At 32.9% G+C, this 72,089-nt stretch overlaps 1 protein-coding gene across 1 annotated transcript; it reads right to left on the bottom strand.

Moving 5' to 3' along the window:
• Positions 1–38,618: 38,618 nt before the first annotated feature.
• LOC140433826 (uncharacterized) lies at positions 38,619–39,323 on the bottom strand. The gene has a single exon (XM_072521801.1). It carries the CDS (start codon positions 39,321–39,323, stop codon positions 38,619–38,621), a length of 705 nt encoding a protein of 234 aa, XP_072377902.1.
• Positions 39,324–72,089: the final 32,766 nt, after the last annotated feature.

Below are 72,089 nucleotides of genomic sequence, written 5' to 3'. Positions count from 1 at the left end.
GCGGTTCCTGAAATGTAGCAAGCAGTAGTGTTGAATGTTAGTGAGTTTTTGTGGAGTTAGTGTATCTGACAGAAGCTGAAGCAGCAAAATATTGTAAGTCATATTTCTCTACTTATATTCCAAGAGTCACTGTTCAGGCCAACGAGAGATTCAGTTTATCGTAAAGAGAAGATATTCCAAGAGTCATTTTTCACTCGGGCCAACGAGAGATTCAGTTTATCGAGAGGAGAAAGGCTATCATAATTTGAATGATTTGTGCTTTTGAAGGAGATCATTAAGGACGATATACTTGCAACAATCTGTGTAAGATTGCTGATTACATAGGGAGCGGTTGAGAGGAGATAATATAGTCTACAAGGAACAAGGATTTGGACCACTCATCATCAGAGAGAGATATTTTGTTTCTGCAGTTTTTTTCTTTTATTGATAACACAATTTTTACACGTAATTTAGAAAGGATATAAATATTTTGATTAGGAGAGTTAGAATAGTTTGGGATTTTGAGATTTCAATTAATATTGTTTGTACCATTAATTTTGATTGTTCACGTACGGAGAACAAAATTTTGAGAATCCTTATATGAGATTTGTTTATTGAAAACTTTTGAGTGTGAATTATTTCATTATTTTATTTCAATATATAGTGTTAGATCATATGTGTTTTTTATTATTCCGGTATTCTCTGGACCTTACCTTTCACATGTAATAGCATAGATATTGAAGCACGAATTTAACCCTGAGATAAAAGAAAAAAAATTGTGATAGAGTAATAATCATATCATTTAAATAATTTTAATTAATCAAAAAAATTAATTAGCTAATTATTGCTTGGCGCACCAAGACTTTAAATATCACAATAACTGGCTTCCAAAACGTGGGGCTTGAAAATATCGCAGCTTTACATTTGAAGAAAGGGAAAGAGATCTGGAATAAGTACAGGTGATCCAGAGATAGAAACATATAACATTGAGGGAATTTGAATTTGAAAGTATTTTGACAATTTTTCCAGGGAATATAAATTTGATTTATTGATTGATCGTAGTTAGTGGATATTTACTGCTATTGAATTATTTGATTTTATTTTCTTTACCAATCGTACATTTGATATTTATTTTGAATTATTTGAATTTTACTGATTGCATATTTGATATTTGTCGTGAAAATTTAATACATTTGGGGAGAAATATTGTCGTGTTCTGAAACATATAGAGTGTTGTAAAATTTCACATTTGGCGGGGACAAAAACAGTAACGAAAAGAAACAACATGTCGACCACAAGGAGTCAAAGCAAAATGCAAGAAAGGAAGGAGGATAACAGAGAAGAGGAAACAATTGTTGAAGAAGGATCGGATAATGAAGGAAATGTTACAATAGTTGAAGAGAAAAAAGAATTATCAGGAATAGAGAAAATATTACAACTAATGCAATTACAGACACAACAAATACAAGAGAATCAAAGGGAAACAAAACAAACAATGAATGAAACATCACTAAAAATGGATAGAAATCAACAAGAAACAAAACAAACAATGGCAGAAACAAAACAAACAATGGAAGAAAACCAACGGGAAACAAGGCAAGCAATAGAACTAAATAACAGAAATATAGAGCAGCGTCTGGAAAACTATGAACAGGAAATTAAAGGATGTGTTGAGGGGATAAAGAAAGAACTGATACAACAGATAGAAGAAATAACCCTAAAGAATGCAAAACAAGAGACAGAGATTAAAGATATCCAAAATACAATGAAGGAGATACAAAATTGCCAGAGAAAGGAACTAGAGATGCAGAGAGAAGAAATAGAAACTAAAATGAAGGATATTAAGACTGTCCAGAAAAAGGAATTAGAAAAATTAGAAACAAAATTTGAAAACGTTTTACAAGAAGACATGCGAGAAATAGAAAGCAAAATGGAGGAAATCAAAAAGGAACAAAATTCAGGGGAAAGAAGGGAAATGGTCATCCATGGAACAAGCGAGGCGAAAATACAATTTGGCGGGGATATTCGGAAAAGACACCTAGTACCGTTTGTTAAAAATTTGAAAACCAAATTACAACATATTAGATATTTTGACGATTGCAAAGAAACAATTAGAAACCATTTGAAAGAAGGAGCAGCGTTATGGTATGAAAGCAAGGGAGATGAGTTTGAAAATTGGACAGATTTTGAAAATAAATTTCTCAACTATTTCTGGGGGAAAAATAAACAGAGAGAAATCAACCAAGAGCTACAGAATGGAAAATATCACGAAAAAATGGGAATATCTGAAGAAAGATATGCTTTGCAGATATATAACAATTCAAAATATCTAGAATACAAATATTCTACCGAACAGCTGGTAGAAATGATCAGCAGATATTTTGAGGAAACGTTGGAAGATCACGTGATTTTGAGAAACTATCAAGATATTGATAGTTTGTGCCAATTCCTTCAATTAAAAGAAGCGAAAAGAAAAGAAATGAGAAATAGAAGACAACATGACCAATATAATGGAGCGGAAAGAAGGTATTCATCAAATTATGACCAGAGAAACCGACATCCCAGATCAACAAACGAATATAGGCCGAGAAATTACAATAATTACAATAGACAACAAAATTACGATAACAGGAATGACACACAACAGAGAACATATGAAAATCACAACAGGAATAGAGATGCACAAAATCCTCCGAATAGGAATACTAACGAACAAAGGGACGATAGAAAGAACCAGAGCTTCCAACAACAAAATAGAAGGGAGATCAATCATGTAGCAATAGGAAACGACAGACAAATTTCTAATTCTAATCTAATATTTTTAGATGCATTTATAAAACATAAAGCGATTAAAATTGTGATTGATTCTGGATCGGAGATATCACTAATCAATAAAAAACTAGTAAAAGAATTAAATTTGGACAGATTTGTGTATAAGATTCCTAGGGTTGATTTAGTGGGTGCAAACAATAAAAATTTGACGACAGTAAACGAAGGCTTGGGAGTACAGATAAGAGTGGAAAACAAATTCCATATTATGAAATGTGTGGTGATTGAAGATTTAAATCATGATATGATAGCGGGAATTGATGAATTGAGAAAAAAAGATATCACCATAAATTTTTCGGAAAATAAACTGGAAATCAGAGCAGAACCAGACAACACAGGAGAAGAAAAGCAAACAGATAGGAAAACAAATTCTGGAAGGATCAATGCACAGGAAAAACGCAAAGAAATTGATATGACTCTAGAGGATAAACCGAAAGTACAAGAACAAGATCTAACAGAAAAGAAAAAGAGAAGGAAGAAAAAGAAGAAGAGTTCAAAAAGAAAGCAGGAAAATAAGATGGAGACCAGAGAAAAACAGGAAATAGAAGGTACAGAAGAATTGTTGGCAACCGACGATAAAACAGAATGGAAGCAGGAAGAAAAAGAAGGTATCATCAGAGAAATGAAAGGAATAGAAACATGGTGCTCGGAATACCAAAGGGAATTAGAGGATAAAAAGAAAACAGAAGAAAAAATGGCACTGATGGACGAGAATCCAGAATTTTGTGAAGAAGTATTATGGACAGTGAACACATGTGAACAAAAGGTGGATGAAAGAAAAATAAATTGTGGAAAAAACATGGAGAAGGAAATAGAGAAGATTTTAGGAAACCATGGAGATTTTGTTAATAAAGTAAATCAAGTGGTTAAAAATTATGAACTTTCTTTTAAGGGAAAATACTTGGAAAAATTTAAAACGAAAATATATCCAATCCCGTATAAAGACAGGCAATATACGGGGTATTTTAACATTCACGACATTTGTCAGTATCATAAGTAGATTTTAATAACAGTGAAATAATTTGATCCTAGAAAACTTTTGTCATTTTTAAAATTTAACAAAGAGTTTTCGGCAGATCAAATGGCGGGGATTTGTTATAATATGTAAAATCGAGAAAAATATTGGTTTGTTTAAAATATTTCAAAGTTCAAAAAACATTAAAATAATTCAGATAAGTAGGATAATATCCAACAAACATTTCGGAGAAGGAAAGTTATTAAATTCTTGAATTACCTGTACTAAACAAAATGTAAGCTTTGCATAAATTATTTCTTTGTTATACTTGAGTGACCCGCATAATTTTAAGTGAAATCCCAAAGACAATTGAAATACATTAATGCAGTGATTAAAGATAATAGAAGGGATTATAGAAAGAGGTTTTTGTTAGTTTTTAAGAATTATAGAAAAATATTATTTGTAAATAAGTTTTAGGAAATTTATAATTATAGGTAAGAATTTGTTTGTTATCGAAATGAAAAAATGGGGGAATTGTGACGAGTTTTGATTGGCGGAGATTGAAAAAGGTGGGATAAGTATGTAGGAAAAAGTTTAGCGAGATGGAGCAGAGAGAAGAGAGGAGCAGTTGGTTTTCGAAATCTGTAAGAGGAACAGTGATTGTTCTCTGGCGGTTCCTGAAATGTAGCAAGCAGTAGTGTTGAATGTTAGTGAGTTTTTGTGGAGTTAGTGTATCTGACAGAAGCTGAAGCAGCAAAATATTGTAAGTCATATTTCTCTACTTATATTCCAAGAGTCACTGTTCAGGCCAACGAGAGATTCAGTTTATCGTAAAGAGAAGATATTCCAAGAGTCATTTTTCACTCGGGCCAACGAGAGATTCAGTTTATCGAGAGGAGAAAGGCTATCATAATTTGAATGATTTGTGCTTTTGAAGGAGATCATTAAGGACGATATACTTGCAACAATCTGTGTAAGATTGCTGATTACATAGGGAGCGGTTGAGAGGAGATAATATAGTCTACAAGGAACAAGGATTTGGACCACTCATCATCAGAGAGAGATATTTTGTTTCTGCAGTTTTTTTCTTTTATTGATAACACAATTTTTACACGTAATTTAGAAAGGATATAAATATTTTGATTAGGAGAGTTAGAATAGTTTGGGATTTTGAGATTTCAATTAATATTGTTTGTACCATTAATTTTGATTGTTCACGTACGGAGAACAAAATTTTGAGAATCCTTATATGAGATTTGTTTATTGAAAACTTTTGAGTGTGAATTATTTCATTATTTTATTTCAATATATAGTGTTAGATCATATGTGTTTTTTATTATTCCGGTATTCTCTGGACCTTACCTTTCACATGTAATAGCATAGATATTGAAGCACGAATTTAACCCTGAGATAAAAGAATTAAAATTGTGATAGAGTAATAATCATATCATTTAAATAATTTTAATTAATCAAAAAAATTAATTAGCTAATTATTGCTTGGCGCACCAAGACTTTAAATATCACAATAACATATATATATATATATATATATATATATATATATATATATATATATATATATATATATATATATATATATATATATATATATATATATATATATACTAGCTGACCCGGCAAACGCTGTTTTGCCTTATAAATTATTTCTAGTTTCTAGATAAATTCTAGTGTAGACAAAAAGTTCCTTACTTATTATAAGTGTGTAAGTATGTGGTATATGCGTGAAATGGACTAGGAGCGCTATGAACAATAAGGGAATATAAAAATAACAAACGCCAAACAATATTATTTTCAAGTTATTATAGTTTATTACTTAAAATTACATATCACATTATTAATTACGATAGTAACCCTAACAAACAAAATCAATCTCTTAATGCTATAGCGTGAACAATATTTTTTGTTAGCCCATCTTTAGCGAGCACAAACAAACTGGATGGTTTACCCACTCGAGAGCATGCTACGTACAATTGCCCTTGTGAAAAACATGGTGTACTCAAAGCTTAGCCACAAATAGACATAGTTTGGCCTTAGGATTTGTTGATTGTCATTGCAAATGCCAATCTAATCGGAAACTGAATTCGTTTGAATTGAATTGGCACATCTGTAGGTATGATAGGAATCCGTGGTATTAATATATTTTCACCTTTGAACTTGCCATTTAAAATGCTGGCTTCGATAACGTTTTTCATCAATTTTCGAATGACTAATCGCGTACCGTTGCACAGCCGTGTCGGGTTTAAATTACGAAGCAAGATAATTCCAGCTTTCAATTGAGAATTATGCGGTGGCATGCCTGGCAAATCCAGTGAGTTCAAAAATTCTGTGGGAAAATTGACAGCTTCGCTGGCATCGCAAACTGTATCAATAGATTTGTATGATACCAAGTTCCCTGGCAACAACTGTTGTGTATCTTCAAATTTAAATTGTTGACGTCTGCATTTTTTGCTGTTAAAATAGCTCTTTCTGCAAGCCACTCATGATTTATGTACTGTGTGTGTACATTAGGAAATATTTGTTCAATGAGAGTATCTTGCGAATCAGCGATTGTGCAGAAATCGGTCGGTAATTTTATGTATCCAGTTTCATCTGTAGCAACTTTTCCATCACCGTTATTTAAGAGTTGTTTTGAGAATGTTTCAGCGGATGGATCTTGAAGCATTTAAACGCGCATATTTACTTTCAGCTGTACTTTTTTAACATTACGCCACAATGGAGATGATTTTAAGCAAGCGTTGATCTCACAGCGTATGTTGAACGTGGACTGACGGGAAGTGTTTGTCTGAAATCACCTGAAAGCACCAACAGAGTGCCGTCAAATAGTTTGTGGTTGTTTTTAATATCTTTCAATGTCCTGTTTAACGCCTTAATTGAATGTTTGTGTGCCATAGTACATTCATCCCAGATGATAATTTTACACTGTTTTAGCACGGTAGCCATGGACGATTATTTTTTAATGTTACACACTGCGTCAGGGTTATTTTGAATATTTAGTGGCAGCTTAAATAATGAATGAGCTGTTCTGCCTATATCCAATAAAGTTGCCGCATTGCCCGATAATGCAACGGCCAATGCGATGTCATTATTTGATCGTATTTCAGCAAGAATTAGTGAAATAAGGAATGTTTTGCCAGTTCCACCCGATGCATCCAAAAAGAAGAACCCACCTTGTCCTGCTGAAACTGCGAGCAAAATGCGGTCATAAATGGTTCTTTGTTCGTCATTCATTCATTAGTGGGATATTGCGAGTAACAATCGCTGCCATTTCTACAGTGTTGTACTGCAGTTCACGATTCATTTCAGTGTTAATTAAATTAGATGCAGTTCGATTTGGCGAATTCATACCGAAATGACTGAGTGATAAGTTGGTAATGACAATGCAAAGATCCTCAATAGCAATCAATGCTTCATTGTACATAGCGTCGCTGAATGTTATCGTTATATCGTTGCACCGTGTACGATGTTGATGCAGTATAACATCAGTCATTGAATCTTTGTGATTATCCCACAATATCTGTGATCGAGCTGGGAAATATGTAGTCAACACTATAGCGAATAGTAGACGAATTTGTATTGCTGTACAGTTCAATGCAGCTTCAGCAAACATACACTCCCACTGGTTGTCGTCTTCCAGCAAGCCGAGTGCAAGGCACGCGTCTTTATATGTTGGATACTGTTGCCCATTTACTTTACGTATATCTTGAAATAATAATGAGCCAGTAACATTAACCAACAACAGTCGAAGATAAAAGCACTCAGTGTGTCTTGGATTAACTGTAAATAATCGCCCCAAAGCGTTCGATTTAAATAAATTGAGACATGCATCAACTGGTGAGCCTTGCTTGCGGGGCATCCATTTTTTTGTTTGAGCCCATGTGAAATATTGTGGTACTTGTGAATAGAGTAATGTTCTTGCAAAGGCACCAAAATCATCCATACTATTACACAATTCAAAAAAATGCTGTGAGTGTAGTTTTGGGTGGATTTGTATCACGATCAATCACTGTCTCGTTCGTGAAAAATACACGCTGACCGTTTTCAAGATGGACGGCTAAATGAATAACTACTGGATCAAGTTCATGAATTGGAAAACCGAAGATACGCCAAGAAGCTTCATTGGAGCTGAGGTACCGTCCAATTTGGTAGAGCGTAATTTCATCGTTTTTATTCATTGAAGGAGCATTTACATTAGTATTTTCTACTCTAAACACAGCCATATCACTGCCTTTATGGACATACTTGCAAACATATTTGAGGCTCTTCACAGAACTGCAAAACTCAACATTAATATGAGCATTGTATGTCTTGCTTAGCAGAGGTGAATACGGCACCACCCAACGATTGTCAATGTCAATGTCTGTGTTGGTGATATTTTTAATAAATGAGTATCCGCCATTATCGGGACTTCTTCGACGATATATTGGATATCCGTCGGTATTTGTTATCGTATCATTAGTGAAATCTTTAGGGAAAATTTCAGTACATTTTCCATCTGCCATGCAAGGCGATGAACGATGAAAAGTACCACATGGACCATGGATCATGTTTGCTGTAACAATATCAAACAGCACTTGGTCAGTAGACGGATCTGGAATTTCCGCAGAAATGATACTATCGATTTCTTCAGGACGGATTTTGTCGATTAACCAAACCAAAATGTGCGCATGAAGTAATCCCCTCTTTTTCCATTCAACTCAAAGATGTAATCTCTGGCCATTTTGGATTACATGTGAACGTGATAAATAAACATAGTCGTCCATATTCGCGCACGTAAGCCATAGCATCCTGTATTATATTCTTGCATATGACGTGGACTGCCTATATACGATGATGGTAAAAGACAGAGTTACCAATTTCGGCGACGTCGGCGTTGTTGTTAATAGCGTCTCGTAAGTTAATGTACTCTTCCACACGCAGCTTGAGTTGATTATATCGTAAGTATCGTAGTCATTCACCCTCTATCTTCGCGTACATGTCGACAATGAATTGTTGACAAAGCTCACGACATCGTAGAATGACGTTGTCCAGGCCGCGCCGAATCATTAATCGGTACGCATAATAATCTTTCGAACTAACGTTCTTGTATGTTTCAGCTCCTGTAATAATATATTTATGATTATTAATTTAAATTGATTCCGTTCAATAATTTAATTGTTTTGTTAAATGGTTAATGATAAATGAAGTACCTGATACGGGATCTCGTTGTTTTATGTTTATGCAAAATCCGTCTTGCCCCTTCCAGAATATTAGCGGATATTGGACAGCATCATATGAACGATGTGTATCAGCAATGAACTGAACATTATTATTTCTTCTACGAACCACAATTTCTCGTGTACCTGTACGATCGCCAACCATGATTCCAGCAACGTCTTCAACAACCGGTGCATTGAATCTACGAATATGTTCTCCAGCTGGTGTTTTATCAAGGTTAATGACAATAGCGTGATTATCGCTTTGTAATTTGTGCATGTGTGATTTGAATATTTTCAACAATTCATCGTGCTCGTTCAATAGAGCATCCAAGTCGCTGACGATGCGCCTGGCAAAAAATGAATTAAGGTTATTATAGTCACAACGTGCATTCACGCGATTAGCAAGTGCGCTTCCGGAATCCTCGCCGCCCATAAAGTAGATTTGTAAAAATTTATGTGGTTCATTTGGCATTGGCAGCAATGAGCCCATTTTATGATAAACTTGGCCTCTGATTTTGAATGTAGAATTGTATTGTTGGCCATTAGCATTAGTATATCGAACTGTTTCTGTTGCTCTAAACGATGTCATTTGAAAGCAGGAATTGAATGTTCAAATTTACTTCAGGAATACGGTAGAATCTGGATCCGTGTCGATAAGTAAACCATTCAATGGTTCAGGTGGTGTTTCAATTTCAGGTAGTTGCACTTTTCCTGACGCGCAACACATCCCAGGTGGCTCATTTTTTAATTTGAGAGCATGACAGTGCGGACATTCCTTATCCATAGCACCAATTACCACTTTTGAATAAGCATAATGTTCAATATCAGGCTCGTACTGGAATGCTAGACGCAAAAGTGGCGTGATTGGCCCATGGATGGCCGAAAACTGTGTAGGGAGTAAGTCTTGTGTGAGTGAAACATGAGACCGGCTTCAGTTTATGGTATAGTGTGGCATTTCACTCACCAGTAAAGGTGAGGAAAATTTGAAGAATCTCAGATTGGTAACACTAAGCATATATCAGGATTAAACTTTAATAATAAAAATAAAGGTTTATTTTCTTAAAAAACATTTTAGATTTTTAATCGAAGTGCAGTTAAAAGCACTATAATTGATCAGTTATCGAGCGAGATGAAAAATGATTAAATTACTAAAATAGCCATAAAAATAGGGGTTGATGATAAAAAAGTAAAAGTTTAGGGTTGTATGTATTTTTTAATGCAACATTATAAAAAAACAAAAATAAAAAATTTCGTCGAAAAATAAAAAAAAAAATTAAGGGTGAACAACCCTTATCACTTAGGGGTATGAAAAATGGATAGTAGCCAATTCTGAGACCTATTGAATGCGCATATAAAATTTGGTAAAGATCGGTAAAGCCGTTTCGGAGGAGTACGGTAACTAACATTGTGGCAGGGAAATTTTACATATTAGATATATATATATATATATATATATATATATATATATATATATATATATATATATATATATATATATATATTGATATGATTGGTGTTTATAAAAAATAATTTATAAGTTACACTACTAGAGAATTTTATAAAAATATATTTATGTGAGGGCATTTTTAAGAAATTAGCATTATAATAATTGTAAAAAGTTGTATTTTAATAATTATAATATTGTAGATATATTTAAGTGAGCCATGTGCATAGGCAACCAACTATACAATGAAGTGACGTTTAAGTAATGGTTGCGAATATAAAGTGTGGTTATAATAATATGTTGTTTAAAATGTGTAGTTTATTAAATTAGAGTGTTAGTTACTAATTTAAGTGTGTATTCTGATCTGAAAAGCCTAAATGTCAACAAAATTCTCGATAGAAAAGTAAGGAATTCTCTAGATCACCGGAGATGACTTTGTTTGCGAAATGGACTGTTCCAGAAAATTCAGACATGTAGGAGATGGAACAAATCGAACATGATTTCTTACCAAATGGTTCTGGAAGATTGAAAAGGTATAAATACGCGGTGATTTGGATTCAAGATGTCCAGTTTTAGTAAGAAAGTTAGTTAGAGTCAGTCAATCAGTTACATTTCAGTAAGTTCAAGATAGTCAGAAGGTCCAATTGTTCAATATAGCGAGTTAAATGAAGATTAAGAAACAGTATAAAGAAAATATTATTGAAGATTAAAAATTATGTTATGTATAAATGGTGATTGGATAATGCAAGAAGTATTAATTGAAAATTAAATTTATATAATATATTTGGTGATTGGATATTGGTATATTGAAAAGAAGAATAAATATAAATGCTGCTTGCTGGTTTGCTTGGTGGTTTATAAATGCTGGTGAAGAAAAATATCTTAAATTGGTGGAAGCTGATAATTGGAAAAAGTAATTTCACAAAAACAAGGATAACCGAAGCTGAGAAGAAGACATTGAGTGGTGATTATAATCTATATAGTAGAAAACAGTTCATTTAGGCATTCAGTGACAGAAAGGTACAAAATTTTGTTAATATAAGTTATTTAGTGTCATAACAATTTCAATTTAAAGATAGTTTATTTTAAATTTACATTGGCTAGGTTAGATATATATGTGTGTTTCATAATAGATATAATAAAGATAATTTAAAAAAGTACTTACAAACTAATTCTTTGAGAACCGCGATAAAAACCCTATATATATATATATATATATATATATATATATATATATATATATATATATATATATATATATATATATATATATATATATATATATATATATATATAAATAAAGAAAAGAAGTACGACCGTCGACTTCAATTCCAAATTTTATTTAAAAAATCCTTTATAAGACGTATAATAATACAAAACCCTATGGGGCTACATCAGAGATCGTTTTCGAAATGAATATTCCATCATCAGTGCTTTTTCTAAAATAAGTATTACCACTTTATTTAAAGCAAACGTGAAAGGTGAATTTTGACTAGGGTAATCACAAAAATGTGGTTTATTATTTACTAGGTTTACATGTTTGAAGCCACTAAATATCTGAGTTGAAATACTGTATATATAGATAAATTAATTTTAAATTACAATTTGGCTAAATAACCAGTTTATATGTTAGTACATTTTGTATCATTACCAAGAAAAAAGTGATTTTGTACACATCTTCATAGGAAAAAATAAACATTCTGATAAACTCTCGTCTTATTTTAAATGATTGAAGTTATAATTTTTGCTATCTCTACGTCGAACTGAGTCATAACATGGTCTCTGAGTCGGATTTAAAAAACTGAACTTACTTAAAAATCGTTAAAAAATTGAATGGTTTATTTCGTCGTCGGCAGAACGTTAATTAAGAAACAATATTACATTAACTGCTGTAGCAGCAAATCATTTTGCAACAACTTCCCCGACAGTAGCACTTCCAAATATTACTTTGCCTATCTTTAATGTCAGTATCGACACGTGATTTGGTTTTTATGATTTATTTAAGGTTGATCTTCACCCTCGATTAATTTGTTTCTGATCCTAGAGATGGCTCTACTGCGACATACTACTGTGGTAATTTTTTTAACTTAATCGTAGATTTCTACATGATGACTCTGTAATATTTCCAAACCCGAACATAAATTGCAGTTTTCTATCATTATATCAATTGGCTGAGTTGCCAAGTTGTGTAAACATTAATTTTATCAAATACCTACGCGATAACTTATAATACTAGTAGACCAAGTAAGCAAAGATATCTTTAACACAATCTTTATGTATAATACTTTACTGCTCTGCTGGGTCACTCGGAATATAATAATTATCTAAACAATTTTAGCGACAAAGAATTTATTGCTGCTATATCTGTGAATATCATATTACCATTAAATTGGTACATCATATTATATTACATTTTTGTTGATAGTTAAAAATTAAATGAACTGGTATATGTAATATTTATACTATCTCAGTCTTTACGGATTAATACATTTTACTATGTCTTCGTCTTCATAAAATTAGTTCATTTGTTTATTGTTTGTTTGTTCTTCATCAAATTAGGTCATTATTTTTAATGGGACTGATTGAATTTTTATTTTAATTTTGTTTAGGCTTCTTAATACCATAGTGAAAAGTAATCACATTTTTATCTCGAAAAAGAAAATATAACGATCACATCACAGCTACAGAGGGAAATTAATTACATTTACTTTTAAGTAAAGTGCATACCTACTTAATTTTTAATTGTAATTAATTTGTTCCCAGCTGTGATATCTAATAAAAAGTCTATTAATTTATATTTAAAAAGTCTATATTGTACCAATATATCGTTATATTATACGCGTTGACAGTACACGCAAAAATTTTAACAACGCATACATTTGCCTTTAGGTACTTAACGTAAGAGAGTATGCAAAATATTCTTCATGAATACCCTAGATATTTCCGAGAAAACCATCAGATCTGTTGTGAAAAAGAACAATAACTGTACTGTCAAAGGCATTCAGGATGAAGATCTTAGAGGAAGACACAATAATCATCACCGGATTAATCCATCTCTACGACGACGCCAGGGATCATATTAACTCCATTCCGAGAATCGAGAGCCATTATTGTAGATCTCGTTCTAAACGCGAATATATAGAAGGCGGTCTTACCATTGCTGCTTTACACCGAAATTATGTTACTAAATGTGTTTCTGAGGATAAACAATATATTCCACATCAAATGCATGATCACATTTTTATGATAGACTTTAATATCTCCTGTCAGCCCAAGAAAGACCAGTGTGAAGAATGTACATTATCTAATAATGCTGACGATAAACCAAGTTTACAAGCGAAACAAAAACCAGATGAAAGAGAAAATTCTTTCAAGATCAGAAAAAGAAAAAGACAAACAAAAAGTTACTGAGATATTTATAGTTGCAGTATATGACTTGCAGGCTGTAATGCCTTGTCCACAGGGCGAGGTCTCTAGTGTTTATTATATTTCGAAAGTAAATGTACTTAATTTTACAACTACCAGTTTGTGGCTCTTTTGTATTGAAGTAGCGATATATAGCGAGTATATTTTAATATACAATACATACAACACAATACAAAATATACAAAATAGGGGGGTTTTGGGGGTTATACCCCCCTTACCCAGAGTATATAAAGTAAAAAATATATAAAGAATAGTAGGAAAATGTAACTTGTCTTTCACATACAATACAAAAAATTCAAAACGCTAATTGAATAATTAAATTACCACGTTAAATACGTAGAACATAATAATTATTGTATAAATACACAATAATTAATAATATTTTTCGTTATATTTAGATATAGATACCTAATATTAGGCTTATGACGAAAGTAGACAGGTCGTAGACATTGTGGATTATCGCGGGTTGCATTTCTCTGCATGTGCTAGGAGTAGAAAAGACACATCTCTATGAGAAAAGAGAGCATTTGACAACAGCTATAAAAAAAGAAGAAAGGGAAAGATCAATGGAAAGATGGCAAGAAGAGGAGAACAACAAGGCAGATGTTGCCCAGTGGACCAAGATGCTGATTCCGAGCCTAAGGAGACTGGTTAGATGGTCTGTTTTAGGGCGTATCTTCACAGGTTCAGAAAGACAGATACAGATAAATGCCTATACTGCGAATATTCCGACATTGTTACTCACACAACGCTGGAGTATAATAGATGTACAGTGCAGAAAAACAGAATGTATAACGAAATAGGTATAAACCCTGCGACTGTAAGAGAGATAATCGTGAAGATGGCGGGAAGTACGGAGGGATGGAATAGTGTTCACAATTACATCCGAGCAGTCATTAAAAAGAAAGAAGAAGAAAGGAAACACCAACCGGGCCAACGACTAGATTACTATTTTAATGGGAATAAGCCGGAATTGAAGGTTCAAATAAGTTTATTGGCGTTTGAATCTTTGATCTTTGATCTTGCACTGATAACTTGTTTATACTCCAACAATTAATGGAAAAAAGAATAGTAGTTGGTACCAAAGTACATCTAGCCTTCATCGACCTAGAAAAGGCATATGATACAGTTCCAAGACTTAAATTGTGACAAGCTTTACAACAACTCGACATTAGTCCATACCTTTTAGGAATAATCACAGAAGTATACAGGGATAACACTACTTACCTAAAAATCGGAAATAGACTATCAGAGCCAATAAAAGTAACTAAAGGACTAAAACAAGGGTGCAGTATGTCACCCTTAGTGTTTAATTTATATATTGAGGCAGTCCTCCAAAATTGGAAAAACCAATGCCAGGGAATGGGAATCCACATAGGAAATGACGTAGTGTTCTCCCTGAACTTTGCGGATGACCAAGTCGTTCTAGCTCAAGATTCTTATGATCTAGAATTTATGATGAAGCGTCTATACAGAGCATATGTAAAATGGGAGTTACAAGTCAGCATGAAGAAAACAGACAAGACAACAGAAAAAGACAAACCGAAATTAAACACCGAATTTATCAAGGACGTAAAATTGTAGGATGTCTGTCTGAACTCCTTATGGTGGGATCTCAAGATTTCCAAAAGGAACAAAAAAAGAATAGGGCAAACCATGGTTGAATCAGTTCTTTGTTATTACTCTGAAGTATGGACAATTAATGCAGACCTGAAGAGAAGATTGTTAGCAGTTCAAATGGATTATTTGAGAAGAAGTGCTAGAACATCAAGGCAGGAAAGGAAGACCAACGAATATATAAGAAATAAGATGAATGCTACAGAAACGGTCATTGACAGAATAGAAAGAAGAGGTTCAAAGTAGTTTGGACACCTATTGAGAATGCCTGACGAACTTTGGCCCCAAAAACTTCACAAATTGAAGCCCCCTGGAAGAAGAAAAAGAGATAGAACTTGACGCTCATGGAATGAAGGAATTAGAAGAGCGATGGAATCAAAAGGTCTGGAGGAGGAGCATGCCTTAAACCAGCAGGATTGGCGGAGAAGAACGGGAATACGGCGATAGCCGTCTCCAAAATGTATTGTATTTACAAGTTGGATTAATGTCAAACATTAATAAACTTATTTTAACCTTCAATTGTGGCTTATTCCCATTAAAATAGTAATTACTTTAAAATGCCACAAGAAAATCGCTTCAGAACAATAGATAAGATTTAGATAAGAGAAGGGAGTGTCCCAAAAAGTGAGTGTCGTCAGTCTTACAGTGACCTCCCCACCTCTTTCGGAGTACGGTACGTACCTCCACACTCCTTTCGGAGTACGGTACGTGCGACAGTCAAATGCACACAAGTAAGAGAGGGTGGTTTTAGTTGGTAGGCAGGATAATAAATACCTGAATCTTTGGCACTGCTATCTTTAGTACTTTAAATTAAACTAAAACCCAAATTTTAGGGACTCACAATGGAGGTAGCATAAAAAAGTTTCAAAACCCAACCCTCAGAAAAATTGTGAGTACGCCACTGGTTATGCAAGGAGCACTATTGTTTATAAATACTAAAATAATTAACTAAAAACGCCTAAATAGTTTTGTAAAACTAAATAGGTTTTTTATAGATAATATATTACTTATAGAGTGTAAATTTTATAATATCGTACTTTCAAAATAAAAGTTGCAGTATCTACTATTGTGTAACTCTGTAAGTTTCAGCATGACCGGTTCAAAATTCAAACCGATAACATTTATATTAAATTTTGTTATAATCTGCCAAAGTGTTGTACAAAGTAATTGATATGGCAACCCTGTTAGTATGACGTTTAGTTTGAAGCGTTTCGAAGCCGAATGTAATGCTATCTATTGATGATAAATACTACCATTGTTTCAGATGGAGCCATCTCCCTACATTACAATTTGAAGGCGGTAGTTCAAGACATAATTCTTGTTTAACGCGATTTTTCATATATTTAGGAAAAAATATTTAACGTTTTATTGCAAATATTTTCCACTTTTACAGTTTTATATATGTTGTTATTAAAAAAATTTTCGATTTCTTACCGGTAACTTTATTATAAGCCGAAACATTTTATTTTTTCCTATTGGGACAAAACTGTAAATTCAAAAATTTTCAAAAAATTCATAAGTATTTCTTATAATTATATCTTGATGCTGTAAAAAAATTAACAAAATCCTATGTTTGGTTTTCCCGCTTTATACTTGGAAAAAAGTAGTTTTTGTGAGTTTTTTCAAAAACGAAAACATGAAGTTTGTTTAAAAGTTGTCAAAATACTTCTAGTTATCACATATACCTTCTCAATTTTTTTCAAATTTTTTGAATTTACAGTTTGTCTTTTGGGGGGTGCAGATCAACCTTAATTCATAAGTTCATAAAGATAAAAACATTTTTCCGTGAGAAAACCATTTTATTGGAAGAGCTGTTTAGCAGGAAAAGCTGCTGACATAATATTTTCCATCGAATTGCATGCCAAAAATTATGATGTCGCGTGGAATTTGTTACAAAAACGCAATGACTATCCAAAATTCATTTGTGTTAATCATGTATGTTAATTAATTTGATATAACTATGATCAATTATCATAGTTTATCAAATTTGCTAATAGACACGCCGTGCATACCAAAAGAATTTTTAACTCGCGCATTTAAAAACATTTAAGAGCGTTTAAATCTCTTTGTGAACCCATCGACTCAGAAGATTCTTTTTTCGTTATTTTATTCAAAGATTTTTTACTAATAGTCTCCCCGAATTATAGGAGGATAGTACTAATGAGTCACGCAATCCAACAATTAAACAAATGATGTCGTTTTTAAATAGAAAAGTTTAACTCGAAAACACAAGATTTTAGCAACCTACTACTAAGAACCATCAAAAAAAAAATAAATCAAAATAGTCGAGTCCGGCTTAGCAGTGGCGAAATCAACAAGCTTATTTATAAGCTACAACTACTTCACAAAACACGTTTTTTTTGTGAAGGTGAGCATTGTGTTAAATCTGCTAAAGGTAATATCTATTAAAGCTGCTAAAAAGATGGATCTTGCAATGTATATCTTCCAACTGACGCATTTTTCGTCAAAAACGCAACACCTTGTTGCATTTTGATAAACCAAATACAGATTTGAATAACAATAAAAACATAAACGCAGATCCACCTACTGCCAGCTTAAATTTGAATACTTATGTGTCCGCGGAAGCACTATTAGCTACCGCAGTGGAAGATATCATAAACGGTCACCGACAAGTAAAAACTTGTCGAGTGTTACTGTACACTTATTCTCGAGCACATTTTATTACCTAAGTTGTGGCTCAATATTTTTGAATTTAGAGTTAAAAATAGAATAAACTCAAGGAAGCAGCTTTAAATCACTCGGCATGATCAAAAGAACAAAAAGTGTACCTACTCCATTGTGGTGTACAAATGACATTTCTAATGCAGTACGCAACAAGAAACAGACATATCAAAAGTAGCTGCAAACAAATGACCCACATAATAGACGAACATACGCAAGATCAAACAGAAGTAAAATATTTAGTAACTAAAGCAAAACATGTTTCCTGGGAAAGTAAATGCAAAGAGTTCAACAAATTTATAGGGCCAACAAGATCGAGAGAAGCCTGGAAAACGGTAAAAAACCTAAGAACAAACAGAAAAGAGGTAAGTAGAATAGATTAAAAAAAAGGGAAAAAATTTAGTTTTAAGTTATGGTTTTTATTATGTAGAACATTTTTTATTTAATAGTTAAGGCGTTATTTTTAGTTATTTTGGAGAAGCATAACAGTTTACGTTAACCAAATTTCGGTAAGTTAAGATTTAATTCTTGTCCAGCGATCTGGGATATCTTTTACATTCAATTCATTTTGCCGTTACTAAATTTTGTGTTTCTAGTAAAATTCCTTAGTTTCACTAATAATCTTCCTATGTAAAAATAAATTTATTTAATATTCAGCTTACATTTTTTATTTTCTATTTAAAATATCAGAAGTTTTTCAAGGTTGAACTTGAAACATTATGATATCAGTTTTTGTCACAGCTTTTTTTTCTTTTTGCTAATCTATTTGTATTTTAATACCCTATAATAAACTTTTATAATTAAAAAAAAAAACAACAGAGTAAATAAGAGGTGTTTTTAGCCGGCTGACCCAGAACTAGAAACTGGAATCAACATTAAGTTAGTTTGTGAATCAATTTGGGAAGAATTACTTATTTAGGTATTTATTTTTGTTGCGATTTCTGTTTGGCGATTTCTCACTTTAGAATTTTATTAGAATTACAGACCAGATGAGCATCTGTTTTTTTTTTCATGATCACATTACCACACTTCATTAGTTTGGACAAAATTATTTGGGAAATCTTCGTTCCTCACCGTCGAGAGACGTAAAGGAACACATCACAGGTTTTTCTATAACCCTATTTAATATATTTTTTTAATTATTAGTCACCTTAATATTGTTAAAGGATATATTGCTCTAAGATGGTAAGAACTTATGATGTGCACATAATTATGTTTCCGGAATTCATTTATTATTATTTTTATTAACTTATCAAGTCAACGTGCTTCCAAATTTGTCATGTTAGTTTTGATAATGACATATTGAATTTATAACTAAGTGCCAAAATTGGACCATTATATAAATTCAACACCTTATCGCCAACATCAACACGGCGAACCTGAGATTTCTATGGCTCTATCAAACCAATGAGACGACGGATTTGAGTAAAATTTTTTCTCCTAAAACTTCAAAATGGGTTCGGGTTTTTTGGGATCAGTTGGAAGAACATTTTCATCAACTATAAAACCAAAAAATTTCAAAGAAAATCTAGATAACTGCGATTTTTCAAAGTTAATTGACACAAAGAATTCAGCCAAGGAGTGGAAATATTTAAAGACAACCATTTTATGTTGTATCAACTTATCTAAACCCTATTCATTCTACAAATTCCCAATCGTCAAGAGAACCACGTGTAAGCCAAACAGGGTCGTACTGATGTACGACCTATGTATCCTATGATTTTTAAAAATATTTACTTTTGAAACTGTTAGTGTAAGAATTTCTTGAAATTTATTCATTATATCACAATTGAACTAAACTCTAAAAAATAACACGACCAGTAAATAACTTAACAATAACTATAACATAAATATAACACAATATATTAACTTAAAAATCAACACGACACAATTAGAATTTAAAATGATCACAAGTTGGGATCTGTAACATGAGAATTTGTCTCGCTTACGGTAATAACTTATATTTTATAGCCTCTTGACGAATGAGACGGCGAATATCAACACGTGCTCATGTTTACTGATGGGAATTTGGTAAACGAATAAACTTTATACCAGCATTTAAGATTTTCGTCAATGTCGGACACAACGGGTACTGACGTTGTTTACTAGTTTTTGCAGAACCTGTGTCACTATGATGTGTATAGAGACTAGTACGACCAACAGAATTTGTAGGGGCTATTTCTTTATAAAGCTGTACCATAGAATCAAGTTTCGCGGACTGTAACGAAGAAAGACTCAACCTATCTACTATAGTATTTACTACAGAAGTCGAAAGTTCAGAAGAAATAAATGAAATTTTTTTAAAATCAATCTTAAGTTTAAATTTCGAAATAAAATCCATGCCTAAAATTCATTATCATAATCAACCTATATGCCTTTACTTCTGGACATAGGTCTCCCTGTCTCTGTCTTGTGCGGCTTGCATTCAGCTACTGCTAACACGCTTTAGGTGGTCATTTCATCTAGTTGGTGGGCGTCCTCTGCTCCGTATTGCTGCTTGCCTTGGTCTCCACTATAAAATACGTTTTGTCCATCGATTGTCTGATAAAATGGCGACATGTCCTATCCAATTCTCTTTTAACGACACGATTTTTTCGATAGCGTCCATTGTTTTTGTTCTACGACGTATTTCTTCGTTTGGGATTCGATCTCTCAGAGAGACACCCAACATTTGGTGCTCCATCGCTATCTGGGTCACGCGAATCTTATTTACTACCTTTCTTGTGTGTTAATGTTTCTGCTCATAAGTGAGTACAATTGGTCAAAGATTTTCCATTTGAAGCATATAGGTAGATCCCATTTAAATACATAGTTTAATTTACTAAACGCTGCCCAGGCTAATCCGATGCGACATAGGAGCTCATATGTCTGGTTATCTCTGCTCAATCCAGTTTAATGGCCTAAGTACTTATACGATGTAGTCTGCACAATATCCCTTCTATCAACAGCAATATTTCGATTTAGCACCAGATTAGTCATTATTTGCGTCTTGTTCATATTATTCTTTAATCCGACTTTCAAAGAAGCGTGATATAATTTTTCAAACATTATTATTGCATCATCCATACGATCGGCTATAAGAACGATGTCATCTGAAAATCTCAAATGACTGACCTTGTCTCCATTTATGTTGATACCATGCTCGTTCAGATGTGCCTTCTTACAAGTATGTTCTAAAAGCATCGTAAATAGCTTTGGAGAGACGGTGTCTTCTTGCCGTACTCCTCGCTGTATACAGATTTTATTTGTTTCTTGTTCAGATAGCTTTACGCTAGCTGTGGCATTTTGGTAGATATATTTGAATATGTTAGTGTACCAATGGTCTATTTGGCATGCTGTTAATGCTTTTAACATTTTCTAAATGCTTATGGCATCGAATGCTTTCTCATAGTCGACAAATCTCAGTGCCAACGGTTTGTTGTATTCTGCAGACTTCTATATCAGGTTCTTTATCACTATAATGCCTAAAATTAGCTTATGGGAAATTGAAGAAACAACTAAAACTAGTACCTAAAAGTGTAAATAGTACCTAACAAATTTACTGGTAACTCAACAGAACCAGCTTTATTGTGAATAATACCATCAGCAGTAGTCAACTGAATGCAAACATCATTGCAAGTTAAATTTTTTTAGTAAATATAAACAAAGAGAACCAATAATAGAAGCGTTGCTACCACTGTACATCCTTACCAAAATATTTTCATCATGGATAGCAACCGTAGTGTCAGGACAATTATCAGATTAGTAAACATCAAATAATGTATAAGCATGTATTTTATTTAAAAAATTCTCTTTATCAGAAAACTGTTGACATAAAATTCCATCAGAATTTTTATTTACCGAGGGGAAAATTGAAATTAAAGAAAACGAAGAAGAACATATAAGAATAGAAGCATGACAACTTAGGTTCATTTTATTGAAACTTGTTTCAGGCTGTGGAGAGGACGGGAAGAAGAAGAAAAAGGTAATGATAATGATCTATCAGAGTTTATTTCACAAATTGCAAGAGGATGAGAACAAGAAGAAGAAGATGATGATAATGATCTTTTTCTTCTAAATGTGCTTATCTTCTAGAGATGTTGGCGACCACATTGACCCATCTTATTCTATTCACAGAAGCTCAAAATAGATCAGTTGACGTTAGACCAGTCCACTTCCTAAGATTGGCCAGCCAGGATATAAGTCAACTGTAGAAGACGGTATTTATCATTGCGCATAATGTGGCCGAAGTAAGCCAATTTTCTGTTTTTTATGGTGTTAATAATTTCTGTGTCTTTTCTTGGCCCCTGGAGAATAGTTATGTTACTTGTGTGGTGTATATATGAGACCCTCAACATACGTCCGTAGTACCACATTTCAAATGCCTCTAATCGTTTTATAGCATCTTCTGTAAGGCTCTAGCTTTCTACTCCATAGAGGAGGACACTAAAAACGTGACATCTAAGAATTCTCATGCGTATATTGATATTTAAACATAAGTTGCAGAGAATCTTCCTTTGGCTGTTGCAAGAGCTTCTGGCTTTTTTACTGCGAGTTTTTATTTCGTAGCTGTGATTCAAGTACCCTTAATATTGCATCCCAAATAACATATTTTTTACACTCTTTCTAACGGTGTATCGCCTATTATTATTAGAGCGTTTATGTTGGTGTTCTTACTAATGATAATTATTTTTGTCTTCTTGCAATTTAGTTTTAGGCCGAATTTGTTACATGCTTCTACAATGTTATCAATCAATCTTTGGAGCCACTGTGCACTATCTACCAGCAACACTGTATCGTATACATATCTAATATTGTTTATAAGTTGGCCATTTACAGCAATACCATCTTCTGATTCGTCCAAGGCCTCTCTAATGATGTTTTCAGAGTATATGTTAAATAATGCTAGTGACAATATGCAACCCTGTCTAATTCTTTTTTTGACTGTAAAAATCTGAAACAGTTCATTTTCTAATCGTACTGTTGCTTTTTGTTGAAGATATAAGTTTGAGATCAGTCTTATATCCTTACCATCGAGTCCTGATGTTTTTAGGATATCGATTAGTTTTCCATGTGGGAGTTTATCAAATGCCTTCTCGAAATTAATGAACCATGCATACACATCGTAGTTGACATCCCTGGCTCTCTGTATTAGAACTTGCAAACTAAAAAGTGCTTCCCTCGTTCCGAGTTCTGCTCTGAATCCAAATTGAACTTCACTCAGGTGTTCTTCTAATTTAGTGTATATGCGCGAGTGAATGATAGTAAGGAGTTGGATGAGCCAGTACATGGCTCATCAAACTGATTTATCTATGTTTTTCACATTTTTTAGCGTTTGGGTTTTTAGGAAATGGAATGAATATTGATAGTAGCCAGTCTTTTGGTAAGTAATCAGTCTCGTAGATATTGTTCAATAGTTTCGTAAGAGCTGGTATTTGATGTCCCTCTAATAGCTTTAAAATTTCACCATGCACCTCATCAGGTCCTAGTGATTTCCCATCTTAATAATGATCCATCAGAGTTTATTTCATTTGCAAGAGGATGAAAGGAAGTAGAAAACGATAATAATGACGCATCAGAGTTTGTTTCGAAAAGTTGCAAGAGGATGAGAAAAAATAGAAGACGATAATGATGATCCATCACAGTTTATTTCACAAGTTGCAGGAGAATGAAAAGAAGTAGAAGAAGATGATGATGATCCATTAGAGTTTATTTAAAAAGTTGAAAGTGGACGGGAAGAAAAAGAAAATTTCAAAGACCTACTATGGCTAAAACAAATTGAATTTCCATTTGCAGAAAATCTTTCACCATGAATATCATCATAAAAATTATTTTTCCTAGTATTATTCCAAAAACTAGAAATTCTAGTAGAGCATTTATTTTTGGAAATATGAAAATTTCTACCATAAAAAGAATTTTTGTAAACTAAAGTATAAGAAAACATATCAGAACGTTTAATACTTCTGTTATTAAAATCAACCACAACACCTTTACTTTGTGATTTTTCTTTAGCGGGAAAATTAGGAAAAGAAGAAATGCCATATTCAGACATTAGGGAATTAGTCATTAACCCGAAAATTATTATTTTTCAAAAAATCAGAATTACATTTATACATATCATTATTAACCTTACCGTATGTTTCCAACACATTAGTATTAACATAAAAATTATTATATTCTGACAAATCAGTACAACTAATACTGGAATTTTTTAGAATACCAAAATAAGCATGGGTCATTAGTTTCGGGACGTTCCTATTTGCACTAGGGCGCACGTTTTTCGAACACTTCGAGCAGCTATTTATGAAAACCTCGCTACTACCACACCCAACACAAAATACATTTTTAGGCCGTCTATACTGGTGGAATAAATGACCCTGTAATCTACAATTTCTGCATGTCAAGATGAAATTTCTCGAATCTAGTGTTCTATTCTGCAAATCTGCATTCGCAACTATTTTTGGTGTGATGCTGCGACGTACCCTTAATATTTTTTCTACACAACGAAGCTAACTCCCCTACAAAGCGAACTGAATGCGGAACTAATGCCCGTATAAAATCAGGCAACAACTCACGCCTAATTTTGACCACAATCTCCTCCTTAGGAATTGGTCTAGAAAGAAAATAAAATCATGACTAGAAATTCACCACAAATTGCGAAACAGGCTCTCTAAATTGTTGTTTTGTCGACTTTATTTTGTCCCTGAGATTCCTCTCATAATCCACTGGGAGGTACGTCTCTTTCAATGCAGTAACCAGCCCATGGAGCGAAAGACTATAGCAAAAAATGATTGAGTCACCAAGTAAACGCTGAACCCTCAAAAATATCAGATGCTGACACGAACAAATTTTGATCAGTACAATTTTGCAAAATCTTGAATGTTTATAATTTTTCAAGGAAAGCAACCAGATTCTCCATAACAGTAAACTTCCATAGGTTTTATTTGTAGACAGGGATTAATTTTGGGACTCCTACCTCTGGTAATCTAACAGGCTAATCAATTGATATAGAGGTGTTATTTATTCCTCCAATTCTTTCTCTATCATTGACAACTTCGTCGTAAGTACTTTTTTGGCCTTATCCTCCTGATCCATACTTTTTTTCATACGTCGCAGATGATCAGCAATATGGGTTAGACGATCAAGAAGTATCGTATTGTGCCGACTTGCGTCTTCCAACGTAACCTTCAACAACCTTAGTAATATTTTGGACAGACGCTAACGTTTGTATGAAATTTCCAATAAATGTCTACATTAAATCATGTAGAAATGACGTTTTCGCTCTTATGTCTACATTTCCTGTGCTAAAAGGCCATGTAATGGTTTTCTTCTGTCTTCAACAGTGTCGGGAACATCTTGACCTCTAATTTTAATTTCGTACGCTAACTGACTGGAATTAAAGTGGTTCGGATTGAAAGGCATTGCGAAAAATTTGAAAAGGAAAAACAATCAGCAACGCAAATAACCTACCTCGGTAGCGAAAAAGATAACGACTGATTTGTCCCCAATTATATATATAAGTACGTTAATTTTAATATATTAAAGTAAATAAATTACTAAGTTATTACCAAATTATCCTAAATAAAATAATGCAAATCTATGTAATTCGGTTATAACAGCGAGAGACAAAATAGTGATTTATTAGTTAATTCTTAGCCAAATAAAATAATATAAGAGATTATAAAACAAATACACACCAAAATTCACTAATCGCCAGCAGTGCACTATAAGCACAAAGAAAACAGAGAGCAGAATCTTGGGTGCCAATTTTGTCTTGTTAGTTTTTGAGAATGACACATTGAATTTATAACTAAGTGCCAAACTTGGACCAAGAAACAAATTTAACTCCTCATTAACATCAACACGGCGAGAATGAGTTTTCTGTGGTTACTTGTGTCCTGCTCCTCTTATACTATAGGTAAAAAAGATGAATTTCAGTATAAATGCTTTATTCTCTCATCTCATTAAGGTCACAATTTAAGATCTACATTTTAGAATTTAGGAAGTTACTTTATATAAAAATAATCTGTTTCTGTTGACAGGAAAGTAAATTTTATTAAATATCTTAGCTGGTGCTAAGGTTTCTTTAGGTTTGCCCTGGCTTATTTACACACCAAGATCGTCCTTAAGAGGAGTCAGATAGTAGGTGAATAGTAATTGTAGGAAATATGAAAACGAATTGGTAAATTTAAGATTGAATTTCAAATAATATGGTTCTACAAGTTATGCACAAAATCGATTACCTTAAATTGGTTAGGATTTGATTAACTATGCAGACCCAAAGGTGACTACTCAATTCATCAATGCTCAATTCCTTCAATGGATTCCTTCCATGAAATTCTTGTTGGACGCGAGAGGGTACCGCTTGATATGTAACGTTCTGAATTCTTAACCTTTTTCGTTGAAGGTTGGAAGTGAAGTCGTACCTTGTCGGTTAAAATCTACTCATTGGGTCATGTCCATTTGGATATATGAGCGATTTGTGTGCGTCGAAGTAAAATCATATTATATCGCGCTTTGAATGAAATGCGACCAATAAGCACATAAGGTTATTCTGCATCATTTTAAGGAAATATAATTACTAAAATCTAAAACTTATTCTACCCGAATAAATTAAGTATTTTTTATAATAATATTCAATATAAAATAAAGAAATAAGAATTCCCGAACATTCACCCCGCCAAAACGAATGTTTTCAAAGTAAGAGAAAAAGAGAAAAAAAAAAACAAACAAAATTTAAACCTAATTAAAAAAAAAGTAGTTACCCTAATTGCCGGGAAGAGGACAAATCTTGACCACCGGTCTTTTCATCGTGCCGCGAGAAGTTTTGACTTCGACAACGCGAATTAAATCATCCTGTCCCGGAAAGACGTTAACAATACGACCAAGTTCCCATTGCAAAGGAGCTTGCTGATCATTCTTAATAATTACCAGATCCCATTTATAAACCTGAGGAGACTGTTTTGTCCACTTGTGTCTTTGTTGAAGAGTGTTAATATACTCTAAAGACCAACGTTTCCAGAAATCGCTTTGCACTTAATTTGTTAAGACTTAAATGATCTAAATTAGGTTTAGGAATCGGATTATTTAACGACTTGAAAACCAAAAAGTCCAGGCGTAAGTGGCTGCAGATCATTCGGATCTGTGCTAATGGGACACAAGGAACGAGAATTAAGGATAGCCTAGATTTGTGTTAGAACTGTATAGAATTCTTCAAATGTTAGGATTTGATTTCCCATAACTTCTAACAAAAAAAATGTGGAGTAATGTAACAAAAACAAATAAATTAAAGCTGGCTAGCAGAATATGCCGGAGAGTGACTACTTGACACTCAAAAGAGGATTTGGCCAATTTGCATGCCCTATTGAGACCGTAAAGTGAGAATATGAATGACAGGATACTTAAAAAAAAATAGAAATAACGTGAATGAAAGTGGTAAATTATGGAAGTTGCTCTAAGATATGATTGGGCGCCAAGAAAGTATTAACATATACCTTCCAAGATATCTTGTAAAGCTGTTTGCTGCAATAAACGGGAAACAGGTATTAATTAAAATATTTAGTTTTCACCACAAATTATATCCAAATATCCAAATATATACAATATAATTTTTTTATAGCTACCCACCACCAATTAAGTACAGTTAATCTAGTTACTTATATACAAAAAAAAAAAATACCCTGGTTACACACAACTGATCCTTGATAAACTGAATTTACAAATAAAAAAATATAAGAACAAATTTAATGACTATACCTAGTGTCCAATATCAAATCTTTAGAATTCATATCCGAAATTGGACAGTATAATTTTATCACCCAGTAGAGCGAATGAATCTATTTGTTATTAAATACACACACGTAGTTAATTAGGTTACATACACATTTGGTCAATTATCAATAATATAATTTGGACATCAGTCAAAAGTGCTGACAAAGTTAAACAATTTACATAAATTAAATACACATGTCACGCGAGGTCCGCGAAAATATTGACCCAATTAAAGTTTATATAAAACTAATATCTCTTGCCTAGAAGAGAATTCAATCAATATTCACTCAACGAACTTGATAGTCTTCAACGATCAACTTCATCAGTCTCTACTCTAAGTAATCCCGGGTCAACACCCATAGTGTACGTCTCTACAATAAACTCTGCTACTATTATTTGGTGTTTCCATTACAACTGAACGAACATCTTCACTGAGCCAACGAAGGGGATATGTTCATGGTCCTATCGAGAAACAGAATACTTCAAGGAAGTTTGAGAGAGCCTATACAGTCCACGCCAGCAACACCCTCAGTAGCAGAGAGAGACCACTAGACCCGGGAGAACGAGAGCAGTACTAAAGCCGAGAGCCACACTAGAGCCGAGAGCAGTACCAAAGCCGAGAGCCATACTAGAGCCGAGAGCAGTACCAAAGCCGAGAGCCATACTAGAGCCGAGAGCAGTACCAAAGCCGAGAGCCATACTAGAGCCGAGAGCAGTATCAAAGCCGAGAGCCATACTAGAGCCGAGAGCAGTATCAAAGCCGAGAGCCATACTAGAGCCCAGATCAGTATCAAAGCCGAGAGCCACACTAGAGCCGAGAGCAGTACCAAAGCCGAGAGCCATACTAGAGCCGAGAGCAGTACCAAAGCCGAGAGCCATACTAGAGCTGAGAGCAGTACCAAAGCCGAGAGCCATACTAGTGCCGAGAGCAGTACCAAAGCCGAGAGCCATACTAGAGCCGCAGAGCAGCCAAAGGACAGGATCGATTGCAGAACCCACCAGAAGCGAGGGATCCTCAACGTCTAAGAACACAAAAAACCGTAAGTTTTTGAATAATTACAAAATCTTCCAACTTTTACAATCTTACAATTTAACAAGTTTTTTTTTATTACAATTTAACAATTTAGAACAACAATCTCCACTCTATCAATCGTATAATAATGTACTTTAGAATGTATACCATTTAAATAATACAGAGAATTGATAAAACAAAAATAAACGTCATTCACAACTATAATTTACTAAACAGTAATTTTGTATGACAATTTGTAAAAAGAAATGTTCATACATATAGCTTGCTTTTAATTTCAATTAAATACTTTATTTCGAAAAATTAAAATAATTACGTAGCAAATAATTTCATATATCATTGTGAGAGTGTGTCGTTTACATCTTGACCTACCTCAGTACAAAGAATAGCACAGCAGGCAAGGTCAAACTCATATTTCGCTAAATTGCACATTCCGATAGAAAAGAAAGTGTTATAGTACAGGTATACTTATTTAATAAATAACGTACATTTCGTATTGTCTAATATATTTACCGCTGAATGTAAAAATTTATAAAAATAATCATGGAAAGTATATACGTTAAGCAAGCGGAAATAGGAACAGAAATAACGAAACTCGTTTCAAATACAAAAAAGGATTCCCAATCTCGGAAAAATCAACAATACATCCGGGATAGACAGGAAAAATTAGAAGAATATTGGGCAAAATTTTTAAATAACCACGAAAAGTTGCTAGAAGGGGGTATAACGAAAGAAAAATATTTTGAAACAAAATACTATGATCAGGTATTTAAGATATACATTGAGGGGAAAACCCTGTTGGAAGAATATGGAAGGGTGCTGAAAAGAGGAAAAGCACCGAAAGTAAAGGAGATACAGATAAGAAAACAAAGAATCGAGGAATTATTACGGCCAGAAAATGAACAAGAGGAGGAGGATGAAGAATTGCAGTCAGAGTTAAGAGAATACATGGAAAACGTGAATACACTAATGATTGAAGCAGCAGTAAATGAGGAACTAGACGCTACAGCTAATGAAGAAGTAGAAAGAATAAATCATCTAAAGAGGAAAGTCAGAGAAGTTTTAAAGAAAATAAGGCCAGGAATGCAACGGCCAGAAAGCACACAGAGGAGGGACGGTGTGACATTGCCGCAGGTAAAAATCCCTGTGTATGAAGGCAGATATGAAACGTGGAGAACTTTCCACGATCTGTTTACTAAAGTAATACATGAAAACGACCAGTTATCAAACGCAGAAAAAATGCAGTACCTAAAAACTCAAGTAAGAGGGGAAGCCAACAGAATGATACAACACTTAAACAGCCTGGAACATGCTAAAAGATAGGTATGAGAACCCAAGGATGATATTGTTTAAATTAATAGACAGGATGCTACTAGCGCAGGAAGTAAAGGAATCTTCTGCTAGAGCATTGAAATCACTACATGACACCTTCCACGAAAGTCTGGAAGCCATAGGAGGGTTAGGAACAGACACGGAAGCGTGGAGCCCATTGATAGCCCGAATTATCATAACGAAATGGGACAATGAAACTAGGAGGCTGTACGAAAACCACATTGGAGACAGTAGAGAGATACCGACGTACAAATCGACACAAACATTCTTACAGCGAAGATTTCAGACACTGGAACTGCTGGAGTCAGAAAAAAGACAAGAAAAGCAAGGAGGATCTCTTAGGAAACCAAGAACACATTGCGTGATATGCAACGGAGATCACGGAGTACCGAACTGCAGGGAGATAGGTACTACTTACCTCATCATCCAGTGAGAAAAGAGGACAGTACTACAACGAAAATAAGAGCCGTGTTTGATGCATCAAGCAAAAGCTCATCGGCAGTAAGCCTGAATGATATTATGCACACAGGGCCGAAATTACAACAAGATTTGACAAATATACTATTACGATGGAGATCCAATAAGGTAGCATACTCAGCGGATCTGGAAAAAATGTTTAGACAAATCAGAATGGCAGAAGAAGACCAAAAATATCAAAAAATTTTGTGGAGAAAGGACACAAAGGACCACATACAAGAGTATAACTTAACGACGGTGACATACGGCACGGCCGCAGCACCCTTTTTAGCGTTAAGAACAATACAACAATTACAAGAAGACGAAGGAGCGAGGTTCCCGTTGGCATCGAAAATTGTAAAAGAAAACATGTATGTAGACGATATACTAGGAGGAGCTGAGACAGTGCAGGAAGCAGAAACAGCCCAAAAGGAATTAATACAACTGTTCAGAAAAGGAGGTTTCATTCTTAGAAAATGGTTGAGCAACGAAGAAAAAATAATGGAGAACGTACCGAAGGATATGAGGAACGTAGACTCCAAGGCATTCAAACAAGAAGAAGTACGGAAAACGTTAGGAATACACTGGTCACCTAAAGAGGATATAATCACATTCAAAATAAGGATAACGACGGCAAAGAAAATAACGAAAAGACACGTACTGTCAGAAGTAGCAAAACTATACGACCCACTGGGATGGATAGCACCTGTAGTAATTCAGGCGAAAATGTTCATACAGGAATTATGGGAGCAAAAGACCAGTTGGGATAAAGAATTAACTAGCAACCAACAAAGCAGGTGGAATACATACCAGGCGCAATTAGTAAATCTGGAGAAAATAACATTGCCCAGGTGGAACAACTTAAGCAAGATAAACAGAGTAGAACTACATGGATTTGCAGATGCGTCTATGAAAGGATATGGAGCGGTAATCTACTCAAGGGTATTAGGCCCAGAAATTAAAACGAATCTAATGATAGCAAAATCGAAAGTCACACCATTGAAAGGGAAAACGACGTTACCGAGGCTCGAGCTGTGTGCCGCGGTACTACTAGCAAATTTAATGAATAAAACCCTACAAGCATTGAACAGGGAAAACATTGAGGTATATGCATGGTCGGACTCAACGATAACCCTGGCTTGGATAAGGGGATCGTCAAAAAGGTGGAAAATGTTCGTCGCCAACAGAGTAGAGGAAATAAGACGCGTTATAGGACCGAAAAATTGGCATAAGGTAGATACAAAGAAAAATCCAGCGGACATCCTCTCACGTGGAAGTACCGCATCAGAATTATTAGAAGCAGAGCTATGGTGGAAGGGACCAACTTGGCTGACTAGTAACAAAACTTTACCGCAGGAATCAGAAGAAATACCAGAGACAAATGAGGAGGAAGTCAAAACAAAAATAACGGTGCACACGACAACGATAAAGGAGGACATATGCGAGAGATTCTCAAATTTAGAAAGAATAAGAAGAGTACTTTCATATTGTAGGAGATTTGCAGACAAATGCAGAAAAAAGAAGGACAATGGACAAAGTCAGCTTACAGTCCAAGAATTAGAGGAAACGCTATTAAAGGTGATAAAGCACACACACCACGCCTACTTCAAACAAGAAATAAATAAGCTGAAGAAGAAACAGCAATTAGACAAGAAAAATAAATTAGCGTCATTGGTACCATTCCTGGATAGACAAGGAATTCTAAGAGTCACCGGAAGACTGAGACACACGAATCTAAAGTACGGAGAAAAACATCCGATAAGTTTGCCAAAGGATAGTGCATTAACAAAGTTACTTATAACAGATAGTCACGCAAGAAATCTACATAGCGGATTACAACAAACACTACAGTACATAAAAAGAAAATACTGGATAATCAACGGCAGAAGAACCGTAGAAGATCATCTAGCAAAATGTTTAAGATGCAGGAGGTATAAAAGCCAAGCAGCACAACAATTAATGGGAGATCTACCGAAAGACAGAGTGAACCCGAGTCATCCCTTTACTAACACAGGGATAGATTATGCCGGGCCAATAAAAATAAGTACCACGAGAGGCAGAGGACAGAGGAGCTATAAGGGCTACATCTCAGTATTTGTGTGTCTGTCAACGAAGGCAGTACACCTTGAGGTAGTAAGCGATATGTCTACGGATGCATTCATCGCAGCGTTCAAGAGATTTACGGCACGCAGAGGACAGTGCAACAACGTATACAGCTATAACGGAACCACATTCGTAGGAACAGCAAATTTGTTGAAAAAAGAAAATCAAAAAATAGATGACGAGATAAAACAAGGATTACTGGCACTAGGTAACCAGTGGCATGTCATACCTGCATATGCACCACATTTCGGAGGATTATGGGAGAGCGCAGTGCGAATAATGAAATATCACTTGAAAAGAATCATCGGGGAAACAGTTCTAACATATGAAGAATTGAGTACGGTGCTGGCACAAATAGAAGCATGTATGAACTCGAGACCATTATGTGGGTCATCAGAAAACCCTGAAGGGAAAATAGCCCTGACACCAGCTCACTTCCTTATAGGGAGAGAAATTATATCACCAAATCGGGAAGAAGAGCTTACGACTTATTTGAAAATGCCGACCAGGTGGAGATTATTGGAGAAAATAAAAAGAGACTTCTGGAAAATTTGGAAACAGGAATACCTGCACCAATTACAACAGAGAAATAGATGGCATAAAGCGCACTCTAACATAAAAGAAGAAGAAATAGTTATAATTAAAGAAGAGGATACACCTCCAGGCAGATGGCCATTAGCGAGGGTAACAGAAACACACCCTGGAGCGGAGGGATTAACCAGAGTAGTAACAGTGAGAAAGGCAAACGGGAAACTGACTAAAAGACCCATACATAAGCTAATACGACTGGAAGAAGAGAAACAGGAAAAGCCGAAGAAGGCAGCAGCACTAAGATGGAAAAAAATACTAGTAGCTATAATGTTTTTAACGATGTTAAAACCCATAAAGGCAGAACCGTATAAAATATATAATCCGGTACCAGGATTTTTCACAGAAGACCTTGGAGAGGTCGTCATAGACCGGGGAACATTTCGAATAAAGGTGTTACTCGAAAAAGGAAGAATTCGAACATAGCACCAACTAATAGGAAATATTATACAAGGCGTACGAGAATTGTGTCATGAGATAAAAATCGTGAATTGTAAGGATATAATAGAGAAGTTAGAGGAAGGACAAAGAAAGGCGGAGTCAGTAAGCGAGGGGTTGACAGTAGAAATAAAAGGAAGGGAAAGAAGAGGAATATTAGGAACAATATTAACTTCAGTATTTGGAGTCAATGACGAAGCCTACAGTAACATTGAAGCATTAGATAATAACCAAAAGGAGCTAATAAAGGGATCACAGCACCAGGCGAAGATAATGTTAGAAACAATAACATCAATCAATCACACAGAGAACAGGATAAACGAGCAAATGAACAAGTTTAACAAAGCACTAATCACAGGTCTACAAGAAATATCTAAAGGACTTAACGAAGTAGAAGACAAACACAAAAACTAGAAACCGAATATAGCACGTTACGAATACAAACGATAGCATTACAAGTTATGGACGTCATAAACGAATATACTCAATTTTACGAGGAAATATTAAACCTTCACTATAACCACGGACACTTCATTGATATAGTGAAACCGGGTGAAATAACCAAATTAATAGGGAAAGCAGGGCAGATACTGCCTCAAGGGGTCGAAATACGACGACAACCCATTATAGAAACAGAAGTCAGTCATGACGACAGATATATAACAGTCATCGGCTACTTCATAGTGACAGGGAAAAATAAGTACAGCATGCTCAAAGTCACGGCCATACCACTTAACGTTGAGGGGTCGGTGTTGCGCACATTTGTCGCCCCAAGGAATCTACTGGTCGTAGATTATATCACACTGCACTACTTAGAATTGACCGCGAAAGATAGAGAAAGAAACGGCTATAAGAAACATGGATACCCAACCAAACTGCATACTTGAAGAAATTTATGAGCGATCTAAGAATAGCACATGTCCAGTGGTAGCCAGGACAATACAGACAGCTCAATGGAGTAAGATGGGTACTCCCAACCTCTGGCTAGTTATCACGCCAGTCACGATACATATATCCATTATTTACGATGAAAATCGGAGCGAAAGAGTACTGGAACGAGTCACATTCCTGAAGCTTTCACCCAAATGTATCGCCCAAACGAAAAATATTACATTACTCCCCACTAGCAGTGGGGTGGACAGAGCAGTGACGAGTTACCTGAAGTCGCCAATCACTCCCGTGGCCCAACTGGTGGCGAGGACACCCCGCAAGTTTAACACGCCTCTAAACACCTACCTTGACATACCAGGAGGAGAGCTACGTCATGTGTTACTTGAGGAGGAGAGGCTGGAATAAGAAATGACGCATGCGCAGTGGCGATCGATTCACGAATCTAATTGGCATTATTTTGTGGCCACCGGGATCATTACTATAATGGTAATAATTGGGATACTCACGTTATGGAAGTACCGTCCTGTTACACGACTATGTCGTTCAGAGAATCCACAAACTCAGACTAACGAACAGGAAGTGCCTGTATTAGTTAGTAATCGGCACAACAATGTACCGTCGACTTCCCAAGTTGACATCCCACTTTCCACATTTTCATCCAATTGCCCTAATTTTAATCTAGAGATAGAGTCGGACATTGATAGCTAGGGTACGGTTGGAAGATTATTGATTATTCTTAAACTATTTATAATTTATCATGTTTGAATTTTACTATGTTATGTAATACTTATATGTAAACTTTGAGTATTGACACTTGGGCCAGATTGCCCGATTCCGCAGTATGTCCAATATCAAATCTTTAGAATTCATATCCGAAATTGGACAGTATAATTTTATCACCCAGTAGACCGAATGAATCTATTTGTTATTAAATACACACACGTAGTTACTTAGGTTACATACACATTTGGTCAATTATCAATAATATAATTTGGACATCAGTCAAAAGTGCTGACAAAGTTAAACAATTTACATAAATTAAATACACATGTCACGCGAGGTCCGCGAAAATATTGACCCAATTAAAGTTTATATAAAACTAATATCTCTTGCCTAGAAGAGAATTCAATCAATATTCACTCAACGAACTTGATAGTCTTCAACGATCAACTTTATCAGTCTCTACTCAAAGTAATACCGGGTCAACACCCATAGTGTACGTCTCTACAATAAACTCTGCTACTATTATTTGGTGTTTCCATTACAACTGAACGAACATCTTCACTGAGCCAACGAAGGGGATTTGTTCACCTAGAAAGGTAATTTACTTGACTACTAGAGATGTAACTCTGTATTTAGGCTTTCAATTAAATGTCTTAACAAGTAATAAGGACACTATCCTTAAGGGATAGTTGTCCAAAGGTTTAAATATATAATAATAATAAAATATCAATAAATAACTCTCTGATTAAATGTGTACACAAGAAATCGTACAAATGAGTTAAAAGGGAGGATTTAAAACCTCAACCTACTTAGTCCCTAAATATGATTAAGTATTATTTTAGAAAAAGTGATGTTTTTTTTATTATTATTTAAAAATAGTATGCTATAACTTTAAAAAAAAATATATAAAAAAATTAAACTAATAAATAAACTCAATACAGGTTTACGATAATATTTTATACTATAAAGGAGGGAGATACTTCCCGCTGATTTCTCAAATTGTACGGGAATAACAAGGCCAGATCTGAACCTCTGGGGAAGAGCCACGTCAAAAAAAAATCAACTCTGGAACCAGGTGTAACTCCAACCAGGTATTAACTTAAAAAATTCTTCTTAAGAAAACATATCCAAAAAACAAAATCAAAACTTTCTTCCCTCGACTTCTGCTTGACTCCCAGAGGTAGGCTAAAAAACATTTGTTTTAGAGTTCTTTCTTACTCTTGATACAGAGTAGGGAAAAAACACAAGGTTTATAAACCTTAAAAGGTTTTATAAAGAATACTTATGAAGTGTGGAAGCAAAAAAACTTAATGGTTTTGTAAATTATGTGAAATTTGTATGGTTTGACAGTATTTTAAGTAAAATGGATTAATTATATCGACAATTTTAACGAAAAGCATGATATGGATAATAATATATTTTATAATATAATGAACGGTATACGACAGAATATTTTTATCGATACTCTTAATAGATAATAAAGTGTTTTAAAGATAGATAATTATGTTTTTTAAGGCCGGGAAGTAAAATTAAAATACATATGATTTTATATCAATAACACTTTCGATTTAGATGTTAAATATTCTTAATAAAATGATGGGAAACATTTCAGATAAATATATCGAATCAAATGAAAAATGACAATACTATAGGATCTCAAAACTGGCTGATGGTTTTTATATTTTCATTTTATTGATAATTGGATAAACTTACCGGCTCCGAGTGGTTATAAACCAACAGGACACTTGAAAAAAAAAAAACCAAACCATAACTTCCTGCAACTTCTTCTTAAAAAAAAACTTTAATATTCAAAATAAAAAACCTTTTAGGCCTTCTCTGGCCCTATCTCTAAACCCAAGTGCTCTACCGAACGTCGAAGCAGAAGTGGGTAATCAATCAGCACTTGTTTTGAGTTAGCTAAACTATGATTGCAAATATGGACGCTTGGTCGTCCAACCGTTAACTTAAAATTTAAGAATTAAGAAAATCATTAAGAGGATTTGAGTCTAAAAATTTTATTTAAAAATGTTTAAGGATTATTGAAGTGACGGACTCGTTACAAACTCGGTAAAAATATGATTTAAATAACTTGACGCCAGCCTCGGCCAATCCATTCAAATGAGAAGAAGCGGGAGCATTAAAATTCCAAGAAATGTCTAATTTTTGTGCGGTATTTTGAGCAAGTTCTATCAATTGGTTATTAGCACCCTTAAAATTAGTGCCCTGATCACTAACAATATGATTGCACCTGTCCCTTAAAAGCTGCTAAGAAAAACTAAACTAAGAGCAGGTGTGGCCTCCAGATGAATAGCCTTAGCAGCAGTACAAACGAATAAATAGACATAACCCATAAAGGTTTTCGCTCCTCTATGTTTGCTTATCAAAAGCAAAAATGGACCAGCGAAATCAATGCAAACTGATGATGGCTTTTAACTGAGAAATGCGGGACGAGGGTAAATCGGCCTTATACGGATTATAGGACTTGGGTTTAGAACGAAAACATGTAACACATCTTGACAAGCATTTATAAATTGCTGCTTTAGGGGATGAGATCCAATATTGTTGAAGTAACAAGTATTGCAAGGTTTTTAAACCAGGATGAAAATGTGAGCTGTAAACTGATTATATTATCAATTCTGTAAGTCTGTGGTTTTTCTGTAAAAGGATAGGATTTTAATATCATAACTAAAAGAAGATCTTTTAAGGCGACCCCCAACTCTAAGTTAATTATCTGGATCACAAATGGTGCTAATTTACGAAAAGGTTTAGGCAGTAACTGATTTTGATCAATCTTGAGGAAAATATTAGAAAAAACATCCAGATGAACATATCGAATAATCGGTATAAGTGAAGAATTTATTCGTGTGGAGTATGGATTCTGTTTTCGTTAAGTCTTTGTCTAGACCTAGAGTTTTTTATAACCTTAATACATAAGCTAAAATTCTTTGAATTTTAGGCAACAAAGAAGACCATCGGTGGAGTAAATTCAATAGAAAATTGTCATTAGTAACTGTAATTGTAAGAACAACTTCTTTTTCTCTTTTTGATTTTCTCCATTGATAAATCAGAATAAAATTCAGTTGTAGGTTGACAAGCCCAAGTGGTTCTAGGCAGAAAAAGAAAAGGCGGGCCTGACCACCACATAGAAGTATTTAGAAGCTAAAGCAGACTTTGACCACGACTTGCATAATCGGTAGTATTCTGTGAAGACACCATATGATGCCAACTAGTACTAGGGACAGTTTCTTGTCTGTGACTCACCCTGTTAGCTATAAAAGTTTTCCATCGACTTGGTGATAAAGACAACCAAGCCAAAGTTATCATCGAATCTGACCATGCATAAACAGCGTCAAACATTATTAAGCCGTCATAGCTCTTTTGAATAAAATTAATTAAGTTAGCCAGAAGAACTGCTGCCAGAAGCTCCAAACGAGCAATAGACTGAGTCTTTAATGAAGCAACCTTGCACTTAGCGCCAACCAAAAAGGTTTTGATATTACCCGTGGTTTCTTCAATTCGAAAGTACACAACACTGGCATAACCTAGTTGAGAGGCGTTACAAAACCTATGTAACTCGATGCGAGATATATCTTCCGAGCCCAAATAACGAGCAATTTTAATATCAGCGAGATTTGGTAACTCAGTTTTAAATGTCCAAATTTCGGTAATCTCGTCGAATAATATTTCATCCCAAGGGACCTTAAGCTCCCACAATCTTTGTAGCAGACGTTTTGCAAGCAGAAGACAGGGTAAAACAAATCCGAGAGGATCAAAAATCCTACTTATTTCAGACAAAATGTGTCTCTTGGTACAAGAGCGATCAAAAGGGACAAATAGGAAAATATATCTGATGTAGGATCCCATTTTAATCCCAAAAGTTTGATGAATAAAAGTTCGTCCGTATCAAAACTATAAGATGAGTTCTGACAATCAAAAGCAGAAATATGGGTAATTAGATCAGGGTGATTACTAGCCCATTTTTCAAGTTCAAAACCTCCTCTTTTCATAACTGCGATTAATTCAGATTGAACAGTCAAAGCTGAGTTTATATCATTAGCCCCCAGTAAACCACCTTTCATATAAAATTGAGTTCTTAATGCTTTAGCTACATGAGGAAAATTATGTTCTTCCGAAGCTGCGAGTTTATACAAGCTATGTAGTGCCAAATATGGTGAACAGATATACCATATGTCACAGTGCGTAAATGATACTCCTGAAGAGATTCAGAAAGGGAGAAACGCCATAAAATACGTTGATAATTCCAATAGTCGGAAATCACATTAATTTGCCTGTACATTTGCTTAATGTTTCAAACAAAGACATAGGCATAAAATCGAAATCTAAGTAACAGACCAGCAATGTTTTTCTGAAGCTTTGGACCTACAAGTAAGGTGTCATTTAGAGATACACCGTTTATGTTACGCAAACTTGCATCAAAGACTACTCTTATTTTAGATACAATCTCGTATTCTGAAATTTGTTCCTTAAATATAGCATGATGGGCTATATAATAGGCCGAAGGAGAATGGTTATGCTCTGTAGGAATGAGAGACATGTGACCCTTATCTAAATAATCTTGCATAAAATCACAATAATGTGTTCGTTATTTCGGAATTTTTCTAAACCGATTTTTAAGCATCGATAGGCTTGAGAATAAGTATCAAGAAATTTAGGTTTTTCTTGAAGAAAAGGTAACGGGACAAAAAATCGACCTGTAGAATCTCTGACAGTTAAAGATTTATATATTTCTTCACATTTTTTATCTTCAGGGGAAAAAGGTAATGATTTGGAAATCTCCTCAAGCTCCCAAAATTTTCTTAATTGCATGTCGATGTTTGTTTCAAGAGACATATGACAAATAATAAGAGTATTCGTAGAAGAATCATTAGGGAGGCAATTTATTTTACCTTGAAGAATGTATCCAAAACAGTTCCTAATGCCACTGGTTGATTTGGATTTCCAAAAATTCTACCCGATTCTAAAATAAACGGAGTGAGTTCTGCACCAATTAACAAGTCTATAGGACCAGGTATGTGGAACTTGGGATCTGCTAATTTTATGGTTTGAAGATGTGTCAACTCAGAAGGATTAATTTGGAATTTTGGCTGATTTGAACATACTTTAGGAAGAACAATAGCTTCAAATGAAAATGTTGGATCGATCAGTCCACAAGGTTTCATTGTGCACTGCACTATACCACTGTTTGCAGCCAATGATATTTCATTGAGACCTTCAACAGCAATCTAAAAATTTCTTTTTGAAAGTCCAAGACGTTAAACACAAGATTCAGAAATAAAATTCGCCATAGAACCGGTATCAAGTAGAATGCGGTTTGTGGTAAAGTTACCTCGAATATCCTTTATTGCAGCTTCACAGGTTGACAATAAAAGAGTTGATTGAGGAAGTGATAATGTGCTTGTAATACAGTCAGAATTGATGTAAGTATTTACAAGGGTATTGGTAAAAAAAGAACTAATAACCGGGTTGCAACCAACTAACGGCTCCAAGGAGGGATTGGAATAATTAACCTGAACGTTTGAATTCTGCTCAGAAGCTGTATGGTTCGATTTTTTATCAAAGTGCAATGTAGTATGATGTGGAAATTTGCAAACACGACATTTATGTGATGATCCACAATTCATCATAGAGTGCGGCGAAACTAAACAATTAACGCAAAGTTTATGTTGCTTAGCAATAGAAAACCTCTCTTGAGGGGATTTAGAAAGAAATATTCCACACTTATATAAGTCATGAGGCGAAGAACATAAAATGCACTCAGACTGCTCCACTATATTTGGGCTGGATTCCACCAGAAAACTAGATAAGGGTTTTCTATTGTTAAACTGTTTTATTGGACTCTTTGGATTATATGAATTAGATGAAGAAGCAGTATACTGAACAGACTCCAGTGCGATGCATTGCCTATCTAAAAACGACATTAATTGCCTATAAGTTGGCAATTCCTGACTAAGGCTATATTTCAGTTCTAAATCGGTTCTGATTTTTGAATCTAATTTATTAAGGAACATGTTAAATAGCAAAAAATCATAATGATCTACAGGCAGCTTCATTACTCTGAGAGCAGCCACATTTTCCGAAAAGATACTTAAAAGTTTTCTTAGTTCAAAAGAATTTGCCTTTGAAATCGGGGAAGCATTAAAAATTTCATTGTAATAACGACTAGCTAAGATACGTTTATTTTATATAATATATAATTAATATATAATAATTTGACAACTAAAGATAAAAATAACAAACTAAAATAGTATTTTCGTGTGTTACGTCTCTGGAGTATATCAGCATTTTTGTAGGAGCGCGGTTTAATAAAATCCCCTACCCACTCTTACAAAAAAAGGCTAAATATTAGTATGTTGGCTTTTTTATTGGGGTTTTATTTGTCGTCAAATTCAATTTCATTCCTTTTTTGTGTCTTATTATCGAGTACTTAGTTAAATACCTGGAGGTATTGACAGGTTTATAAATCAATACCTGGCGCCTTTAAAAAATATTTATTGGTTGGTGGATTTCTTTTTGAACCTCTGAAAAGAAGAAGCAATTTCTATAACAGAAAACTTCTCCTGAAGATTAATAGTTCTCAATAAATTTAATTTTTATTAACCGGAGAATATTTTAATAAATCGAATTTAAGTAAAATATTGAGTTCTATCCTAATAATTACGGTTAAAGTTTTTTTATAACGTAACAAGACCCAAATTAGAACCCTATACCTTAAATACCCAACAAGGGTATTTCTTTACAATTTTGGCACAGGAATTTGTGGCCATATTTATGAATTGGACAGATGATATTCTTTTTACACTCTTGTGGTATTTTCTTTGGTCTTCATATTTTGTCCGTAACCTCATATATCCTTTTCGTTATTGCCCTTCTTCTCGACTTAAACAATACTGAGAGTATTCTATCACATCGAGTAGCTTTGTTATTTATCTGCAGTTTGATTTCCCTTCCAACCGCTTCTATCGTTGGCGGTTTTGGTTTCTTTTTTTTTATTTTTTGCTTCTTCCAATTGTTCATATTATGTGCATTCTACATAATTATTGTGAAAGTTTTCGGCCTGCAATTTTTCAAAATATGTTTTCTTTAATTACTTTATTGTTGCTTGGTATTTCGCAGTTTTTATTTCTAAGCAGATTGGTTTTTGATTTATATCCTTGTTACATTTATTCACTAATTTATATGCATTTCGTGTTTTTTCTTCAAGTTTCTCAATTTTTAATTCTCAAAGTTTATTTTCATGTCCATTAATTGTTTGTTTATGATTTTCAATTTTATTTATTTCTTGTCCGAGTAGTCAAAGGCAACATTTCAAACAAACGACATGAAGTTTATAAAATTTCTTTTACATAGGCCAAACCAATTGTATAATCAAAAATCAGCTTTATGCACATTCCATTTTTGTTCACAATTTGGATTTAATTTCTGCTCTAGGTCAACAATATTTTCATATAAGAAGCAAAGTTGATTTTTAAAACTCTAGAGCCGTAGCCCCATTCATTTCACCCCCAACCAAAAATGATTCGAGAAGCCACAAAGATTTAAAAAAAGCCGAATTCTCTCAATAAAAAAAACAGCACAAGGTTGCTTCAATATGGACACCTCTCGTATATAAAACATCCTACCAATCCAAGTCTCGTTATCAGGAATCTTCGCCTCGACCCTCACCCAGTCATCATCGACGGTATAAACGAACCGTCCGTCGTCCCCAGTCGAGAACGAGCTCTAAAAGCTCTGGAGACTAAGACCTCAGAAGCCCTGATAAAGACCTCATACAGGATATTTGTTTGTAGCTTTGTGTAGTAAAAATCGATGCAGATTAATTAAGTTTTTGTTTAATTTAAGACAAAAAATCTCTTTAGCTTTTTTTAAATAAACATCTTAAAGCGCATTTTTCATTTCTTTAATACAGTCCTCTCTCAAGTTCAGTTGCAAAAAACTCAGCTTTTGTCCTGACCATAGGCCCAGAAAGTGGAATATGGTTCACTGAAGCATAGCGCGATCTAAATCTTCGTGCTGAGGTTTCCACAACTTCTTCCTGCTACCGCCCTCCATCTCCGCTTTAAGCCACTTTTTTCTGTCCTTCCATATCGTAACTACACTTGACTGTTGATTGTTGACACACTAAGATACAACTCAAACTGGAAATGAAAAGTCGTCAATAGATGGCAACATCTGTGTGATAACAGTTAGATACGCTGCCCGAACAATAAACGTAAGTCACTTAATTCTCTGATAAGAAAGAGTAGAATGGGTGGCCGTATTCCTTAAGCGCAAAACAAAATAACCGCTGGACAATGATCTTGCCACTCGTGACTCAAGTAGTCTGAACTTTAAACACAATAACACATTTGTCATCAACTATTGAACGCTAAAAAGTTATCGCTATAAAGAGAGAACGATATCGGTATAGAGAAAGAATTAATACATTGTTCTTATGATGAACCAACCAACGTTTACTATTTTCATCGTTATAGAGGAATTATCGTTATATAGGGAATCGTTATAGAGAGAGACTACTGTAAATTGTCTAGTAGACTATTGTCAAAACTTATCAGTTATTTTGTTTAGTTACGGTCAATATTTAAGGACCCTAAGCTAGCGGGGACAAATGAGCGGAATCCAATTTAACCTACGTAATATTTTTTCGCCAATTTTTCACTAATTTATTACCACCTTAATAATTTTTCACCACCAAACCAACCTTAAGAGAAGCGATTCTGCTAGCTTAAGGTTCAAGCTAGCAGAATTCGAAAAGAAGAACTTTTTGCCTGTGGCATTTTTTTTTGCAAATTTTTCAATATTTTATTACCACCTTAATAATTTTCCACCACCAAACCACCCTTAAGGGGGGCGATTTTGCTGGCTTACGGTTAAAACTAGTAGAATTCCAAAAAAAATATTTATGATATACCACAATGCTCTGCTAGTAATTTTTCAACCGTTAACTACCAATTATGGAAAGTAAATAATTGTGTTAGATTAAAATTTAATGGGAAAAATTCTTTTTTTTTTTCAAATTCACTTTTCTCTACTTATATCTGAAGTAAAAAAGTGTTTTTTAAATGTTTAGTATACTTTAACCACCCTGATAATCTTGCATCCCTAAACCAATCTTATTTGGACAAGTTAATGCTAGCTTAATATTTGAGCGCCAGCGAGATTAGGAAAAAATATTTTGAAATAACACAGTGGTATGCTAGGTTTTAACTAATTTATTACCACCCTAGTAATTATTCACCCCTCAACTGCCTCTTATGGAAAGCCAATAATTCTGTAAGGTTAAAATTTAAGATGAAAAAATATTCTTTTACAGTTTCGCTCTCCTCTACTTATAACTGAAATAAAAAAAGCGTTCTGTTAAGTTTAGACTAAACTTTTCACCATGATAATTTTTCACCCCTAAACCTAAATCTTATTTGGAAATGTTCCTGCTAGCTTAATATTCGTGCCAGCGAAATTAATAAAAATTATTTTTGAAATACCACAGTGTTCTGCTAGGTTTTGACGAATTTATTACCACCCTAGTAGTTTTTCACCCTCTACTAACCCATGTGGAAAGTCAACAATTCTTAGGTTCAAATTCAAGGTGATGAAAAATGATGATTTACCACCCTAATAATTTTCCACTACTAAAACCATTTTTTCTCTAAATGTTCCCGCTAGACAAATATTTGAGCCAGCAGAATTAAAAAAAATATTTCTGAAGTACCACAGTATTTTGATAGGTGAATTTTTCACTTTTTAACTACTCCTTGTGGGAAGTCAATATTAAGCTATTAAGCGGAAGCTTAAATATTAAGCTAGCTAATTCAATAAAAATTTCTTGGAAATTTTGAAATACCACATGATTCTGCCCGATTTTTACTTTTCGCCTATTGCGCTATTACTAGAATAACATTTGCCAAAGTTCGTGCAGAATTTGAAAAAAGGTTGTATTATTGTTTACAAAACAACGAAACCATGTTTAAACATTTACTTAATTGACATTTTTAACAAATTTGTAGTTAAACCAAAACGTCATTAAATTTTACATTTAAGCTAAAGTTTCACAATTATTGCTTCACCCTGTATAATTATTATTTATACCATTTGATAGCATTTTTTTATAGTCTTTTCAATGATGTATCACAAGTATGGTGTTGCAATTTAAACCTTTTTGGTTGTGGTAGGTGGGGCCTAGGGGGATGATGGGGGTGAGTTCTCTTTCATGTCATTTTAGTTCCCTCTTACTATCCTGGAAAGAGTTTCACGCATTTTTTAATATCTTCTTTTGTTCGTGAGATATAGCCCATTGTGCAGTCACACTATTATCCTAATACGCTGATCAGCTTAAGTCACTAACTTCCTAATGTCCTAATCAGCTTAAGATGGAATACTGGTAGTTCTGTTATAACATTGTGAAGTCACACTCAACTTCTAATACGGTGATTGGCTTGGGTCACTAATTGCCTTATATGGTCACGAGTAGTTCGGTGATGACACATAAATACAGCGGAACGAGAGATAATAATTTGGTGTGATTTAATTATGACCATTGTGAACGAGTTTGATTTAATTTAATAAAATAGCTATATTTACGTAAATACGTGTTTAGACTATTTTAATAGACGATACTATTTTAATAGACGATATCAGAAGTGTGTTAAAGAACCTACGGTAGAATTTAGTGAACTGTTTTTAATGTTAAGTGATTGAAAGTGTCCAAAATGCCGAAAAGGAAAAAGTCCAAGCGAAATAGTAGTTCCAGTAGTGAAACAACAACTATTTCGTCCACCGATTCTTCGCTGAGAAGGGAGTCAAGGTATACGAAAACGAAAAGAGCACGTAAGTCAAGAAAAAGATCTGAACATTCAAAAATAAATAGAACCTATACGCCTTCGCCTTTGCCTCAAATTAAAGAAAATGCCACCTAAATAAATTCACCATCTGCATCTTATAATTGTACGAATAGAAACATTGAATCCGTCAGTTTTATTCCTGAATTTGATCCACTAAGTGGAGAAATAGATCAATGGATTGAAATAATAGAGCACAATGCTAAGACGTATAGTTGGTCTGATAACTACATTATATTTCAAGCGATTTCTAAGCTTAGAGGTACCGCTAAAACATGGTACGCTAGTTTTATTGAAAATGAAGTTGCATGGTCTCAATTTTCTTGGGCAGAATGGAGATCTGTGTTAGAAAATACTTTTCAAAGTACACGAAATACTTATGATCTTTTTATGGACGTAGCCCATCATAAACCAACAAAGGGTTCTTCATTATATGAATTTTATTTTGAACATTTAGCAAAAATTAATAAACTTAAAGTAAATTTTTCCGAGTCAGATAAGATTTCTTTAATAATTGGTGCTATTGGAGACGAACATATTAAATCTGCTATTGAAGTTGCTCAAATCAAAGATGTCAATTTATTGGCAGTTTATTTAAGAAATAAGCTTTATCACAAAAGTCCAGAAAAATTGCCTGATTTAACAAATCCAATTGTTTTTTCCAAATCAAAATTTGTACATAATAACAAATTTACAAGTTTGTTAATAACATATTTAACAAGAATAAACCTTGTATGTGCTGTGGAATTCAGGGTCATTTATAAAAAGATTGTCATCACAGAAACCAAATATATGCAGGTTTTGTAAAATTAAAGGTCATATTGAACAATACTGTTTTAAAAAGAACAAAGAATGTCAAGAGACAAAAGTAAATAAAACGAACAAAAATTTAGAAAAAAATAAATCTGTTAAACAAATAGTTTGATTCTTCCGAAAATAAATTTAATAAAATTATTTTCCTAAATGGGCACAGCCATACTGCATTCATTGATTTTGGCAGCGATTGTTCGCTAATTTCAAAAGAATTGGCAGATAAGTTTAAATTAGAAATAAAATCATTAACTAAAGATGTAAAACTTTCTGGATTTTTGGGAAATTCAGTTGAATATTATGTATTTGCTAAAATAAAAATCGATTTTGTAGAATTAAATAATATGTTGTATGTCATGGATAAAGATTGGGTTAATGACATTCTAATAGGAAGAAATTTTACAGAAGATGTAAATATTATGTATTATAGGATAGATAATAGTTTAACATTTAAATATAAGAAAGACTTAGATAAAGAAATAAGTACAGGAAATATATCTAAACACGAGAAAATGATGTTGAAAAATATTTTGCTAAATCACGAGGACTGTTTTTATACAAATTTGAAAGCTCTAAAAAAATCGCATTCTGTTGTTATGAGAATCGATATTACAAGTTCAGATGTAGTTAAGTTTTGTCCCTACAGAACACCTGCAGCTGACAAAGAAGTTTTACAAAAAACAATATAAGAATTATTGGATTCAAATATTATTCAAAAGAGTAATTCATCGTTCGCAAGCCCTTCTTTTTTTATTGATAAAGGAGATGATCAAAAACGTCTGCTGGTAAATTATAGGCATGTAAATAAAATTTCAAAAAAGATACCTCCAACAATGCCGATAATTGAAGAGATAATTGACAGCTTATATAATTATAAATATTTTACGTCCTTGGACTTGGCAGCAGGATATCATCAAATTCCTATGGCAGATAACTCAATCAAATACACAACATTCGTTACGAGTCAATGACATGAATATTTACGCTGTCCCTTTGGGTTATCTAATGCACCGACTGTATTTCAAGAAATGATGAACAAAATATTTGAACCGTTTAAACAAAACAGTATTACTCCGTATTTGGATGATATCTTAATTCCCTCAAAAAGTATTGAGGAAGGCATGGAACTATTAAATAAAGTATTGCAAGTATTAGAAGATTATGGTCTTACTGTAAAGATGTCAAAATCAAAATTTTTAATGACAAAAATTACCTACTTGGGATATGAAATTTCATTTAATAAAATTTCACCAAGTAAACATAAGAATGAGTCAGTAAAAAAATTTCCTTTGCCCAATAATCAGCATAAATTAAAATAATCAGCATCAATTAAGGCAATTTCTTGGATTGATATCATTTCTCCGAAAGTTCATACCAAATTTTGCAAGACCCACTGCAAAATTGACGCAGTTACTAAAAAAAGATGTAAATTGGACATGGAGAGAAGAAGAAACAAAAATTGTTAAAGAAATGAAGAAAGTTATAGTCTCAGAACCAATTTTAACAATAGTCAATCCGAAACATGACATAATAGTTTACACGGATGCAAGTAGAGAAGAATTTGGAGGCATAATAACACAAATTGTTGATGGTCGTGAAAAGTCAATTGCCTATTTTAGAAACAAACCACAAAAGAAGAAAAGAAAATCATTCTTTTGAACTAAAGCTTTTGGCTATTGTCAAAACCTTAGAAAGGTATAGATATTATTTAGCAGGAAGATCTTTTACTGTAATAACAGGCTGCAATTCCGTTAAAAATGCATTAGTAAAACAAACAATAATCCCAAGAATAGCAAAATGGGTTTTGTGTTTACAAGATTTTTGCTTCGAAATAAAACATAAATCAGGAGTACAACTACAACATGTAGATGCCTTAAGTAGGAACTTTAAAAGAACTGAAGCAGAGGAAAATCTTGAAATTAAAGTGATGCTCATCAAAGAAGACGACTATCTAAGAGAAGCACAGGATACAGATACGGAAATAAAAAAAATTAAAGATATTCTTTTGTCAGGAGATCAGGTAAATCATAAAGATACTTTCAAGAAATATGATTTAAGAGGAAACAAAGTTTATAAAATAACGGAATATGGTAGAAGATGGTATGTGCCTAAAAATTGGCAAATTGTCAAAATGAATCATGACAATATTGGACATTTTGCGTTGGATAAAACAATTGAAAGAATAAAAGAACGGTATTGGTTTCCACGAATGCGAAGATTTATTAAGAAATACATTGCGGCTTGTCTTGCCTGTTTATACCATAAACAACCGGGAGGAAAAAAGCCTGACTATCTACATTCTATTCCAAAATATGCTAGACCGTTTCATACACTCCATGCCGATCATTTAGGGCCATTTGTGTTAACGAAATCTCAAAATAAATACGTCTTGGTTTTGATTGATGCCTTTTCTAAATTTGTGTTTGTTGAAGCTGTCCCAGATACATCAAGTAAACATGTTATTTGTGCTTTAGAAGAAATTTTTAAAATATTTGGTAACACCAAACGAATGATATCAGATGCAGGATCAGCTTTTGTTTTAAAAGAATTTTTGAATTATATGGCAGAGAGAGGAATTAGAGTGTTTACAACTGCAGTAGGAATGGCTAGAGGCAACGGCCAAGTAGAAAGGGCAAATAAAATATTACTGGATACCATGGTTACAATGGGTGCAAAATTTGAGTCCAATATGTGGGATAAGAATTTAAAAAACATTCAACAAGGAATAAACGGGACAAAACACCGAATAACTAAATCTTCTCCCAGTGAAGTGTTTTTCGGGTACAAATTAAGAGTTGATGGAGACAAATACATAGATGATAATGATATGGACATTAACGATTAAAAGAAAATAGAATCAAACAGAATAACGAATTTAATAAAAAAAGATGCTCTCCAGTGAAATATGCTGTTGGTGATCTGGTATTGACAAAAGTTACAAGTTTTCCAGCAAGCAATGAAAGTAAGAAGCTTTTAGAAAAGTATAGAGGGCCATTCAGGATTGTTGAGGTTCTACCAAATGATAGATATCGTGTAAAAGAAGATGTACATTCATCAAGAACAAGGCGTCCCTATGAAGAAGTTGTTGGTGGAGAACACATCAAGAGATTTAAGATTCAAAGATCTTAAAATTATTCAGGTTAGTTACATGATAGTGTAGTCATTTTTTAGAATGACATAAAGATATTCTATTGTTTAAAAGGAATTTGTTTGGATAGCTGGAACTATTTAAAAAAATATGTTTTAATTGTCGTTCTGAAAAATGACAAATAAATGTTATAGTGTTCTGAATTGATATTCAGTTCGTCATTCTGAAAAATGACAAATAAATATTCTAATGTTCTGAATGGATTTTCAGTTCGTCATTCTGAAAAATGACAAATAAATGTTCTAATGTTCTGAATGGATTTTCAGTTTGTCATTCTGAAAAATGACAAATAAATGTTCTAATGTTCTGAATGGATTTTCAGTTCGTCATTCTGAAAAATGACAAATAAATGTTTTAATGTTCTGAATGGATATTCAGTTCACCATTCTGCAAAATGACACCCAAATATTTTAATGTCTTGAATGAGTTTGTTTGAAACAAATTTATTCACATTGTCATTCTGAAAAATAAGAGTCATATGTTTTAATGTTTAAAAATGAGCTTGTATGGATAGTTGTAGCTATCTGAAACGAATTGATTTAGACTATGGATATGTTCTGAATGGATATTCAGTTCACCATTCTGCAAAATGACACCCAAATATTTTAATGTCTTGAATGAGTTTGTTTGAATAGCCGTAGCTATTTGAAACAAATTTATTCACATTGTCATTCTGAAAAATAAGAGTCATATGTTTTAATGTTTAAAAATGAGCTTGTATGGATAGTTGTAGCTATCTGAAACGAATTGATTTAGACTATGTCATTCTGCAGAATGATGGAGCCTTTCTATAAATTGGCATTCTTAATAATAAAGAACATATTATTTTTTTTTTAATAGGTGTTGTACGATCGAGGACGATTGTGACGTCAGGATGGTCGAATGCAGTCACACTATTATCCTAATACGCTAACTTAAGTCACTAACTTCCTAATGTCCTAATCAGCTTAAGATGGAATACTGGTAGTTCTGTTATGACATTGTGAAGTCACACTCAACTTCTAATACGGTGATTGGCTTGGGTCACTAATTACCTTATATGGTCACGAGTAGTTCGGTGATGACACATAAATACAGCGGAACGAGAGATAATAATTTGGTGTGATTTAATTATGACCATTGTGAACAAGTTTGATTTAATTTAATAAAATAGCTATATTTACGTAAATACGTGTTTTAACTATTTTAATAGACGATACTATTTTAATAGACGATAATTGTAAGTTTTAAAATTGACACACTGTATAATACTTTCAAATTAAAAAACAATGGAATTCATTTAGTTACAAAATTCAAAATTTTATTAATTTAATACTCCCTCTTAAAACAAATAAATATATTGAAGATATCATTGACGCAATATCCACACCATATTAAAATACTGATCGCCAAAATGAAAAAACTAAGAAAAAAGTGGCAAACTTATACACATCCTGAAAAAAAAAACTTAACTAAATACAGCTACTAACTTGCTTAAAAGGGAAATAGATGAATACAAAGTACAAAATCTATAACTTTTTTAAACGATCCCTATTTGGAAGCTTTCCAAAATCATTAATTATCTAACGATAACATCGTCAACTCTCGCCGCTGACTCAAAGCTGCTCTGCACGCACGTATTCTCACCGTTAGCTTCCACTTCCATCGATGTGCGCTGAAGATATAAAACAACGCCGACATCCGTCGCAACAGAGAAACGAGTTCCCTCAGAGTACTGATCTGGTAAAAAATCCTCCCGGCTTTTGTGTATTGATCAAAATTCAGCCGTCCTATGAGTCCTATCAGAGAATTATTCTGAGAAGAACTTCACCGAGTCCTTGGATATTGACCGAAGGCGAAAGCATCCCACTCGTGACCAAGTTTTGATTAGTCACTTTCCGTTTCTTGCCGAATTGAGTAATGATCGGTTCGGCACCTCTAATCTAGAATAAGTAGTGATGATTCTTTCTTAATAATGTATGAGTACTGACCACCATATCGTTCTTTTTTAATTTTCCTAACACTGCCTGTAATATATTTAAGTCAAAAATTAAAAAAAAAATAATATTAAAAAGCTCCAGAGGTTAATTTAATAGCAGTAAAGGTCTCTAAAAAATTAACTAAAGAAGTCTTTTAGCTAATTTTGTACATATTTAAGTATATGCGAAAGTTAGGTTAGGTTGAGTAGACACTACAATAAAGAGCAGATACAACAAATAGTCGAAAAACAGGTAAATAACAAAAACGTAAACGTTGAAACAACTTCTAATACAAATGAAATTCTTACAACAGAATTCTACGGAGATCTTTATAAAATCCAATGAGAGATACAGATCACACCCAAATATATAGAAAGAAGAAGGGAAGTGGCTAACCAGGGTTTAAAAAACATACCGGAGATTACCAAGGATGAAAAAAAACATGCACTAAACTATATGGAAAATAAGAAAGCGGCTAGAGAAGATGGTATAGTAGAGGAGGCTATTAAAATTAAAGGAGAAGTATAAGAGCCAGTATGGTAGGGTTAAAGCAAGGGATGTATTCCCCGTTAAATTTTATGTAAGGATGTTATAATTTTCCATGTATAAATAACGGCAATCTATCACTGCATGGAAGAAGAATTAAGGCAGAAAGAACTTACCGTTCGATTTCCCACTTCACAGATAACCAGGCAGCACTTATTGTACTCAATTCTGTAGAGGTCAATTCTACGCTAATATGGAATTGTGTCGGTGCCCTAAAAATCTAGAGGACTATTACAAGGTTACGGTAGCCTTGGTACCGGGAACGAGGATCACAAGGGCAATTAAAAAACACATGAAATGACCAAACAAGGCTTATGAATGCCATTCGTTGGATGGAAACCCTTCTGAGGCGTTGCAAAAGTAGTAAACAGAATGGCTAGAAGTAAGTGAGTAGCTCATAAATCTGTGAAATGGTGAAAGAATTCATCAGGACAAAGACAGCGAAAAAGTTCATTAAAGAAAATTCGAGAAAATTTACGGCAGTCATATTAAGCTAAGACAGGAAAACAGTCAAAGTTATAGTAGGTCTGCTAACAGGGCACTATTAGCTGAATAGACAGTTATAGCTGATGTAATTGGCACATAATGATCTATACAGATTCTGTCACCTAGAAAAAGAAACAGTGTGACTGCCTGGCAAATGTGCGGTTCTTTGCATAAGGCGGAAAAGAGCTACATGAAAGGTTCAGTCTTTAAGTTATTAGGCCTTTTAAAAAGGGTTAGGCTGAGAAATGTAATCTAGGACTAAAGGACCATAATAACACTAAATCTATTCGCCCAACCTACAATTTTTTCTCCTTTTTTCATTAGTCATTGTTTTGTATACAATCTTATCCTAAATCTATTACTAGTATTGATCTCTAATATATAGTCTTTTTTTTTAGAAATTTGTTTCTAGTTTTTTTTTTAATTAGGTGCTTTTTTAGTTATTTATATATAAAATAGGTGATGAGGTCCTCAGAGTTCCACAGCAAACTCTTCTGCACCTATCTACTTAATTCAATAGCTAATTTACTATGGACTGTCCAAGTTCCTCCTTTTTTTTATTTTATTAATTTTTTTTATATTTATTTATTTATTATTTATTTCTTATATTATTTATTTATTTATTTTTTAATTTTCTTTTTCGGTTATTTTTTGTTTATATTTTTTTATAATTACAATTTGAGTTAATATTTAAAACATGTTTATACAATAATTTATACAATAACTCATTGTTTTCTAATGTTAATAAATAATTTAAATTAACGGGATGGTGGACATCGGTCAAAGAATACAGCAAATTAAAAAATTATTAACCTTATTAGATATAAGAGAACAGTCCAAAATTTTATGTTGTGGGTTACACATCTGACCACAAATACATTGTGGAATATTAGCTAGATTCATTTATTACATATATGATGGTGTAAGACTGTGGTTAAATCTCATTTTACATATATAGTTCTCGTCATATCCTTTGTCGACTCCATTTTAGAAAACCAAGATTTATCCGTAATATGTTTTTTGATTGCTCTGCAATGGTTTCCTGTATTTATATTCTCATTAATATACCTTTCTTTCCATTCTGTCTTAAGATCATTGAATATATCTGATTCTATATCTTTGGACGTACAAAGATAATGAGTTAATACTCCTTGTGTCACCGCGTTTTTTGCCAATTTATCTACTATTTCATTTTCAGTTATTCCACAGTGGCTTTTAATCCAGGCCAATTTAACAGTTTTGCCTTGGTGCTGAAGTTCTTTACTTTTATTTATTATATATAATTCAACGTAATTTACTTTTGATTTGGGATTTATGGCACTAATTTCACTTAAAGAACTGTTGCGTTCACTATAAATTATAAACTTTGAATTTATATTAGATAAATATTTTAGTGCTTCCACTATCGCTATTAATTCAGCTGTGTATATACTCATGATGGAATTGAATTTAAACATTTTACTGTTTTTATTATTGTTATCCCAGTATACACATCCCACATCTTCGATACTTTTGGATGCATCTGTATATAGCATATAACAATCTTTGAACAATTGTGAACTGTCAGATATAAACCTTAATTTTCTTAAAGATAAAGGCACATTGCTGTAGTCCCTTAAGAAGTATACCTGAACTTGTTCCAGAGTATTAAAGTCAATATTGTAATTTGCGTTTATGTCATATTTATATAGTTGTTTATCATATATTGTCATTTTTGAATAGAAATCCACTATATTTAGAGCTTTCTTTTTCATACAATATTTTTCTGTTACGTCTGCTAAGAACAACTGGTGTATTTTGGATATTAAACTTGACTTTTTCTCATACTTTCTAACTAAAAGTCTGATGCCAAGTTGTTTTCGTCTTATATCGATTGGCATTTCACAGCATTCGACTTGTAGGTTACTAATGGGTGTACTTCTTAGGGCTTCTACACACAATCTAATTTACCATTTATTAGCAATTTTGTCTATTTTGTTTAAATGACACTGTGATGCGTCACTATATAATATTGATCCATAGTCGAAGATTTATTCCCTTTCCTGTTTTTTTAAATATATTGTGTAATATGTTCTGTCCAGAGAGCTGTCTATCAAGAGTAATACCCTAATATTTAACATGACTTTGCACTGGATAGGAGACATTGTTTATTAAGATGTAGTTGGGTATTTATTTTCGTTTTCTTGTTAAAATACATAATTTAGTTTTGGAATCAGATATATTTAGTCCATGTAATTCACTCCATGTTTTAATATGTTTGCCTCCTTCTTCAAAGGATTTAACTGCATTTTCTATTTTAATGTGTTCTTGATAAATAACTATATCATCTGCAAATTGTAAAATTCTTGTTGAGTTTAAATTTTTTACTAGATCAGCAGTCTAAATTAAATATAACAACGGGCTTAACATTCCTCCTTGAGGTAAACCATCCGTCGCTAGCCTTGGACCAATTTTGTTACCATTTACCGATATATAAATTTTTCATATACTACAGTCATATAGTTTTATTATTTTTATTTATATATCTGTTACCAAGTGGCTCACTGCTTCCACAGTAGAATGATTTTTTCGAAATCCAAATTGTGTTTGTGATATTTTATAATTTTTTCTAACCATCTTTCGAGCCTAAGTTTTATCATTCTTTTCAGTGCTTTCGTTATGCAAGATTCTGCCGAATCCGAATTTCGATTTGCTTTAAGTATGAGAATCACCCGGTACTCTCTCGAACTATCTGGAATATCTTTGGATTGCCATATTTGATTAAAAAATTTTAGTACTGTTTCTTTTCCTTTTTAATATAAATTTGCCAACATAATATAATGTATATTATCTATTCCCGGAAAAGTGTTTTTCTTGTTCTTAAGACTTATTTCTAATTCGTATAAACTAAATGTCACTGAAAGTGGATGATTAGAGTTTTTCCTTTCCATTACATTAATTTTTGAAAATATATTATTTGCACATAATTTTCTTTAAAACTCCTCAACCCATTCTTCTTCGGTCACTGGATTTATTTGTGGTTTAAAGACGTTTTGTAAACGTTCGACTTGATTCCACATATTTTTTATTCGTGTATTTTTGTATAAGGTTTCACAAAAATTTTTCTATGCATTACGTTTACTTTTTAATAGGTATAACTTTTTTGGTTTCTGCTACACATTTAGTATAATTTTGTATATTGGACTGTAACTTAAACTTGCGTAAAGCATGTTGTTGTTCTTGAATAATCTTTTTACAATTGTCATTCCCCCAAGTTTTCCTAAACCGTGGATTGGTCCCCGTGTTCTGTTCTCCGGTATACATATTTTAAAATATTCATTTAATTTATTTAAAAATTGTTGGTAACTTAAATTATTATCGAGTTCCATGAAATTAGTAGTGATAAAAGGAAAAAGGGACCAGTCAGTCCTTTACACATTCAGCTTTATTAACATTAATATTTGACTTTATAACAATAGCAAAATGATTTAGTCCTAAAGTATTGTCCACAACATCCCAATCGAAACAATGACTAATATTTGCTGAGCATATTGTAAGGTCTATTGCCGATTTATTAATACTACTAGGTCTACCAGCAAAGTTTCTTTGCCGTTATTTAAAAGTGCGAGATTACAGTCCTCAATAGCTTCTAACAGATTTTTTTTCTAGTGTCTACACTACTACAACCACAAACATAATTGTGACTATTAAAATCACCACCAATTATAAAAGGCTTCTTCATACTATTAAAAAACTTTTTCCATTCATTTACCGTAATTTTGAGATTTGGTTTTACATAAATAGAATAATAAATGTTAATCTTTTTACCGGTTTTAATTTTAATTAATATGCTTTTACACATTACGTCATTGATTGGATGAGAAGTAGGACTATTATAAAAATTAATTTTTTTTTTTCAAAAGTATGGCCACACCACCATATCCATTATCCCTTTTATTCCTAAAGATATTATAACACGTAAAGTTAATAAAGTTACTTTTTGTTTAAACATGTTTCTGATATTAATCCTATATCTATTTAATTGTCATACAAAAATTTTTCTAAATAACCCTTATTTGTTTTAATTGTCCGCGCATTCCATTGAAGAAATGAAATGTTGGCCATCACGATTTAATAATAATTGTGAAATATTGTTTTTCAGTAATTCAAACGTTTTTTCATCTAAATTGTGATTAATCTGATTTAAAGTTGTTGAAATAAAATTTACTATAATTTCTCCTATCTTATTTTGATTATAGTTTGTATCTGTGTTTTATTATGATAAAATAGGGTTGTTAAAATTACAACAAGGCTAACTTTGTACTTTTGGTGTTTGCAAGATTTTTCTGTGCGCTTCCATTACTTCTTGTCTACGTTACTAGAATCAATACTAGTTGATCTTTTTCGTTTATAGATTGTATATTTATTGGAAGTATTTTCTTGTTTTTTACTTACTGTTGAATAATATTTTCTATATTTATTATTAGCTTCGTAATATGTTATATTTTCCGTATTCATAATCTTTTTAATATACTCCTGTTTTTCTCTTTCCATACAATTTGATCCCTTGTCAGTAGGGCTATGTTTTCCTTTGCACAATACACAAAATAAATTGTTCGGATTGGAACAATTTGATTAATTATGCTCTTCACCGCATCTTTCACACCTATCTTTTCCCCTACATTGAGCACGTGTATCTTCAATTATCAAGCACTTTAAACATTGTAACATTTTGGGTGTGTAATTTTCAACCTCGTATATCATTTTTCTGTTACTATGTTTGTAGGTATACTGACCTTTAAAAGTTACTATTACAGTTCCTCGTTTTACGTAGATAGTAGATCCATTTTCTTGTACTACTTTCCCCATTATTCTTTTTACATGTGAGACTTCAAACCTCATTCCAAGCCTAGATTAAATTAATGACAACAAATCATCCTCTTCTATCTCTTTATCTACAGATTTTATAACTCCTTTCCTTTGAGTAAAAAACGTTGGAATATATGCCTCGTACTGTTTGCTTTTTAAATTTTCAGATTCAATTAATTTATTAGCACTATCAAAATTATTGAGTTCTACCCTAATTTTATTCCTGCCAACTACCGTAATTTGTGTGATATTATTTTCAATTTCGGGTACTGAACGTAAAATTAATCGGGCCGTGCCTCTCCTGTGTAATTTGCCGATATTACCGTTTTTATTTTATATAATATGTACTATATATCTGTACCCGAGAGTCAACAGGAGTTAAGTACAAGATTTTTATTGATAGATATACATTTTTGACTTAAGCGACACAGCTTTACCAGGTCTATGTAATGGTAATAGAGTTTATGTCCTTAATACTGTTAAAATCTCATTTTTAAATATTGAAATGGTTTAAGTACGTTGCATTTGTGACGTACAATGAGTTATGTGACTTAAGCCAATATTATATCTATATTTAACAGTATCATAATAGTGCAAGTCCCACTTAACTCATTGTGACATTATAATTAGTGACTTAACGCCTCAATGTCAGTCAGTGCTGTGAAATCTGTTGAATGACGTGTGTTGATATAGTAATAATTTGCAAGGTTAAACTTAATTATAATAACAAGATGAATAGTAGAACATTAAAAATATTAAACATGTTACCTGTGACATTGGTAGGAGAAAATGAGAAAGCTCAAGAATAAACTTTATCTACTCCAGGTAAGATAACCTCACTTTCTGATCATGTGTATCATATATATATATATATATATATATTTAATTTATTAAAAGGAAAACACTCAATAATTTGTTTTGTATGATGGATAATTAACCAAATGTGTTTTCCAGATCTGTGTCCGGGAATTGACATTAATTCTGATGTTCCACAAAATACAGAATATAAACCTGCTATCTTAGTTACTCAGACAGAGACTCAAATTCGCGTAAACGCAGCTAATCATTTACTATCTGCAGGTAATAAAATACATTTTCCTTATGCATTTTAGTATTAATAATTGAGGAAAAATAAATCGGATATTTATTAAAGATCATTTTATAGAATGTGCCACTGACGATAATAGGAAAAAACTAAATTATATAAAATAATAAATACAGAAGCAGAATTCAATGGGTTTTTAATGCAACAATGAGTACCTATTTCTCACAAAACAAATTTTTTAATAATCCATTCTTGTAATGATTTACTGTGTTTATGCAACTAATGAAAGTTAAAAAATAAAGACCAATTAGATTTTTTTGGTTTTCAATTTATCATTTTTTATGAAAAATAATCATTGCGGTAGCAAAAATTCATTGAGTCTTTCTTTTGTGGATACCACGTATTTTAAATTTCAATCTAATTTTTTTTGTAATTTTGATGTAATTTTTGATACCCTCAGAAAATTCCAATACCTATTTACAAAATTACAACCTTACCGTAGTTCACAACTTTTGTAAAAATGGTGATAAAAATCTTCAAGACCTTTCCGTTGTCACTGGTGACGATTGTGTTTTGTTAACAAACTCGACCAATGGCATTAACCTGAAAGACAATAATAATCCAAATTGTTTCCAACCCGATAGGACACAATGTAATGATTATGTTGTCGATGTCGATGAACCAATCACTAGCGATGACGAGAATATAGATCCAAATTTTACAGGAACCATTTCAGAGACTATTTATTCTGACATCTCTTATGAGAGTAACGAATTACCTACTAATACTAGTAATACTGCAGCTGATAAATTAACACAATAACAAGATTCAAAGCAGAATAGAGGTAGCAAACGTATACGAGATGCAGCTCCATGAAAATGTAATATTAGGAAACGAGCAAGGACATCGGGTGAAAAGTATCTATCAAGTAAAAAGACAATTGTTCGCGCAGGAGACTGTTGTAAAACAACTTGTAAGCTCAAATGCTTTGAAATATTTTCTCATGAAGATCGTGAGAGTGTAATTAAGCATTTTTGGAACGACGATATAGATTATGACAGAAAGAGGCAATTTGTAGCTGCAAATGTGGGGCAGATTCCCATTCAGCGTGACATTTTTTCGACATAGCTGTAAGAAAAATAGCAGCTGGGGGCATAATTAGGGGTGATTTGCGAAGAGGACATGCACCTCCAAAAAAAATCTCAAGTGATGTGAGAGAAGGAATAAAATCACACATTAATAATTTTCCGACGTATGACTCTCATTATAGTAGGGAGAAAACAGCTAAAGAGTATTTAGAGTCGGATTTAAATACATCAAAAATGCATCGTCTCTATGTTGAAGAATGTGAAGAAAAAAGAATTCCAACAAACAAAATTGGAAAACTGTGGTTGTATTCTTGACATATTTAACACGGAATTTAATATTTCCTTCACACAGCCATGTAATGATACATGTGACAGTTCCGATGCTTTTATTATAAAGCTTAAAGATGCATTGAATATTGAAGATCGTGCTAGTATACAAACGGAGTATGATAATCACTTGGAAGATGCAAAAAACAGATACCAACTGAAAAGGATGAACAAAGAAAACTCAAAACTAGGAACCAATAAGAAAAAAATTATGATTGATTTGGAAAAGTGCCTACCGACACCACTTTTGAAAAACTCGCAAAGTTTTTATTCGCTTAAATTGTGGACTTTCAATTTAACGATCCATGATGCCACAATAAATAAAACACATTGTATGATGTGGGACAAAATATATCTGTATCTGTCCGTCTCAAAATGATGGTTATGTGCTACTTTTACATACTCAGCATATGTCCTACACTTAAAGTGATTAACCACAAGTTTTTATTGAGAAGACAGACCCATTTAGAAGCTGATTATGACATGCTTTGATAGAAAGAGCTCAGAAAAGCTATTAGCTTTTCAAATTGTGAAGCCATGGGATTGGCAACAACTAGTTAGAATTACTGCACAAAAGTTTATAGTGGTAAATATGGAGCTAAAAGATTTTTTGGACATGAAATCGCTCTACTCTGATAAAAATTCCCCGTTTGTAAAAGGCGGAAAATCGGAATCAGGAGACGTAATGCACATATCAGCTGCAGTTCACCTGCAAGCACGTTCTGTAAAACCAGGAAGTCTGTTTGATAAAACAAATTTTACTCAGGAACACTTTGAAGAAGTAAACTTCAATAGTCGGGTCATAAAACAGGGTCCGTTAGAAGTAATGCCAATAAGGAAAAGTGAGAAACCAATAAGTACAAAAAAATATAAACATTTAAAAAATCTCCTACAATGTTTTCCTAAAAGGTTTCATAAGTTTTATGTAGATTTGAGTCATGTTGATCAAAAAGAAGAATAAGATGTTTAATGAAATATATTTTTTTAAATTTGTATTGTCAATTAATAAATAAAAATTGATTGTGAAAAGTGAACTTGGTTGTTTAAAATAATTATTAAGTCCACTACTTAAACAATTTACCCGTACGTAAGTCTAATTAAGTCATATTATTAAAGTTACATCGAGTTATGTCACATAACTTATATAAGAACAAAAATTTACTAAAATAATAAATTGCAGTGTATTTACACTTCTTTTTGTATATAAATATTACATAAATAAAAAAATCCAATTGCATAGTTAACGATGAGAAATATAGATTTAAAGTAAGTGCAAAACTTTAAATGGCTACCCTGTCAAATTTGCATTATGTGACTTACCACCTGTTGGCACTCGGGTACAGATATGGTACATTATCTCCTAATTTATATCTGTTATTTAATCTTAAATTTATAACTTTATTTAAATTTGGATTACCTGATCTATCTATTTTATTAAATTTTGTCAAAGTTGCATCGTTATTAACATTAAATTGGTTACCTACCTCGTTAGTGCTAGTTGTTTGGCGTTTTTCGTTTGTTGCCTTATCATTTACCCTAATGTTGCTAGTTTTTTTTAATTCTTCAAATTCCATCATCCCAATTTTCTCCTAATTCGATATAAAATTTTCCTGGAGGCTTCGGTGGAATTTCTTCCATGTCGATTTTTTGGAGATTGCACTTCCTACACACGTAATATACACTTTCTTACAGACCACTAGTTTAATGTGTCTTTACCACTACAACTGATACCATAAAAGTCAAGAAGAAACCTTTAAAATTATTATTTTTTTTTGTAAGAGCTTCAAAACATACGCCTTTTGATTTGACGTTTATTTGACAGTTCATCTAGAAAATAAAGTCAACCTCTATTAACTAATAGAATAAACCGACTTTCGCTAAGGTTTCAAAACCAATAATCATTTTATAGCGCTAAAAACTCTAATAGAAAAAACCATAGAATACAACCGCCTACTAGTAATAGTTTCTGTTGGCTTTCGATACGACAAAATTGAAAGGAATAATTTGACAGAGGCAAGTGTGCAACTCCATGAAAAAACTAACGAATTTTTAATTGAGAGACGTCTTATGACAGGAACACACGATGTCACCTAAGCATTTTGTCGCAGTTCTGGAGTATGCTTTCAAAAAATTAAATTGGTACAAGACCGGGATAAATATATATTGACGAACAAGTACCTAAAATCTTCTATTTGTCAACGATACTGTACTTATTGTCGATAATTTACACAAACCAGAAGTTATGCTTAATACACTTTTACGTGCAACCAAAGGTGTCAGATTAAAAATAAACAAAAAGTTAAACAAATCTTATCAACATTTAACAAACTTCATCGGTACGACAATACAATTAAAAAATAATAGCACAGCTAAGGTTACATAATAAAAATATCTTGATCATGACTTAAAAATGACCAAATTCAATCAGACATAAGAAATAATAAGCAAAATTGGTATTCAATTCATATTCAAAAGGGAAATTCATATGAGTCTTTAAAAAAAAAGTTATACAATTTGTACAAATTTACCATAAATCTGTACATTGTAAAAACTTTTTATTTTTATTTAAATATTCCCCTTATTTCTAAACTTGCACTAGTCCCTCAAAACCAGTCCATTCTCGGCCTTGAACGATTAACAACGAAAGACAAACAACAAGTTCCTCAAAAATAATATAGTCGTCAAGCAACCTTCGTAAGGAAAGGTCCGACAAGCAAGAACTTGCGAAGTTGGTGTGCTAAAAATAATTAGATGCTGTCCCTATTGTAAGTAATAATCAAACTTATATCTACTTATTCAACCTCACAATTGTTCTAAGTCGCGGTGTTGCCATCACGTGTCGCGAGAGTATAGAAAACGATTTGCCGATCCAACAACGGTTTGAATATCACATAAACTTTTACTGTTCTTATCAATAAACAATAAACTTATAACTAATATTTTCTACAGTGCTATAGGCTATTATTCTTTTTAATCAAGATACATTTTGACTAATCTTAAGTAAGACTTTTACCAATTCAATGTTTACCCCTATCCCTTGTCAAGGGAACAACCTTTCAAGTGCTGGATTCCTTAGCTGGTCCTTCGGAGCTAAGGAGTACCTCAGAAGCTTAGTGCGGTAAGAAAAACTCTTCCATCGAACCAGCAAGGTTTGCTACGGCGAACTTCTTGTTCGTACAAAATTAATGCCTGCTTCTAGTTTTAAGATATAATTTCGAAACACTCATGATGATAGTAAATAACATCTTATCTGATGTGTTTTGATTTATAAGCAGTACTAGAGAGACAGTGGTAGGGTTTAATTACATCTAGATCCGAGTCATTCGTGCGGCGAGCCATCCATGGAACTCAAAGTAGTCGTCTCTATGTCCATATTTTAAAAGCGTCTATGCGTTATCTGATTTTTTGTTTGTCCATGTCTCACGTGCATAGTAAAATATGGAAAAAAGTTAAAACGAGTATTATTTTGTTTGTGATAGTAATGTGACGATAACGCCATATCCCGTTTAGTTCGAATTTCGGATTCACACCTGAATGTGTTGTTTACTAAAGCTCCAAGATATATGATAAAAGAGACTACCTCGCACTTTGCAATATTTTGGGTTTTAGGAAACTCACAAATCATGATTTTTGATCTTGTTGTAATTAACCATAAGTCCAAACTTAGCACTTTCTTACTTAAATTTTTTTAATAAGTTAGTAATTTCTTCTGGACTATAGGCTAAAAGTGTAGTTGCTAAACGCAAATAAGATATGTTGACACCGTCTAGGTTTATTTTTCCCTCCAAACCATTAAAACTCTGTGAATTTTGAACTCAGAATAGATGTTAAATAATACGTGAAAAAACACATGCTTGGCATACTCCCTTTTCAAAATGCATTTGTCAGATAGGCATCCGTTCATTCGAATATATGCCAGTTTATCTTGATACATATTGATAATAAGGTAACTCAAGTGTTTGGGAAGATCAATTGTCTTAAGTATGTTCTATAGTTTGACCCATCTAACATTATCAAAGGTCTTTGTATAATTACCAAAACATAAATATCTGGATCTGATATTATTTGGCATTTTCTATGATGTTTTTTATATTAAGAGTTTGTTCTCTAGTGCTTCTTTTCTTCACAAAACTAGCCTGCTAAGGAGCTATTTGCCAACTTATAAAGTTAAAGGATCTAGACGATCACCTTACTGGCACCTAATATTAAAGCTAGTAGTCCACAGTTGTTACAATTATTTCTTGGACCTTTCCGAAACATTAACGCTCACTAAAAATATTGCCAATCTTCTGCTTGTCTACATGGTTCCATTCTTACTACCACCATCATAAGTAAAAGCCCCAATAAAACTCGTTTTATAATTTGTCTAGTATAATCTTGACCTGGTCTATCGTTTGATTTAGCTATATATTCTCTCTTCTAAAGTAGCCATTTTCAATAAATCAAATGACTAAGATAAGGTACAAATTTATTTTAGTAATTTGTCATAAATATTATTCTATGTTGGCTATTAGCTATTTAAAGTAAGATATTCTCTTTAAATAATAGTTTGTAAAATTATATCTATAACCTGGCGTTTTTACGATTTACATTTCAATACTTTATCTTTTTATATACTCATAAATTAACTAAAACTCAAAGCAAAAGAGTCCAGCATATCCTGTGTTAGCTTTTGTACTCTATTTTATTTAGTCTCTAATGTTCCTATTCCTACCATTAAACTTTTAATGCCTAAATTATACAGAATAAAAACGATCCAAAAATTCACGTTCTCCTGTTTACGACCATTCTCACTTTGACCCTTTTTTATACTCGAATGCTTAATTAACTGAGTGTAATTTTCACTTCTGTTGTGTTAAAAAATACTCCAAAACCCCACTTTAAATACCTCTCATTTAACAAATATCCAACGATGTCTAATTCGGTAATTAATAGTCACCAAAATAAATGCAATTTGTAATAAACGAATGAGTCTGACGTACAAAAAATAGAGTAGCAATTCTGTATTTATATTATTTTACTTTTAGTAAAATAGGAAAAAACTAAATGTACAAATTCAATATAAAAATATTTTAGCAGACACTACAATTATATCGATGCTAAAAAAAAAAATTCACAAAGAAAAAATCTCATATCAATGCAAATTTAATTCTTAGAAATAAACAATTAAAGACTGCGAAATTATCTAAAAAATTTTCCAAATTGGTGATACCTCTTTTTGTTATAGTGTCTTAACATCATGTAAAATATTAACAGCAATAAAAATATTTAGGAGAATTGTTTATCTTAACAACAAGAGAAATCATAAGATTTCTTACCTGGCGAAACTGAATATAATACCGTCATTATGTTTATCTTAAGTTTATTGGTTATAATTATTCTTGTAAATTGTTTTTTTTTTTTTGTGGAAATTTAATTTTTACCCAATACCTATTTGAGAATTTGCTGGCATACTTTATTTATTTTAATATGTTTACACAAAAAACTAAACACTATATTTATCAGAAAAAAGATTTTTGTTAATATTGTAAAAAAATTTTGAGATATTATTTATTATTACTAAAACCACATAATTGAGCACTGACGTATTAAACAAACGTCTGTAATAAAATAAAAATGTTGCATTAGGTATAATTTTCATGCGTTGTAGCGTTTTAAATTTGTTAATATTTAATATTTATATAATAGTAAAAATTCTGTTTTAAGTTTTGTACTCAGTTGTTTCAAAATATAGATGTGTTTGACTCTGTTACATTCTCAGGTAGAAGATTATTCCGGTTAAAACTAAAATCAATATAATACGTGTTATGTGTTATTTCGACGAATTTAAAGAGTGGTTTTTTTCGTTGAGAACGATTTGTTTACATTCGAGTCCCCTAATATAATATTGCAAGTCAGGTATACGGTTTTTCTAAGACGTATTAACTGAGAATATTTTTTTTGTCTTTGTTTACATTAATATTCCCCTATTCTCTGTATGTATTGTGAGGTAAAAAATTTCCAGTTACCCAATTTAAAAGTAGATGTTTCGAGATTATTTTTTGTCGGTTCGTTGCTAAGAACTAGGTCAAGTGGAGAATAGATTGTATGTTTTAAGTTTGTAGGCAAAAACTAGCTGTGAGACGTAAAGGGAAATTTATTTTATGGCGTGGAATTTGTAAAATTTAACGCAAATGGGAGTCGACATTTAAGTTCCAAGCAGGGCAGATGTGCTAGATGGAGAGTCAAGCGATAGATCTGAGATAGAAAAGATGTTTGAGTAATTAGGAATCGCGAGTCGATTCAATTTTTTTGTGTTATGTCTTAAGACCGGTTAAGGTGATAATACTCTTTGCATAATGGCAGCTTAGAACAGAGTAATCACCATAAGATTTGTGCACCGGAACTGAAGAAATTTTGTAAAGTATTATATATAGAATGTCCCCGTCGACAGCTTGATTCCTCCACCAAGTTCCTGTTTCAATCGTCCCTGCGTATGGAAATAGTTTCCTTTTGTCCAAGTTGAGAGTTTTGTCCTTTGCAGCTCCAATCTCAGAGATAGTAGCAAGTTTTTTCTTTGAAGTTAAGTGAAACAAGTGAAATTAAGGTAACAATTAACATTTTAAATTTTAAAGTAAAGAGAGATTTTTTTGGTTAATTATTAATAACTGCTTTCGTTAAAATTTAAAGGAATTGTAATATTTAATAAATTGTAAATTTTATGGTTTAACTTAGCTGTCATTTTAATTGTTTTTTTTTTTTTAATTTAATGTTAACATATGACAGCTAGCTTTATTTGTTTCGATATTAATTTGTTTTGTTTGTTTAAAAGAAAGGTTAATCTCTGTGCGGTAACATTTGTAAGTTTTTGTAGTATCTTCAACCCCTTTGTAAACGGAGTTTGTAAACGGACACATGTAAGTTTTTTTATTCTGTATTTGGCAACTATTTATATAGTATATTTTTTGTGCCATTTATATGTTTGATAACTATTTGTTAGAGACACAAATAAATGTTTAATTTATTGCTCCAACCATTTTTTTTATTTTATTTTAGAAAATCTCCTAACCTTTGTATGTATTTTTGATTTTAGGGAAGAAGAAATTTTCTTTCTTTTTCCAGCAGGAAGTTTTCTTCGAAGCGGCGTCCAAATTAAAATAGCTAGAGGTAACCTTGTCTGCCATATCTTATTTCATTTTGTCCAGGAGATTTATGTAAGTACCATTTCATTTTTTTGTAGCTGCCCCAATCCGACCCCTTGTCTTTTACTTACACACGACCCCAGCACTCTAGGAACCCCCTGAGTGCCATTCGCATAGTAGCGTTTATTTTGCTTGCCCTATCTTCGCCTCCATAGTTTCTGTCCCCTATTTTCTACCCCATATTCTTACCCTGAGGTAGGCAAGATAAATTTCGTTACAGCGTTGAGAAAAACATATAATTAAGCAAAAAAAGTAATCCACGTATACACTGTGTGTCAGTCATATGGAGTAAATTAGCTAACAAATAAATGAGGGAGTATTTGAAAAACGGTGGATCACATCGATTGGTATTTATAGTTGCGCATTTTTTTTCATTAAAACTTTTTATACAGGGTGTATTAGATAACGGTGGCCAATACCAACTTGCCTATTTTAAATAGAACGCCCGCGAATATAATAGTATATTAATTAATTTTTAGATTCCTCAAATTATTATAGACATTTTTTGAATATAATGGCATATACCTATCTTTGACTGTTTTGGAAATATTAAGTAAACTACAAAAATTCACATTTAGAAAAGAAAATTATTTATTTGTCGAAAGTCGCTACCACTGTCTTAATACTTCTTGCCCATTTAGGTGTTGGTAATCATAAAGTAAGCAAAAACTATTTAAGTATTCGTTTTTATTATATGTTAAAAAAAACAAAAAGTTGTTTACTTTGGTTTAAAATGCCAATGATTTATAATTTCGTGACAAAAGTAGTTGTCAGTGCTATAGTCGTTTGAATTTCATTAACCGCAAGCCAGAAAAAATGGTTCATTTAACATAAATGCACAAAATTACAATTATACAGATGATTGGCTATACTGATAAGACACGGGCACAAATGGAATTAGTTCGTTTATTTCACGAAGCATTTCCTGATTTGCCGCCGATATCTCAAGAAACAATTAGTAAAATAAACAAGCAATTCTACGAGCTGGACCATATTAGAAAGATAAAAAAAAACCTAAAGAAGTTGCCAATGCAATAAATGAGGATACCAAATTGGCTGTTATGCTTGAATTTGAGGAACACCCACATACATCTGTTCGAAAAGCAGCTCCAGTACTCGATATTAGCTATTCATCGATTATTCAAATATTACAAGAAAACAAAATGCATCCCTATAAAATTATATACACCCAGGAGCTCATGAAAGATGATTTTGACAAGAGAACGTATTTTTGTGAATAAATGATGGCAATATTAGACAGCAATGTGATCCAGTTAGAACATGTTTTGTTTTCTGATGCGTGCAACTTTACTCTTCACGGTTATGCTAATCGGCATAATTGCCGCTGTTGGTCCAGGCAAAATCATCACTGGATGAGAGAAGGCAATATTCAATATCCTGAGAAGGTTAACGTGTGGGCATGAATTATTGAATATCAGATCATAGTTACCTTTTTAATAGAAGACAATTTGAAGGGCGAAAATTATTTAACATTGCTCCAAGATAATGTATTGCCAACGTTGGCCAACTTGTTGATCATATCCTGATCCAGGAAACCTACAAGTTCCAGCGAATATGATATGGTTTTAATAAGACAAAGCACCACAATATTGTTTAGATTTGTATTATTTAGAAGTTTTTGAATATGTTGTAGCGACTTTACAAATAAATAATTTTCTTTTCTAAATATGAATTTTTGCATTTTACTTAATATTTCCGAAACAGTCAAAAACAGGTATAGGACATTGTATTCAAAAAATGTTTAAAATGATCTGAGAAATTTACAAATTAGTTAATATTCAGGGTATTCTATTTAAAATAAGCAAGTTGGTATTGGCCACCATTATCTGATACACCCCATATAAATAGTTGTTATCGAAAAAAATGCACAACTATGAATACTAATCCACGTGTTTGACCGTTTTTTTGAATACTTTCTGATTTATTTATTAGCTAATTTGTTCCATTTGGCTGACACACAGTGTATATCATTAAGTGACACACAGTGTATAAAAAGAAAATAAAAATGTAAATGCCAGAAGAGATAAAAATACTAAGAATTCATTGTTATTCCAAATTATTGTCTAAATGAATTACCGATGGACTAAAAATTTTTAGAAAGATAGTAAATAATTTTTTTTTTTTTTCTTGTCATTATCTTAATTGGCTCGGCTTAAGGACAAAAAGTTAAGAATTTAACTGCATTTTGTCGTTAGCAATGAAATACCTTGAATCTGCAAATTTCTGGTAATTCAGATCTTAAGCTATTCTGTATCGCTAATAATGGTTTTACAATCTAGAAAAATATTCAATGTGTCTTCCGATTTCTAACTTCACTAATGTCTACAAATGCATTACTCCAATGTAACATATTATTAATTGTTGGACTGAAATAAATCCAATGTACTTAATAAAGACATTAGAGCTATTTCCTATAATATCTGCACGTTGGAGATATTTCATAATATTTTCATATCTCAAATTTGTATCCTAAAATTTTCTCAAAGAAGCTACACTGAGCGCTAAAATTAACGCATAATTTTTAAAATCCTGGTAAATAAAATAATTTTAATGTTTCAATTTTTGCGATAATATAATATTGTTACCTCCAATATATTGCAAAATTTATCGAAGGAACGGTAAAAAACCGATATTTTTTTTTACCGATTTTTAATTCGAATTTAGTTGGGTTGGAGTACGCTGTGCTGAATGTTCAAAAGCGTTTTTCAAGTTTATTAAGTATTTTTTCCTTTAAAATGAACCACCAGAAGCAACAAAATCAAAATTAATATTTATATATTAATCGATACCGTCAAGTGTACCTTCGGCACCCACTGGCCTATTATTGACCAGAGATCATAGAGGGCAAATATTGCATTCTACTTGTAAACATGTTTAGAATAATGACGATTGCGGAAAAATATTTTTCTGTATAAATCCTTGACTGTCTTTTTTCTGATGAGAGGCGGAACAGAGTGTACAGAAGGCCTTGGGAACGCTACGTACAATGTAATACTGTAGGGACTATACAGTATGGTGGCGGCTTGGTAATGGTGAGGAGTGGGATTAATTTGAGGGCTCGTACGGAGTTAGGTAGAATAAATCACGGGAGGCTTATATCACACAGGTACATTAAAGACATTTTAGAAGAGCATGTCGTACCATTTGCACCATTTATTAGGGATAATTTTATGCTTATGCAAGATAATGTCAGGACACACACTTCTAGAATTGTGCAGTACTATCAACAGAAGGTTGGGATTCCTGCCATGTTTTGGCCTGCGAAAAGTTCCGACCTTAACACAATAAAGCGTATTCGGGACATTTTAGGGAGGTGGCTACAACAACTACCTAACGCACCAAACACATTAGTTCAACTGTTTTTGCGGTAAATTGAAATTTGTCAGTACATATGAAAGATCGTCTTCAAGCAGTAATAAATGCCATAGAAGGCAATACTCGTTACTAATTTAATTTTCATAAACCTTTCATTTTTTTTTAATTATCAATTCCGTCATTTATTTATGATGTTAGGTAGTTTTATTGCAATATATTTTTCGTAAAAAAAAGAAAAGTTTTTTATTTCAAATGTTTTAAAAACAACCTTAAAGAACAAAAGAACAAACATGTTTTCATTACGACTAAAACTATAATTTTAAAATAATGCATTAATTTTGACGCGCAATGTATTTACCGGTACAAAATGAATGTTTTCAAGACAAGAACGAAAATAACTGTACAAAATTCACGTAGGGAAGACCGGCAAAATTCTATCCAAAGTTTTGTTCCTAATTTTTTTTTTTATTATAACTAGTAAATTAACAATCAGAATAAAACAATGTATTCTATAAGTTAATGTGATGAGTTTAGGTCCTGTTGCTTGGTTCTGGCGTGATGTGGTCCCCTCCAGTGAGAGAATCACGGGTCCATGTTACTGGTCTGTTGGCCAACGTCGCTTTAGTCTTCTGATAACTCGATGTTGAGGTATTGCGGAAATTAATGGATTGGAGTATGTGTTCACTTTTTGAATGTATTGTAATTTCTTTTGCTGGTATACTTCTGTCACTGTTGAGATATTGAGATCCTCATAGATTCTTTAGTTGGTTACGTACCAGGGTACATCAACAATTGCTCTTAAGATTTTTGATTGGCATCTTTCCATAATAGCAATATTAGATTTACTACTACAGCCCCATAGCTCTATGCCATATGTCCATATTGGTTTGATAACTGTTTTATAAATTAGAATTTTATTATTTATTGACAGCTTGGAGTTTTTTCCAATTAACCAATTGATTTCTTTTTGTCTTAGTTGTATTTGTTTTCTTTTTTTGGTGATG

Source organism: Diabrotica undecimpunctata, chromosome 2 (assembly GCF_040954645.1).
Source record: "Diabrotica undecimpunctata isolate CICGRU chromosome 2, icDiaUnde3, whole genome shotgun sequence".
Lineage (NCBI taxonomy): Eukaryota > Metazoa > Arthropoda > Insecta > Coleoptera > Chrysomelidae > Diabrotica > Diabrotica undecimpunctata.
This window is presented reverse-complemented; position numbering and strand designations above follow the sequence as displayed.

Coding starts and splice junctions, on each gene's coding strand:
- LOC140433826 (XM_072521801.1), bottom strand. CDS start 39,323: ATGGGATCCTACATCAGATATATTTTCCTATTTGTCCCTTTTGATCGC.